At 43.7% G+C, this 60,948-nt stretch overlaps 2 protein-coding genes across 9 annotated transcripts; one reads left to right on the forward strand and one right to left on the reverse strand.

Moving 5' to 3' along the window:
- Positions 1–7,750: 7,750 nt before the first annotated feature.
- TMEM50A (transmembrane protein 50A) lies at positions 7,751–42,055 on the forward strand. Of its 3 annotated transcripts, XM_053920555.2 has the most exons (8): positions 7,751–7,884; positions 10,324–10,429; positions 12,606–12,718; positions 15,262–15,329; positions 17,139–17,231; positions 19,997–20,057; positions 38,599–38,688; positions 41,323–41,603. In XM_053920555.2, the coding sequence occupies exons 2-8, from the start codon at positions 10,337–10,339 to the stop codon at positions 41,492–41,494; spliced, it is 690 nt and encodes a 229-aa protein (XP_053776530.1). In that variant the 5' UTR covers positions 7,751–7,884; positions 10,324–10,336; the 3' UTR covers positions 41,495–41,603. The 3 variants fall into 3 exon arrangements, with proteins under 3 accessions (XP_053776530.1, XP_053776531.1, XP_024410164.1); XM_053920556.2 differs by lacking the exon at positions 12,606–12,718 and having other exon boundaries at positions 41,323–42,055; XM_024554396.3 differs by lacking the exons at positions 38,599–38,688; positions 41,323–41,603 and adding an exon at positions 25,003–25,486.
- On the reverse strand, positions 21,077–60,330 carry RHCE (Rh blood group CcEe antigens). 6 transcript variants are annotated; one of them, XM_045190688.3, is made up of 11 exons: positions 60,282–60,330; positions 60,092–60,138; positions 50,335–50,524; positions 43,571–43,721; positions 42,082–42,229; positions 41,203–41,369; positions 39,602–39,739; positions 36,951–37,084; positions 34,802–34,866; positions 31,637–31,710; positions 21,077–21,211 (listed from the first exon to the last, which is right to left on the reverse strand). In XM_045190688.3, the coding sequence occupies exons 3-11, from the start codon at positions 50,499–50,501 to the stop codon at positions 21,116–21,118; spliced, it is 1,140 nt and encodes a 379-aa protein (XP_045046623.2). In that variant the 5' UTR covers positions 50,502–50,524; positions 60,092–60,138; positions 60,282–60,330; the 3' UTR covers positions 21,077–21,115. The 6 variants fall into 6 exon arrangements, with proteins under 6 accessions (XP_045046623.2, XP_045046622.2, XP_045046619.2 ...); XM_045190687.2 differs by having other exon boundaries at positions 60,217–60,289; XM_045190684.2 differs by lacking the exon at positions 60,282–60,330 and having other exon boundaries at positions 60,092–60,275.
- Positions 60,331–60,948: the final 618 nt, after the last annotated feature.

A 60,948-nucleotide genomic window follows, 5' to 3' on the forward strand; every position in this document is an offset into this window, starting at 1 on the left:
GAGAAGACTTGGGAGGAGTGAAGAAGTCAGCCACGTGGACGTGTGGAGGATGCACGTTCCGGGCAGAGAGGGCTGGCAAGGAAGCCTGTAGGGACAATGGAGTCAGCCAGGCTCCCTCACCCAGTGGTCTGGGGCAAACATAACTTAGCAGCGTTCATATAACCTTGAGTAGGGGCCTGCATACGTAGCATGAAGCTCTGTTGTATAACTGAAGGTCAGTATTGGCACCCAGCCGGCTTTGTGTGCACTTAGCACATAAGGGAGTCAGGACTTCCCATGGTGCAACTTGGGGCTTGCAGCATGCGTGGATCGCCCCACCCCATAATAAAGGCACGTCAGACATCCCAACAGCTCCACGGATTTTATTCTGTCTGCTGGAGTCCCATGTGAACCTGCCCGGCCTTGAAAGGCTACAAGACAAAGCCAGTGCTAGCGTGCAGTGTGGGTCACAGGGAGAGAGGTAAGGGATGATGTCGGTGAAGTGGCTAGGAGCTAGAGAGCATGAAGGATCTTGCAGGATTTTCTTCAACAAGATGAGAAGCCCCTGAAGCATTTGGAGAATAGAAGTAATAGACTCTGATTTCTAGTTTAAAGCCTCTCCAAGGCCGCTGTGTGGGGAGGTGGTGGGGGAGTGCAGGCCCGAGGTGGAGCAGGGAGGCAAATGCAGTGATCAGAGTGAGAAACGATGCTGCTTGCACGAAAGTGGTAGCTGGCGGCGTGCTGCGGGTGCCCGTGCATGGCTGTGGGTTTTAAGATAGGCCCAACAGGTATTGTCATCACAATCAAACAGCAATTTTTAATCATGAAATCTTACGTGTAAAAAACAACCAGCACCTACAATATCCCTGACCAGCACTCCTCAGCTCTACCACGTCATGAAAAACAAGGGCAGTCTGAGAGACTGTCACAGACGAGAGGAAAGTAAGGAGACACCATAATTAGATGTCACGTGGTATCTGGATGGGATCTTGGAACAGAAGAAAACATATTAGGTAAAAATTAAGGGAATCTGAATAAACAATGGACTTCAGTTAATAATTATGTATCACTATCAGTTCATTAATTGTAACAGATGTACCATAAAAATGCAAAATGTTAATAGTAGGGAAACTGTGCAGGGGAGGTAATATGGGAACTTTCTGTACTATCTCTTAATTTTCCCTGTCAATCTAAATTAAAAAGAAAAAACCCAACAGTGTAACTCACGTGCATGTGCCCATAGAGATGGGTGTTGGTGATGATTCCACAAGGTAAATATACTCAATACTACAGAACTATACACTTAAAAATAGTTAAAATGATAAATTTTGTTACGTATATTTTACTACAGTAAATAAAGAGGCTTGTCGTTCTTAAAATTTTTTTCTATTCACAAGGTTTAGAATTAGACAACTTATTCAAGTCACAGTACTATTAAATGGCAGAACTGATGTTTGAAACAGATTTGACTGCCTCCAAAGCCTTTTATTTTATTATTTTTAAAGATTTTATTTATTTATTTTTAGAGAGGAGAAGGGAGGGAGACATAGAGGGAAAGAAACATCAGTGTGTTGTTGCTTCTCGTGCGCCCCCTACTGGGGACCTGGCCTGAAACCCAGGCATGTGCCCTAGACTGGGAACAAACTGGCAACCCTTTGGTTCACAGGCGGCACTTAATCCACTAAGCTACACCAGCCAGGGCCCAAAGCCATTAAAAAAAAAAGATTTTATTTATTTTTTGGAGAGAGTGGAAGGGAGGGAGACAGGGAGAGAAACATTGATGTGGGAGAGAAACATTGATCAGCTGCCTTTCTCACGCCCTCTTGGGGACCTGGCCCGCAACCAAGGCATGTGCCCTGACCGGAAATCAAACTGTGACCTTTTAGTTGGAGAGCCAGCGTTCAACCCACTGAGCCACACCAGCCAGGGAGTCTTTTTTTTTTTTCTGCCCCAGCCCTGCCCACCCCAAAGCCCATTTCTTAACCACCTGTAATTTTAAAAAGATTTTATTTATTTATTTTTAGAGAGAGGGGAAGGGAAGGAGAAAGAGAGAGAGAAACATCAATGTGTGGTTGCCTCTCGCACAGCCCCCATTAGAGACTTGGCCCCCAACCCAGGCATGTGCCCCAACTGGGAATGGAACCAGCAACCCCCTAGTTTGCAGGCCGGCACTTAATCCACCAAGCCATACCAGCCAGGGCTTAACCACCTGTTTTATTGTTCCTTCATTAGTGTCCCTGGAACCCCTCCACCTCTTGCACTTTACGCATTATTCCAAGGTCTTATCTCATACAGAAAGCTCTTCCTCATGTGATTCTGTACTGTTTTAGCTCCAAAGATTAATAGCTCATGTTCATTCCTTCAATAAATGTCCATCGAGCGTTTTCTAGTACTAGGAATTATGCTGATACCTTTTCCATACCCCTGCAATTGTCACCACAGCCCTGGGAAAGAGGTGTTGCTACAAACCTCAGAAAACTGCAGCTCAGAGAGGTTAAATTGCCCGTTCAGTATTACAGACTTAGTTGGTGCCCGAGTCAGTCATTAAACTCCGGTGTGTCTAGCTCTAAAACCAAAGTTTTCACGGCTTCCTTTGTGCACTGGAGACAGCATTACTTTAGTTATTTCTTGAGTTGTGTTTGCAGTGAGGGAAGGTTCATGCCCCACACTGTTAGCAGCTTGAGTCACCCTTATTCTCTGATCATCTATACCTATACCTTGTCACATATTCCTCTGCTCGCTGATTGTTTCTCAGGCTTGTCTTTTATCTCTCCCATAATACCTAAGTTTCATCCATGCGTGGAATTTGTTTTTATCTGTGTACCCTGGCATTTGAAGCTGAAGGAAACTGTGTTCTCTTTTGAGCCTCTGCTCTCCCAGGGCTTATTTTTCTATTGCAGCCTTGCTCTTGGGTACCACTGCTCATGTTTTTAGGATGAATGATTGTACAGTCGCTATCACGGACGGTCCCACAGTCATTACAGGCACGACGCAGCTGATCATGGAGTTCTTCCAGCTGAGTAATCTTGATTGGGTATCATTTGATGTGTGAGTGGCTGCTGAACGGCATTTGAAACTTCTGAGAGCGCACAGCACTCTAGGGAGGTTATTATGATGCTTTGAGGAGAACGATAGTCAAGGACCGAAAAGTTCCCCAGAGCAGAAATTCCCAGGAGCCAAGATTTAACTAAATAAATCAATAGATGAAGTGTTGCCTATTTGATGAAAGATTCACATCTGATATTTAAGATCTTTTCATTTGAGGTAACAATTCCTATTATTAACACAGAAACAACAATGTTCACCAATTACACATATGCTCCTCCTTTGTTGGGCAGTTAGGGTGTTAAGACGTCTGTCTATTTCGTAACACTACTGAAGTGAGGTGGGAAATCTTGGTTTGTAAGGCTTAGAGGGAATTAGCTGTGTCACTGAAGGGATATATAATTCAAACACCAATATGAGTAATGAGTATTCCAACAAATGAATGGAATCCGGAATTGTGCTTAGTGAGAACATTGGGGTGTCATGGGTTTCTTTTATGACCTGTTATGAATAAGTGAACCATGATTGGTGGTTTCATTTTCAGAGATGGTTTTTTGTATCTGAATATTGGGAGTTAAGAGCCCTAATCCACGATGACCACTCTATTCTGGGGAAAGTTCCTGATAAAGGGTGGTGTTGCATTGGAAATGCAGTCCTATTTCTCTTAGGGATAGAATGAGATTTTGATGTTCTTGGTTTGGCAATTCGTTCATCAGTTAACTTGGGTTTTGTCAAGAACCACGATCAAGCCTCCAATTACTGAATTCAGGTAGAAGGAAGAGTGTGCTGTGGGATTGGGGATTAAGGAACATCCAGTTGGGGAAATTTTACTAGGGTCACAGTATTGGTAATGAGTATAGGTAGAGGAGGACCTTGTATGATTTTGTTGAGAAAGCCTAATCCAAACAGTTTCATTACATAATTGAGTGATAAGTTCCAAAGAAAGACCACCATTTTGATTACTAAAAGTACAAAGTCAAAATTTTTCTTCTGTTTGAGGATGGATAGGAAATATAATTGGGGACAATGGGGTAGTTACACCTTAGGGATGTGTCCTTATCCCATACAGTTGATTCCAAACTGATTTATTAGCAGGATATAACTGTTAGAACACATCAGGTTCTTTATCAGTGTGGGTACACGTACAATATTCTACTCGATTCACCACATATGTGATTTCTTTTTTAAAAATTATTTTATTGCTCAATTACAGTTGTCTGCATTTAGCTCCCACCACTCCCCCCCCCAGCCATCCCCACCTCCCCCTCCTTGCTTCCACCCCCCGTCAGTTGGTTTTGTCTTTGTGTCCTTTATAGCTGTTCCAGAAACCCCTACAGATGTTATTTCTTATAGAGTGTCTATTAAGGGATGTTTACATTCAACATTAGTAAAGCTTAATAAAGTTATTAATAGAAGTATATTTGGTGCCTGTGATCTTGTTCCATCAGTGTGGGAAAGCCGTCTACGTCATGTGGTTGCCTGCTTCTGGGGAAAAACTTCCCCTGGATATCCTTCAGGTCAGCTGTGGGTTGACAGGTCCAAGACTCTAGGGAGCTCTTTTTCACTGAAAAACATGGGCCCAAGTTTCCACACCCTGTAATTTGACTATTATCTGAGAGGTTAAAAGAACGTGATGGGGCCCTTCCCATCATGATTCAAGTGAAGTTTTCATTGACATGTTTTCCAATGAGGAAATGTTTTTCATAGAGTGAGGATACTGTCACTAGGTTACCATATGTGGGGAACAAAGTCCTTACCAAGTGGAGGGTCTCTGAAGGCCTCTGACTGGCCGGAAAGGAGCCTTCGAATACTGCATTGGAGTCCTACAGCATCGGGTCACATCAGAGTTCACAAGAGCTGGATGAGCATGGGGTTTTACCATGAAGGGTGTGGGTCACCCAGCAATGATTTCATAAGGTGTCAGCTTGTATTTTCCACAAGGGGTTCATCTTATTGTTAAGAGCTAAAGGCAACACTTTAGGTCAAGGTAATCCTGTGGTCTCAATTAATTTTGCCAATTTTAATTTTAGAATGCCACTGGAGCATTTAATCTTTCCTGAAGATTTGGGATAGGAACAGTAGCGGTGCCATAATGTTTGAATAACATTTTTTTTTTCATTGTTTTATAACCTGTCCAGTAAAGTGAATCCCTTTATCACTTGAAATTAAGGTTGGGATTCCTCAAAGTGGAAAAATATTTTCGAATAGTTTCTTTACTACAGTGTGGTATCAGCTTTCCAACATGGAAAAGCTCGTGCCCATCTAGAAGATATGCCTACTATTGTTAAGTACATATTAATAGCCTGTAGAAGGAGGCAAATGGATAAAGTCCAACTGAAAATGTTCAAATGGTCCAGATGTCGGGGCGCAGTTCCTGTGAATGGCAGGTTAAACAGTGACTCCAGATGTTTCGCACATCTTAGAACAGTGACTCCACCAACACCATCTTATAATTTGAACCCCATGGTGAGCAGTCATACGGGCTGCTTGTGAAGTGGTAATTTGAGGAATTCGTGGAGCACCAGGCAGCCATCCAGTGCCTCCCAGTCTTCTTTTAATATTCAAGTTGAATCCTTCTTCATGCCACTTTTGTTTTTCGGTATAAGATACATTTGTTAAACAAGGCATCATAAGCTTTTTGGGTCAAGTCTATGCAGTTCATTCGAGTTACAGAGTTTGCTACGTTAGGAATCTCTTGAGTTGCGGTCTCAGCATGAAAGTTGGCCGTAGCATTTTCTCAATATTTACAGTCCAACATGTACGCACTTCAACTTTTATAAAAGCAACGTGTGAAGGTCATAATAATACAGATAGAAGATCAATAATCTGAGGCCCATTTTTATAGGCATGCCTTTTTGATGTTAGGAATTCCTTCTGTTTCTACAGCAAACCCAAATCGTGGACTACTGCAAAAGCATATCTGCTATCGGTATATTTATTTACGGTTTTACCTTTGGGTAATTCATAGGCTAGAGTGAGGACAAATCATTCTGCAGGTTGTGCTGAATTAAATTAGGAAGAAACTTTTCTTTCTAATAATTCATGTTGGGTGCTACAACATATTGAGCCTGATACTTTCCTGCAGAATTTTTGGCATAGGAGCCGTTAATATAGAATATTAATTAATTGCAGATAGGTTAATGGGGTAGGTGGTTCCTGTAAATCTAATCTAGGAGTCACATTTTGAGAAATTAATTCAACGCAGTTGTGAGTCTCTCCTTTGTTAGGTAAAGGAAGGAAGGTAGCAGGCATTAAAGAGTTATAGCAAAGAATGCATGGGTTTGAAGGGAACAAGAGTAGAATCTCATAAGATCTTAGTCTACTGACTGAGAAACGCCATGAATGCTCAGTATTTAGTATAACTTTCTACAGCACCAAGAAACCGTCGATACAAATCATTTCCCTGAATGCATCTGCAGGAGGATTCTATTCTTTTAGTGGCCATGCCTACTGCTTTTAAACAATTTGGATACACTCTAGCTACTGGGTCCAACTGCAGGCTATAGGATATAGGGCTGTTTTCCCTTCCATGTTCTTTTCTTTTAAATAAACAATTGTGCGCAGGTTTTATTTTTTAAAATTAATTAATTTATTTTTATTCAGTTGTAGTTGTCTGCATTTTCTCCCCATCCCTCCACCCCACCCCAGCCAGTCCCACCTCTACCCTCCCCCTTGATTCTGTCCTTGTGTCCTTTATAGTAGCTCCTATACACCCCTCTCTCCACTTTTTAAAACGTATTAAAAATAAACGCTAGAACGGAACTGAGAGCTTCTCCAGGGCGCCAGCCGGCCACAAGTCCTTCACATATCTAAGCCATCATCGCTTCTGTTTTTCAAAAAGGGTCACTTCCCCTAAGCCCCCATTATCTCTTAAATAGTGCTTCTAACCCTGAGGAGCGCCCAGGGGAATGACATTGGCAGAGTCTGCAGACATTTTTGGTTGTCACAATTGTGGGAATGATTGGCATCAAGTGAGCAGAGGCCGGGGATGCAGACAGACGCCGCGCAGTGCACATGACAGCCCCCATAGGCTTATTTGGCCCAAATTGTCAGTAGTGCCTAAGCTGAGAAATCCTGCCTTAAAGCAAAGGGACAAAAAAAAAAAAAAAGTCAAATCCTATAAATGGGTCACGGCACAGGGATTAGGGACGCACAGTACCTCCTCGCACGCTGAGCCAGGGCGTCCCCACCTTGAGGGAGTGACTTAAACATGGTCACAATATTCACAAAGTTAAATTCACAAAATTCCACTCTGAAATAGAGCCTCTTGGAGGCGGAGCTACAGTGAGCACAGAGCTAGGTTCCGAGAACGTAGGACTTAAAAACCTTCAATAGCGCTGTGGAGCCGCAAACCTGAACCCACATTTGGCACCACGCGGGACCCAGCACTTCTCCTGCCACCTACACCTGAGATAATTGAGGGACTGACCCCAGCACTAGAAAACTTACCACCTCACTTAAGACCGACACAAAGGCCCAACACGCATCTCCCTTTCGAAACCTTAAGACAAACAGCTCCTTCTCTCATCACCCTCTACAAGTGTACTCAAAGTATTTCCTAACCACTCGGCGCCTAGGAAAGCCCCTGCGACCGGCTCCAGGGCAAGCGCAGTGACCTGGGTGTAGTGGGCGTGGCTCCCTCTGGCCCTGCCTTCGCCCAGTCTCCCCTACTCTCACGCCACTCCCTCAGTCGCTATCTCCGCATGCGCGACCCAGCCTCGGGGGCGGGACTGCTACATCCGGGTATCCGGCGGCCTGTATCTGCGGCGGTTTTGTTTATCTGGCTAAAACTGGGAGAGGGAGGAGGCCTCGCGCGGCGCGACACCGGGCTCCGGACCGACTGCACGGCCGGGGCTGGACGTAAGTGCAAGGCGGGCGTGGGGGAAAGGGAGGAACCCTCGCAGGCCGGATAGTGCACCGACCCGGAGCTCTGCGCCCTGCTGATGCTGACTGGGTCGTTGCCTCCACCTCTGGGAAGCTGCGTACTGGGCTGTGCCTTGTTGCACGCTCCCTGGCTACTTTCTCCGGACCTGGTCCGGCCGGCCACGGGAGAGGGCAGTCGCGTCCGAACTCTGCCAGGCTGCCGGACCACGCCCTTCCCCGGGACTCCCAGGATCCCTGACAATCACATTGCTTCCCCTACGTTAGAGCTGGAGAAACTGAGACCCGGCTGGTTCACACTGCGAGCTAGAGAACTAGTTTCCAGGCCTTCCAAGTCCCATTCCACGCACTACACCTAAAATCCCCAGGGTCTGGAGAGCGGAGTTTGGGCGTGAGCGTGCCAGTAATAAAGCAAAGGAAAATGGATTCGAGGCGGGGCCATTGGGAAGAACCGAAAGTAATACATCCTGGCGTGCTGTTCCTCCCAGGGAATAATAAAACGAGTGTATTTTCAAAATCAAACTTGTCCTAAAGGCAGATCAGCCCCGGTTGTGTCACAGTTTTGAATATTTAACTTTAAATAGGGAAGTTACAATAGGTTCCATTGCTCCTTTTTAGGTTATCATGTTTTTAGACGGTCATGATTTCTGGCTACAGAGTAAGTTTAATGGACGGGTTCAGATTCGCCGCAGGAGTTTGAGTGTTCCTTGATTATTAGCAAGTTTTACGTAATTCTGGCTTTTTTCATACTCTGAAATAGCTACTCTGACTGTGTCTCAAGCCAGATCTGTACAGCTCAGCTCGGAGGAATGTTTTATGTAATTTGTTAAGAAGTTTTAGGTCAACTATGGTTGATTCTTATAGCAGTGGATTCTTTTCGGTCTGAATTAATATTAATTTCAATTTTGAACTTTCTTTTGTCTGAAAAGCATCTGTGAGAATCAGAGATAGGGATATTAAAAGGAAATGAGTGTTCTTTTTGTAGAAATTACTCCAAAAGCCAGGCTTGGAGAAGGAAAAAATAATGAAGTGATGTGTGTAGAAGACCTGCAGTACAGTATTTAACTTTTTAAAAAGATTTTATTTATTCATTTTCAGAGACGGGAAGGGAGGAAGGGAAACATCAGTGTGTGGTTGCCTCTCATGCGCCCCCTACTGGGGACCTAGTCCGCAACCCAGACATGTGCCCTGCCTGGGCATCTAACCACCAACCCTCTGGTTGGCATGCTGGCACTCAGTCCTCTGAGCCACACCAGCCACATGGGGCAGGTATTTAATGTCTTAATCTGACTGTGAAGAAACATGTTCTCAAATAAAATGTATAAATTCCTAACAAATATTTTTCACCTGACTGCATGCTTTAACTCAAGCCGAAGTTTATCATTTGTTTCTCCACTATGTTAGTGCTTCTGGATTGTAAATTTCAAAATCATATAATAATGTGGTTTAGAATAAAATTAATAATCATTATAAAAATGTTAAATATGTGGATATCCACATTTATCCATACTAACTATACCAAAACCATTTCTTTTTTTTATTGAGATATAATTGGCATATAATGTTAGTTTTTGACGTACAACATAATGGTTGGATATGCTTATATATTGCAAAGTGATTGCCACAGTAAGTCTAGCTGGCATCTGTCACTACACTAGTTACAAAGTTTTTTCTTGTGATGAGAACTTTCAAGATTACCCTCTTAACAACTTTCAGATAATACAACACGGGATTCACTGTGGTCATGATGCTGTACGTTACACCCCCAGGACTTGTTATTTTGTAAATGTAAATGCAAGCCAAAACCATCCTTTAAAGTAAGAATACTAAATGGAAAAAAAGAAAAGGGGAAATATCGAAAATACTGAATGAATCCAAATTTTATTTTCCAAATTTATAACGTGGAAATTTATCAAAGCTAAATCAGATATTCTGAAGAAGTATATGTAGCCAAACTAAAGTACAGTTGACCTTTGTACAACACGGTGTGAATTGTGCAGGTCCACTTGTGGATGGATTTTTTTTTTTTTTTCAATAAATGTACAGCTCTCTGCATCCCCGGGTTTCCCGTCCTAGGAATCCACAGCTGCAGAGAACCAACCATGTGCATTGCTCCACACTATTATATATGAGGGACTTGAGCATCCTGGGACTTTGGGATCTGTAGAGGTCCTGGAACCGTTACCCTGTGGATACTGAGGGATTGTAGTTAAGTTTTTAGAGAGTCAGAAAGTTATCCTTGGATTTTCCACTCTGGGGGCGGGGGTTGGTGTCCCCAAACCCCCATGTGTTCAAGGGTCAACTATATTTGTAATTTTACTTTTATTAAATTATTCCTGAACTGTTTATTATTTTCTAAGAATACAGGTCAGGTTTGAAGCAAGTAAATAGAATATTTAATTGTTTGTTTTTTTTAAGTGACCTGAAGAAAATGTCTGGATTTCTAGAAGGACTGAGATGCTCGGAATGCATTGACTGGGGGGAAAAGCGCAATACCATTGCTTCCATTGCTGCAGGTGTCCTAGTAAGTGGCGTGGTCTTTCGGGCCATCATTCTTTTGGTGTGTTTGTTTTTATGTTTTAAAGTCTGTACTATGTATTTTATCTTCAACCACTGAATTTATTTTAATAAATGTTGCTATTTTGTTTATGAGAGGGTCATAAATTTTTTTTAAATTTAAATGAATTATTTATTAATTCATTTCATTCCAACTCTTAGTTGAAATTATGGTTTGAAATTTGATTAGTAGATCAGTTGATTTTCTTTAATTGCATGGTATAATAAAAGAGTATATTTTATTTTGTTATTAATTTTAGGTATTATTTATTTACTTTTTAGAGAGAGGGGAAGGGAAGGAGAGAAACATACATGTGTGAGAGATATAATAGTGAGTTGCCTTGATTGTCTCTTGCACGCCCCCAACTGGGGACCTGGCCCCCAACCCAGGCATGTGCCCTGACTGGGAATCAACTCGAGACTTTATGGTTTACAGGCTGGCACTGAATCCACTGAGCCACACCGGCCAGAGCAAGACAGTGTATTTTATACATTTACTCATTATATGGATTATGCCTCCTCTTAATGAGTAAATTAAGTTACCAGGAAGTGTTTTAGAAACAGGTCAAACTAATGGAGATATGATCACATTGCTCCATAATCGGGTTAACTTCTCCATCTTGTTATAAAAAAAAAAAAATAACAGAAAACCCATTTAAAAATACTGCTTAGAAGTGACTTATAATATAAAATTGTTATTTACATTGCAGACCCCTCAGGGCATCTGATATTTTTATTTTATGATACTATATTGTAATATGCTGTAAGTGAATTTTAGTAAACAAACAAAAATCTAAGTTTAAATATCTGTTCTTCCCCTATTGCCTGATACTTATAATCTAGGAAGATTATTATCCTATATTCTTCCCCAGTAATGGTTAAATATAAAACTGTTACAGAATTCTGCTCTTATAACCATAAAACAAAAAAAGCTTTGAACTGTCATCTACGAAGAAAATAAATATCTTGAATATATTAAAAGAGTACTTGTGTTAACCAGTAAAAATGTCATTAATAGAATTACGGATCTGTCTGCAACCTGATAAAAATAGCTTGATTAGTCTAAAATAGTTGTTTTAAAGTAATTGTCAGAAGATGGCATTTCCAGAACCAGCTGGGTCAGGACTGGGAGTGGGGGCAGGGAAAGGGGTTACTTTCACAACCTTCTAAGCTGCTTGTCAGTGTTTGGTTAATATTTTATAAGGTTTTGCTCAGATGATGAAAAAACATTTCTGCAGTTTTAATGTTTGTCATAATATATTTGCCCTTGATAATCTCCACAACCAAATTCAATCAACATAAGTGATAAGTTGGTGTTGAACTGAATTTAGCATCACACCTGAAACCATCTGTAGGCTGCACTGTAATTAATCAAAAGGAAAAGCAAAACTGCAGCCATTCCTTGCCCAGAACATCAAGGGAACAGCCAAACTTCCATCAGCAACAATTATTCTCCATATTATTTTGAATTTGTTTTTCTTTTTAATAAATATATCTTCCTGGAGGCTTATAATATATCAGCAGCAGGCCACTCTTTTTGTCATTTGGAATCTGAATCCTTTTTTTCTCTTTCCTGTCATGAGATACTGTAACTTATTTCTAGTTCACAAAATTCAGATTACAGACTTTATTATGAAAAAATAAAATGATGACTAAAGTAGACTTAGAAAATAAGTTCATGTTAATAAATACCCATTGCTGTCAGACTTAAGGGTATATAATATTTAATTATATATTAAGCCATGTGCCAATTACATGGAAGAAATTGCTGGAACAGGCCCTGGCTGTTGTGGCACAGTGGATTGAGCACCGGCCTGTGCACTGAAAGGTCGCTGGTTTGATTCCCAGTCAGGGCACATGCCTGGGTTGCTGGCCAGGTTCCCTGCTGGGGGCGTGTGAGAGGCAACTATTTCTCTTAACACAATGATGTTTCTCTCTTACTCTTTCCCTTCCCCTCTCTCTAAAAATAGATAAATAAAATCTTTAAAAAAAGAAATTGCTAGAACATTCAAGAAAATTTGAAAATTCATTAGAAGGGATCTCTTTACTTTGGTATCTTGCTCTCTTTTTAGCCAGTGATCTGTGAAATTTATACGTGAAATTTCTCCTTGGTGTCACCTTTTCTGTTTGTTTGTTTGTTTTAGTTTTTTACAGGCTGGTGGATTATCATAGACGCAGCTGTCATTTACCCCACTATGGAAGAGTTCAACCACTCATACCATGCCTGTGGTGTTATAGCAACCATTGCCTTCCTAATGTAAGTGTCATTGTTAGTGACACTTATTACATAGATTGTTGCAAAATAAAAATGTTTTACATACAGTTGAATGGACTTAAATTTTTGAAATGTTATTAACATATTGGGCATGGTTTAAAAGTCAGGTAGTAGAGAAGCACTTACAAAGAAAAGCAGCAGCCTTCTTTTCTTCCTGTCACCTCTCCTTCTATCTCCCAGCTGCTCTCAACTATGCTGTTTCTATACTGCCCGTGTTTATAACCTTACCTTCAGGTCAGAAACTGTGTGCTTTGTCTAATGGTTTGTTTATTTGCTCATTTAACAGATACTTGTTAAGCCTTTCTATTCCCAGACTCTGCTGTAGAAACAGGAAACAGGGACTAAAGTGGGAAAATCCTTGGCTTTCTGGAATTTATACTCTAATGAATGAGGCAGATAGTAACAGAAGAGAAATGAATTAAATACCTAGCATGTTAGATAATGACCTGTCAAGAAAAAGCAGAGAAAGGAGATATGAGATGTCAGCAGGGGGTGTAGATCCCTGGTTGGTGTGGCTCAGGAATTGAGTCCCAGCTTGTGAACCAAAGGGTCGTTGGTTCGATTCCCAGTCAGGGCACATGCCTGGGTTGAGGGCTGGGTGCCTGGTCGGGGATGTGCAAGAGGCAACCACATATTGATGCTCCCCTCCTTCTCTTTCTCCCTGCCTTCCCCTCTCTCTAAAAATAAATAAGTAAATAAATATAATCTTTAAAAAAGGGGGGTGTAGATATTTTAACTGAAGTCAAGGAAGGCCTCACTAGAAAGGTGATTTTTGAGTAAAGACTAGAAGAAATGAAGGAGTTCGTCATGGAGATATATAAGAGAGGACCATTCCAGGCAGAACAGCAAGAACAAGGGCCCTGTGGCATGGAGACCAGTGTGACTGGAGTAAAGGGTAAAGGTAATAAAAGCCAAAAAAGATTAAAGAAGTTTTCTAGACTGAGGAGACTAAGGAGACATTAGAATAGAATATACCTCATGATCCTGGGCAGGATCCTTTCTTTCTTTTTTTTTTTTAAGATTTTATTTATTTTTAGAGAGAGGGGAAGGGAGGGAGAAAGAGTTGGAGAGAAACATCATGTGTGATTGCCTCTTGCACGCCCCCACCTGGGGACCTGGCCCAAAACCCAGGCATGTGCCCTGACTGGGAATCCAACTGGTCACCCTGCAAGATGGCACTCAATCCACTGAGCTGCACCAATCAGGGCTGGACAGGATCCTTTTGCTATTGAGAGCATTATTGGGACAACTAGGGAAGTTGAATAAGTTCTGAAGATTAAATAATGGCAGTGGTAATGAATCATTGTTCATTTCCTGATTTTGATGATTGTATCGTGGTTCTGTAGAAATGTCTTGTTTATGGGTAATATACATAACTCTATGTTCGTTTGTAGGAGCTTACAGTTTCTGGGGTTGTGGGAAAAAATTTATTTGAACTGTACTTAGAGCTTTTCTGTGAGTTTGAGATTACATATAAAACTAGTAATACCAGAGAACAAGCAGAGATCGTTTGAGAACGTGCGGAACAGTTAAGACTGTCAGGTCAGGGTCATGGCTGTCTGGTAGAAAGTTAGAGTTCATTCAGGTGGCTCAGCAAGGAGAAACAAGAACTAAGCACCACTAACCTAGGGTCACCTGTATTTTTAAGAATATGAAGCTTGTTTTAAACTGTGTTTTATCTGCCAAGTAATTTGGTTAGTATAGAGGTCACTGAAAATAATTGTGAGTATATTGATCATTCTAAAATTTAGATTTGAATGAATTAAGACTTTATATTATTGTGAAAAAATTAGGGTTCAGATATTGAACTCGTTTATTGAACACCTACCATGTGTCAAGCCCTGTGCTGAGCACTGAAAATAAAAATGGGGAACAAGGTAAACACGGCCCCTGCCCTTGTGGAGTTTACATTCTAGTGGTATGTGTAATAAATATGATGTTTAACCGTTTAACTTGATATATTGTAAGCATTTTCCCACGACATTTAAAATTTTTTAAAGGATGTTTCTCAAGAAGGCAAGGCCGTCTCAATTTAGAGCGGTATCTGTGAAAGTCGGGTAAAGACATTTTACATTTGGGACGCCTCGTTGAAAAAACAAGGCGTTCCCACTTGAATGTCTTTGTGTTGAGTATGTCTGATACGTACAAATGGAAAATTGTCCCAATCTTAGCAAGGTGAATTTTGAGAATTTTTTAAAATTGAGGTATAATTGAGTATTTTGAGAATTCCACTCTCACATTTAAAAAAGCATCAGAATCATCTAAAGGACTTGTTAAAACGCAGATTGCTGAGCCCCATACCCAGAGTTTGTGCTTCGGTAAGGTTGGGTGGGGCTGGAGAATTTTCTTTCTAATGACTTTCCAGGTGATGCTGATTCTGCTGTTTGGGGGCTATAACCCTTGCTTTAGAGGGTATCTGATTGAAGGGACTTACTTAAGGTCCTATGAACCCTAACCTTAAATTTGAGGAACTCTAGTCTGCTCTTGGAGTCAGAGACCCTGATTTCTTGGTTTTATTTATACAGGATTAATGCAGTATCTAATGGACAAGTCCGAGGGGACAGTTACAGTGAAGGTTGCCTAGGTCAAACAGGTGAGTACGTACAACCAGCATCTTACCACGTGTCCTTCAAATGATAATTATACAGGGAAAGGACTCTCGTCTGACTCCTTCAGATCAGGGATTGGATGGAGGAATATCTAGAGCAGAGGTTGTCAGTTCCAAGGCACAAGGTAAAAGTTGCATTTGGTCAAAGTTGGCTTCAAAGTACAGAATACACAGTTTTGAATATATAACCCTGTGCGATAGTGTGTAGATATAAACGTGTACAGTGAAGAACGATATATAGTGAATATATATGCAAAATAGAACTTATAGTACTTTCAGCTATACCACATGAATTATTTTCTTCCCTTTTTTGCCAACCTTATTTGATTGAATTAGCATTTGGAAATAATTTAGAATCATAGGTTTTAGTGTCTGTTTTAAAATTTGGCATCCTAACCATTCCTAAGGGTACAATTTAGTGGTACCTTCGCATTGTTGTGCGCCTGACCTCCAGAACTGTTTTCCCCTTGTAAAGCTGGACGTAATAATAGAGTGTCAGTGCGTAGATTCGTGCAGGCGCCTCCTCCCCAGCCGAGGAACTCACGGCCCCTGGACTCCGTCGTCACGTGCCTGGGGCAGGCAGGGCAGTGGACACTGTGGCGCAGCTTCCCGGAGTCCAGTTTGCACAAAGATTTTAGGGGAAGGATGTTTATTAAGCAATTTAAATGATAAACCGAAAATATTACATTTATACGAAAGTAAATTTGCGTGTGGGCAAATTACAAGCTTTTTGTTGTTTTTTAATGAAACAGGAGAAACTACTTGTCAGCTCTGGGCGGTGTTTTCAGACTTCGTGGTTCACCGTCTTCATAGGTGAACTTCAGTAGAAGAGGTGCAGAAACGTTGACTACCATAGCCTGGCGAACCCTGAAGGGATGGGGGAGTGTTAGCAGTCAGGGTTGCTGATAAGACAGTGGTAGCTAGAGCCGGGGCTAGCGTGTGGCCATTGCATCTGTAAATAAAATTTGTTTGCTATCGGAGCTTTGGGGGTTCAGAGCCAATTTTCTTTGTTTTAATATCACATCTATGAGTAACGGCTTATTTATTTCATAAATACTGTTTTATGTTTTGGATATGAAATCAGAAATTTATGTGTAGCATTCTATTTGCTGTGCTTTATTGAACGGGCCAGTGTTTTTATTAAAATTTATTTGTGCTAATTAAATAAACTCATCTCAGAATTCATTTTAGGCAGTCTAATGATACCATCTATTTTATAGTATATTTTCATAAATATTATAAAATGTGATTTAAGTCTTCCTCTATTAACAAAATTTTAATGCATTTTTCGTAAGAGCCAACCGCAATAAATTTGAATTTATTTTGCTGCCTGACTTCCCGGAAAGTGAAATATGATAGTGTTTAGATTCACATATCGCTGAATGTGAATTGAATTTTTTGTTAAGTATACCTATGTTTTTGTTTGAAAGTTCTCTTGGAGGACTTTAAATTTTGCAGGACAATTTCTAAAAATATATGGAGAATGAGCCTTTAAATATGGTGAAACATACTTTGTAAGATTTTTGTTGGATGATTAAGAACAGTTTTTCTTGGTGAACATATTTGGGGAAAGTAAATATAGGCAATTAAAATACACAGACCAGCCAACAAGAAAAAGGCCAAGGTCTGCCCTGTTGAAAGATACTCAGCACGTCTCCTGGTCGTCTTCTTTTAGACTTTAATGGCAACTATGCATTTTTTTCTCTTTGGGTCTTTGTTTTCTTTTTGAAAAGTTAATCGGACTGACTGCTGCCAAATGAGGAACAGTCCTGGTAAAATGTTGATTCTTTTAAGGTGCTCGCATTTGGCTGTTCATTGGTTTCATGCTGGCCTTTGGTTCTCTGATCGCGTCTATGTGGATTCTCTTTGGTGGTTATGTTGCTAAAGGTAAGAGCGAGCACACCTTGTATTTCACTTCGATGGAATACTGAAATTGAGCATTAAAGCTGGTTATTTTAGAATAAAGCTTTTTTCATCCAGATAGGCCAGCTACTAGCAATGCATTTATGCCTAAGAACTCCCTTCTCTACCAGTGTTTTGTTTTGTTTGGTATATTTTTAGTATCCGTTTCTTCTATACTTTTTCTTCTAATCTAGAGCCTGGAAAAAATGGGACACAGCTCCAAACCTTGCTCTTCGTTGGCTTCCAAAACCCTCAAAAGCAGAATATATATGTTCTCTAGCTATTTGGCAGGTTTTGACTTGCTGGGTAATATCCATGGAAAGCTCTAACATCCTAGAATTGAAATTAATTGAGCTAATAAGCCTTCCCAATAATGATATCATCTCCTTTAGAAAGAAAAATGAATTACAATTTAATGCGCATCTGCTATATGAGGTCAACTTAAGACAAGCTCAGGAAAAGGCCTGCCTTTAGATTCTTGGCTGAAATGTCACCTGAGGGACACCAGAAAAATACGAAAAACCACTTAATGTTCCAAGTAAAATGGACTATGCTTACCAGGATAAAACTACAATATTAATGATTTGTAAAAACTGGACCAGAAAGATCTGATCTAGCTCATATTTAACCCTTTACTTCTTTGAATAAAATGTCATTCCTGAATTAAAATGAGTTTCCTGAACTTTTATTAAAATCATTTAAGTTTGATAGTTAGGAATGATCGGCATTTAAAAATATTTGCATTTTTTTCTGCCCTGGCTGGTGTGGTTCAGTGGATTGAGTGCCAGCCTGTGAATCGAAAGGTCGCCGGTTCGATTCCCAGTCAGGGCACACGCCTGGGTTGCGGGCCAGGTCCCCAGTGAGGGGCGAGTAAGAGGTAACCGATCAATGTATGAATCGCACATCAGTGTTTCTCTCCCTCTCCTTCTAAAAAATAAAGTCTTTAAAAAATATATCTTCCATAAAAAGTACTTATATTTTTGTTTACTTTTTTTGAGAATTTTTCAAGGGTATATTTGAGCCAAATTGAAGACATGCCAGGAAGCAAGATCTCAAATGCTCCCTATGTATATTTATTATTAAAACCATGTTACCAAAAATGTAGAAAAGAAAGAACTGAAAGAGAAACTATAACAACCTTACCACTCTTAAGTATTTTGGTATATTTTCTTTGGTCTCTTCTGTTTTTTATGTACTTATAATTGTAGTATAAATAAAATTTGGAGCCCTGCTTTTGCATTTAACATAATCTGGCAAGTTCTCTTGTTGCTACAAAAAATCTTTGCTACCATCATATCTTAAAAAGAAAGAATTTACTTTTTCTTTCATTTGAATTACATAATACTTGTTCATTGGAGAAAACTGAGACCATAAAAGAGCTCAGAGACAAATATACAACTACTGATAATTCTTCTTACCCAGATACAACAACTACTACAGAGTTCCTTTTTGTAGGAAAATGTTTACCTCATAGAATTTTAAGATTTTTTTTAAAAGGCTTTTGGAGCCAGGTTATGCTTGGAGAATCATTAGTAACAGATCTATAATTTTATGAAGTTGCCTTTCTTCAGGATCTCTCAGACATTCTAGTGATAATAGTGATTTAATACAGAATGATGTAGTCTTGTCGTGAAGGCCTACACAAATGAGCTGTTATGGTAAAACCAGAATAATTAAAAATATTCTGAGGAAAAGTTGACAATTCATCTATTCATCGTGCGTCGGTTTGTCAGTTAGTGAGCAGTTATTGACAGCCAATGGTGGACATGGATGAGGATAAAATCGGAACAAAATGTTCCTCTGGCAGTCCTGCCCGTCTCAGCAACTCTGTTCCTCCAGAAAGAAGTACAGGCCAAACCCCGGTGGTTACGCCTGTCCAAGACGACCCCTCCCTCTCCCCCACTCCACAGCCATCCAGCAGCAAATCCTGCTGGCTCTGCTGTTCAAATAGACCTCGCATGGGACCACTTTCTACCACCTCCCTTGCTCCCACCCTGCTTCGGCCTGTTACAGTCCCTGCCTGACTTCCTGAAATAGACTCTTCACAGGCTTCTGCTTCTCCCCTTGGCCCCTTTAGTCTACTCTCGGCACCGCAGCCAGAGGGACCCTATTAAAGTATGTCAGCTCATGTCACTTTTCCCCTCCAGTGGCCTCTCACCTCTCTGGGTAAAAATCGAAGCACTTGCGGAGATGGGAGATGGCCAGACCCTGCAGATCTCCCGCCCGCGCCCTCCTGTTTCTCTGATCCGGCTCTCGCTTCTCTCTGTTGCCCACGTGACCATTCCCAAAGAACCGCTGTGCTCCCACCTCAGCTGCTTCTGTGTGGCCCCTGCCGCACTTCCTCCCTGTCCTTAAGTCAATGTCACCTCATGAAGTCTTCCTGGCCACCTGTATGAAAAGCCATCATTTGCTGCACTTCCTGTATCTTTTTTTCTCCTTATTTATTCTCTGTATTGTCTAGCTCCAGGAAGGCAAAAACATTTGCCTGTTTTGTTTTCAGCTGTAGCCTCAGCATGTTAAATCAACAGTGCTGAAGGTAGTGTGCACTCAGTAGGTACTTGTTAACTGAGCGACGGGATCTGTCAATTACTAAATCAGTACTAGCCTCTGTCATAGGTATTATGTCATTTAACACTCAAACCAACTACAGTTACCGGTAAAATCAATTATATTAGGAGAATAATGTTCAACATATTATCAGAAACTAAATGTTTTGAGATGATAAGCCTCTATTTTTTTTTTTTTAACAGAAAAAGCCATAGTATACCCTGGAATTGCTGTATTTTTCCAAAATGCCTTCATCTTTTTTGGGTAAGTTTGTTTTTCATTTTTCATGCTATCTTTCTTTTAAATTCTTTTTTCATAATAGTTTCTTTTATATCACTTATATATTTAGTTGCTTTATTTACCCCCATCCAGTGCCCCTCTCCCTGTTATTGTCATAAAATACGAAGCATGAGAAAGATATTTTTAACGTATGGATTAGTTTGCTGCCAACCTTGGAAACATACACTGTTTTTTAAAATTGCCACCACCACCCTGGCCGGGTAGCTCGGTTGGTTAGAGCATCGTCCTGATACGCCAAGGTTGCAGGTTCTATCCTGGGTCTGGGCACGTGCAAGAATACAAGTAGAAGTTTCTTTCTTTTTCTCTCTCCCTCTCTCTCCTCTCTCCTTCGCTCTTTCTCCCTCTCTCCCTCCCTCTCCCTTCTTCTCTCTAAAATCATGGCTTAAAAATATATAAAAATAAATTTAAAAAGAGAAGTAAATTGAGGAGAGATCTGTTCAACAAGAACCAGGAGTTCTTTACAAAAATGAAATTGCCCCCCCCCCCTTAATGAAGAACTGTGATCTGTGTAGGGCTGGTTATGTAACGTGGACAGTGTTCATGTTCAGTCTGTGTTTCTAGCAGGTGCTTTTAATGGAAAAGCTGATTTAACACCATTTCTCCTGAAGATTTTGTTTCTGGATGCATTTTATCGTTCTTTCTGTCCTTGGTGTCGTTAGAATTGTGCATGATTTCTGAGGTGTAGTGGAAAAGCCCTGACATTTTTGTATCCTTCTGATGAATGACAAAAGATTAATGAAACCCCTAAAAACCTTAATACTTTTATTTATAATCTCTGATGTTTATTCTTTCCTGGACACTTAGGGCCTGCCTTCTCCTCTAGCCTTAGCCTTCTACCCCCTCACACCCAAAAAGACCCAAAAAACCCCAAACTTTTGTCCTGTGCACCAGGAGGTTTTTTTTGTTTTGTTTTAAGGTTTTATTTATTTATTTTTCGAGAGCAGGGAAGGGAGGGAGAGAAACATCGGTCTGAGCCTGCAGCCCAGGCCTGTGCCCTGACGCAGCATCAAACTGGCGACCTTTCACTTTGCATCAGGAGCTCTTGGCCTCCACTCCATCGCTAGGCTGCTGACGATGGGGAACCACCAGCCATCTCCACGCGCAACACAGTGGTGTTTCTGGGGAGAGATTTTCAAAGAAGTCCCTAATCCAAAACAGTGTTCACAATTGCTGTATATTCTAGGACAGCCTGTTTGAGGCTTGGCTTTCCCTCTCCTTTGCCACCCCCAAAAAGGAAATAGAATCTCCATGTCTACTTGAACCACGCATGAAATGTTCATTCATAGTTGCTCTTCAGTAATAGTCAGCCGCTGGTATTCACACTTAATCCATTTCACCACCAGACATTTTGCAATTTTATAAAATCAGTTTGGGAATGAGAAAAATGTGAATTTACATGTGGCAAGATACATAACCTCTTGGGTCATACCTTGTGTCCCAAAACTAGTGGCGAAACCTCAAAAGAATTAAAAAATACATATTTAAGCCATTGATTTTATGCAGAAAATAATAACGACCAAAGTTTATTGAGCAATTATTTTGTGCAAGGTACCATTCTTAGTACTTTACATAGAAGCTCTCAGCTAATCCCTGTAACAACTCTGAAGGTAGCTCTCTTATTATCTCCATTCTATATGTGACAAAGCAGTCCCAGAGAAGTTAGGTAACTTGTTTGAGATCATACGGCTCAATTTGCATTGACTCTAGGGTCCAGACTCTAGCTACTATGATGTTGAAATTTGAAATTTGGGATGAAGTCACTTGACATTTTCTCTCTTTTCTGGTTCTCCAGCCAGTTGTTTAGTATTAGTTCTGTTACCTTCCTTTTTTTTTCTTTTTTAAATAATGCAACACTACTTGAAAAATACAATATGGGTAAACCTTACCTCCTAACTTAGGAAAGAAAGCTTGGGTGAATTCGTTATTTTGTAGGGTAATGTAGCTTGTGTTTATGAGAGGGACAGTGTTGATATTTAGGGTTTCTTTTCCATTCAAGCTGCAATGTTGAGGTTTGAGAATTTTAAAGCTGACTTTAGAAAGAGAAACATTGGTTTGTTGTTCCAGTTATTTATGTATTCATTGGTTGCTTCTTGTATGTGTCCTGACTGGGGATCAAACCCGCAACCTTTGTGCATTGGGACAACACTCTAACCAACAGATCTAACCTGCCAGGACCAGCACCTTCAAAGATGGACCAGGCCCCCTGAGCTCACTGCACCAGTATCTGCACAGGGGTAGACTTGGTCAGGGTAACTCAGTGCCCTACAGCTTCGGGCAAAGGAAGGCAGTGTAACAGAGTCAGAGGCAGGAGTAAGAAAGGCTTCTGGATGGAGTGGTGGGGAGGGGATTTACTGAGAACCAGCCAGCAACTGGTTGCTGGTTGAGAGCCAGCAACCAGCAGCCTTCTTTATTTTAATCATTATTTACTCTGGCAAAGATAAAGGATAAGTGCCACTTTGAGATGCTTTTGGCAGAGAAGTTACTCTGTCACAGCAGGAACAGAGGATTGAGGAGGAGGATTTGTGGGAAATTTTTAATCTCTTCCAATGAGGAAGAAACATATAAGTTCATTCAGTAATGATCACTTTTCACAAAACCTTAGAAACTGATCACTGATTATTATTTCAGATTAGTTATAATTAACTTACATGCAACAAGTTTGGTTAATTTCTCATTTGTTACTATTGTACTTAATAGACCTAAAAACTAATCCAGTTCTTTTTGAATACTGTAGGGAAATCAGAGTTAAATGCAGCTAGTGGACAGCGTGTGGCAGCGCAGGAAGGACTGGCGCTTGCCCGGGAAACTCCAGTTACCATTTACATCTGTCGGCTCGTGTTCACCGCGTCTCCTTTAAACTGTCTGCAGAGTAGAGCCCCCCAGAAACTAATTTGGGGTTTGGGGGTGTGTGTGTTTGTTCTGAAGCAGTAGGTCTGATATTAACTGGTAGAGCAGAGATCAGATTACCTTTTCAGTTTAAATCCTTTATAAGTAGAAATTTACGTACTTCCAAGAGAGACTATGGCTGACTTCCAGGTTCCATTTTTGTTTTCATCAAAAGCAAGCAGTGTTTGCCTTTATAAAGGCTTATGAAACCTGTTTCAAATGGATGATTATGATTGGGGACTTAACCTTGAGTGTACACTCGTAGTTGGAAAACGTGAGAAAACCAAGTGAAAACCAGCACATGCCACTGAAACCTCTGCTTCTTTCTGTCCTCAGTTTCTCCATCGTGCTTGTTTCCCACAGCCACACCCTGTAGGGTCTGCCTCTGAGTGGTCTCTAACCTGTTTGCCCTTTGCCCGTTTCCGTTGTTCACGTTCCATTGTCGCCATCCCTTCCTGGGCGGTTCACTTCCCTTGGATCTAGTTTTTGTTATTGTTGCTGATTTTCCTTCTAAAACATAGCTCTTATCCTGTCATTTTCCACCTGAAAGTTGTTAGAACTCAGAGCTGTCTGCAGCAGAGATAGCGCCAGTGGCTGCGCACTGCATTCTGCCCACAGTGCTGTTTCTGGAGCCTGTACAGCACTTTCTGTTTTACTGAGCTGACGTTTAAAATTCAAGAGATTTTACATAAAAATCTGAATGTTTGGCTTTTCTTGAAAAACTGGAAGATCTGACAACCCTGGGCCCCACACAACAACAATCAGCTGGAGCTGAATAGTTGTTCCTTTTACATGGGGGTGTATCTCTACACAGCCCCATCTCATTCATTGCCTGGGGCTGATTACCACTTGCCCCCTTTAGTGGGACTAAAAGCTGGCCCTTGCTTGCTTGCTTGCTTTTTCTTTTTAGGGGAAGGGAGTGAAAAAGACAGGGAGGGAAACATCAGTGTGTGGTTGCCTCCCAAGCGCCCCCTACTGGGGGGCATGGCCTGTAACTCAGGCATGTGCCCTAACTGGGAATCAAACCAGCAACCTTTTGGTTTGCAGGCTCACACTCAGTCCACTGAGCCACACCAGCCAGGGCTGGCACCTGCCTTCTTGGCCCATTTAAGGCACCTAAGGCCCCTGTAGGCAATTTTCCACGCTGGTCAATTGGCTTACCAAATCCTGGCCATCTCATTCCATATCCCATTTGTCTCTTAAACTGTAGTCTAGCCATAGTGGATTCCTACTACACCTCAGATATACGTGAATATCTTCTTATGCATATGATTGCAGTCTTGCCTCTCTTAGACTGAAGGCTTGAAGACAACTATAGATGCATCTCCACCTAAACCCTAGACTGTAAGCTCTGTGAGGGCATATTCCTCACACATTGATCTCCTGGGCTTTTCCTGAGGCCTCATGGTCTTTTATTCCTCTTTGCCTTTTGATATTCTATTTCCGCTTCCTGAAACATCTTCACCTTTCCACTAGTTCCTGTACATACCAGCCTCCCATTTGAACTTCTGCTTAGTCAGAGTTTGTCTATTATTACCATCTCTGTAAATGCTTTGCTAACACATTCAGACAGGGTAAGTTCTCTGTGTTTCTGTGCTCCCTTAACATGTGGTATGTATACCTCCTTCCCCCCCATACTTCCCACACTGTGTCATCAAGAATGTGAGCAACTTCAGGGCAGGGACTGTATCTCATTCTTTCCTTCACAGCCCGAGCGCCCAGCACCTTGATACGCAAAAAAGGTTTGTTGAATGAATTTGATAAAAGTCAGACATATAATGGTTACATACTAAGAATTGATTAACTTCTTAAGAGTGACACGTGTCCCCCATACTCCCAGTTAAGGATGTGGAGAAGCTGGTGATAAACAGCGTAGCCGGGCACAGTGGGAGAATTTACTGCCTTAGGTTGTTTTTATACAACTCGTCAGTTCTTGCTTGTTGCTCGTTTCCCATGCATCTAAATCTCGCGTGTCTTTTTCCAAACTTAGCGGGTCATGTGATGTTTCTTGTTTTGCTCACAGAGGACTGGTGTTTAAGTTTGGCCGCACGGAAGACCTGTGGCAGTGAAGACATCTGGCTCCTGCTGCCACACAGCGGCCCCGCGTGGTGTTTTGTTCCTGTTTTCGTTTTTTTTTTTCTACTCCCAGTTTTTTGTAATGCCGTTTCCTAAACTTATTTCTGAGTAGAGTCTCAGCTTAAATTTGTGTGATACTAAAATCATGAGAGATCCCTATTTAAATAACAACAAAGATCTATTGTGGTATGCATTTGAGTAACTTATAAAATGTTGAAAAATATTTCACGTGAGTAATTTTTATTGTTTTATCATGGTATGATTTGTGAAAATAAAAATAAATTACAAAAGAAATTGTGGATATACCTTATATGAGCATGTGTCATACCCAAGGTCCGAAAGTGCCCTGAAGACACGTGCTCATTTAAATGTGGGCTCTTCTGTGTCAGATGTTAAGTGAAATACAGACATTTTCTTGTTTTTAAAAACTATTCAGTGTTCAGGAGTCTTTTTTAAATTGTTTACACTATTACAGATGTCAGTGGTCAGAATTCCTTCTCACTATACTTTGTGTTTTAGTTGTGACAACAATCCTAGAAACATTTCAGTGTAAGTAGCTGTTACGGGTCTCCCAGGGCGGGAGTGAGCATGTCGGGAGAGAAGAGCTCCTGGTCCAGCCACCAGGCTCTGCAGAAGTGTCCCTTCTGTGCCCCTGATCTGGCGAGGGTGGGGGCGGTGGTGATAACTCAGCTGTGACACATGGTTCTGGTGGGGCCACGCAGTCACTCCACATCTACTGTTGAGGGAAAGAAGAAAGGCAGAAGGACTTGACACTGTACTCAGGTGACAAATTTTGTTGGTTCGATAATAAGTTGGATTCCATGTTTCATTGTATCTCTGTACTGAACCACTAAGCTCAAAATAGACCAGCCAGGCCAGTTATGTTTACAAACATTAACTACTGGGAACGCTCATGGTCTGTTCCTCTGTGGAACTCTGTTATCCCCCAGGCTCCCCACCTCGGCAAGTGGGATTTTTTTAAGGAACTAGCTAACTATGGGATACGTGTTCTTCAGACCTACAGCTTAAAATGTTTCCTTTCATAAAACTTACTACAATTAGCCCTTCATTAAACACAAAATATCTCTCAGATGACTTACATCTCTTTTCCATGCCAACCACAGTTACCTCCCTGTATGCAGGAAGTTTTGGATACGGCCTGGTCGTCTGGACACTACTTGGAGAGGTGCTGTTGCTGTCATCCCACAGAAATCAGTCATGGGGCGTTTTTAGATCATAGGATGTGAGAATTGGAGGGGGTCTTAGAGGCTGAAGCCCACCTTCTCTTTTTACAGATGAGAGACCATGGACATGTAAATGATTTCCTTAAGGTCATGGAACTAATTTCTTAATGCTGAGGCAGTGTACCTCCATGACTGACCACAGCGTCTTTCCCCACAGTTAAATTCCAAATGTGCTCAGGGAATAAGAACTACCTTGAAAATTGCTGAAATAAAAGCATGATGTCTGCTAAGACTAAATATAAACGAGTATTCTTAATTTTGCCCTGGCTGGTGTGGCTCAGTGGATTGAGTGCTGGCCTGTGAACCAAAGGGTTGCTGGTTCAATTCCCAGTTAGGGCACATGCCTCGGTTGCAGGCCAGGTTCCCAGTAGGGGGAGCACAAGTGGCAACCACACATTGATGTTTCCCTCCCTCCCTCTCTAAATAAATAAATAGACAAAATCTTTTTAAAAACAGTTTTTAATTTCCCTACTTTTTTTCTGCTCTGCTGGTGTAGACAAGAGTTAACTGGGTAGGATACTTTATTAAGCATGAAAAAAAATGTAAGAATTGTGAAAATTTAACCAAAATCTGAATTTTATGTTGCCTGCACCCAAGGAAATACTGGTAGCATCATTTTTAATGAAACCATTCATTTAAAACTGTTAGGAAATTACCACTTAGACTGAGTTTTTAGTCCTTTATTTTAAATACCAAATCTGTCTGTGACCTTAACTTCGTTATACATAAGGGGACTGCAGTAATGAGTGTTTGTCACACACACACACACACACACACACACAAATGTGGGCAACAGTAGAAGGAAGCTCTTGTGTTTTGGAACAGGCCTTGTTTTTCTTGGATGCTGTTGCTTAAAATCCAACAGCCAAATGAGGAAACTGTAAAAGCAAAGCAAACATTTTATTACAGAAGAACCCTCTACTCTTAAAATTTATACACATATTGATTCTGGCGTGATCTTTTGAAATTCACATTGACACACGTCTCATAACATCTGGACTGGAAGAGCCCCTGGACACACAGACCTCATTTTGTATAGCTCTTCACTTGGGTCACTGCTAAATAGTCATCTGGCTTTATTTGAACACCTCCAGTGACGATGGACTCACTACCATTTAAAGGAGTTCACTCCACTTTCCAGACAGTTCAGACTGCTCATTTACACCACACTACCCACTGGGCCTAGGTACATTCTTCGGAGAAGCATGGAAAAACTTCTTTTCTTCTACATGACAGTTTTCTAAGTGTATGAAGATTGTTCTTAGGTCTCCTTTGGGTCTTCTGCAAGCTGAATATATCCTGAATTCTTCACTTATGCCGTGTTACAACATCACTGCTCATGAAGTTGTATGGGTCACAGAATTCTAGAATTGGACCTCAGAGTAGCTAACTTGTGGGGTGTTTTCTATGGAACAGTGTGCTAACATTTCACACACATTGTCTCCTTTAAATCCTTACCCCAACCTAGTGAGACACTACTATTATTACCTCCATTTCAGAAATGGGGAGACGGAAGCTCTGAGAGATCACAGAGCTAAAGGTGGCAGAACCCCGATCTGTCTGAATCCAACATGTGGACTTTGATCTCATCTTACAAATGAGGAAACAGAGCCCCAGAGAAGTAAAGTGACTTGCCTGCGAGCACCAGCCTACCAGGGGTGAGCTAGGACTAGAATTCAGATCTGCCTTCCAGAACAGTGCTCTGCACTGGGCCTCTCAAGGGGGAAGGAGTCATTGGCAGGCTCCTCATCTGTTTTCCTGCTCTGCTTGGAGAGTGTGCTCTCATGTTGGACCCTTACTGTGTGTAGAGAACATTTATGTTCAATCAGAAGCAGGGGTGATACCAGGTTGACAAGCCTCGGTTTTGAGAATTTTGCATAAAACAGCAGGAGGCACTCTTAACACATTTTGTCATGTTTTTGTGCCAAAACAGTGGTGGTGTTTATACTTCTTGGCAATAACATTATTTTAAAAAGAAACTGCAAATACTGACTCAGAAGCCAATAGAGGGTCTTTGGCACATCGCAGTCATTTCACAGTCCGTCTCGTGCTCCATCCTATCACCGCACTCAACTCCAGAGCATTCACATTATTGCATAATCCCCCCCACGGAAACCGTTGGGAGCTTCCAGTTGCCTGAAGGATGCTTCAAGGGGCTCCAGCCGATCTTCCCCCTTCTCTTCACCCACTCTCTGCTGAGCTAGGTTGCTTCCTCTCCTGTTCTGCTCTCAGCATTCCCCTCGCAATGCCTTTCACTTCCTGTCGCTTGGCCAAATCCAGCACAACTCCCAGTTCCATTTTCCCTAACCTCCCCAAACTCATGACCTCCTCCTCCTCTAATTCTTCGGGCAGCTGCTGCCAGAATCACTCTTTTAGTACTTAATAGGTAGAGCGGCACACACGGAAAGAGCCAGTCCTTCAACGTGGTTGAAGCCCTAGTTTCCCTATTTGTGCCCCCACACAATACTCAGAGCAGAGGCTTAGCCACCGTAGTCCTGCAGAAACAGCTTCTCCCTTCAGAAAGGTTCGCTGTGGAATTAATTTTCATAAGTGGGTATCAGTGGGCCCTTGTGCGCTCGGAAAGCAAGAAATAAAATCCCTGGTTTATTAAGCTGAAATAAAGAGTCGAAGGAAGCAATTTATTCTCTTGGTGAAAGCACACGAAGAATTGTGTTGTAAATTGAATTTTTGTAAATCAGCACATGGGTTAGGATCTTTGCCATCTACAGGAAGACAGAGATGTAATGGACGCAGCTCCTTGAGACCTACAACCCTATCTTACATAGAGTTGTCTCTCCAGCACTTCACACAAGGGCTCTGTCGCATTTTAGGTAACACAGCTGATGGGATTAGGGAATGAACAAGTGCCTCTCACCAGAACCGTCCAAGGGTGAGATGGTGCCCCATCCCGGAGAGTGCCAGGCATGGCCTGGACAACCAGGGACAGATATGTCCCTTCCACCCCCCAGAAGAAGTCTGGTTCTATAAAATGCAATAAGGGCATTCAGTAATGTTTAAACTGTGTTTCTGGATGGCTTACAAAAAAAAAAAATCACTCCTGGGTTTATCAGCTTTGGAACTTTTAAATTCTGTCTTCTTTAATGGATATTTGGCTTTTCAAGTGTAAGATGTAAGTGTGAGACTGCTGAATAAATGCTTATACTCAGCTGTAAGAAAGGAAATTAGAAGATTGGGGGAAAAGAAATAGTTCTCCAGTAGGTATCCCCCTCCTGCCCCCCACACACGCTGTGTCCTTGGGGCCAAATGGACACTAATCTAAATTCCTCCCCTTCCACTTACTACCTTGGTCATTCTGGACAAGTTACTCCTCATCTTTAAGATGGAAACACTTAACTCGTGTGCGGGGTTGTTGCAAAGATAAAAATCAGAGAATGTTAAAAGCATCTAGCACAAAAATGGAAATAGCAGGCATGCAAAAAAATAATGATAGCTAGTATGCTTACACATTCCTTCATGTTTGGCTGAACACCTAGTAATAAACTTTCACATTCGTATGGTGGTTTGCAATTTACCAAATGTATTATAGTTATAGATGTTATTATCTCATTTGATCTTCAAACCACCCAGTGAGGTAGAACAAAGATTACTATTCTTATTTTACCACAGCGAGAGAACTTGCCTCCCTGACACCTTGTAGAACGGTGGCTGGAATCCAGGACTGCTCACTTCCGGTACACTCTCTGCTGCTGCAGTGGCTAGTGTTTGGTGGGGTGCCCCGGATTTCCTTCATTTATTCAGCAAATATGTGTTGCAGCTCGAGTAGTTGAGCTGGATATCTGTCCTGATTGTGGTATCCCTGGTTGGCTAGCAGAGTGCTTGGTATTTGTGTAATAGTTGCTCAATAAATACTTGTGGAACGAATGGATGGATTACACCAGTTTTATGAGTCCTGTCACTAAATCACCCTGCTTCTCTGCTAGAAGGGTAAGGACACTTGCAGGGCGTTGGAAGAGACTGGCTGTTGGGAAACACCAAGAACCAGCGACAGTAGAGAGGAGCTGGCGCGAGAGGAGGCAGGTTACACACAACCTCGTGTATGACTCTCAGAATAACGTGGAGGGAAAGAAGCCAGATGAAGGAGAGTGTGTACCGTGTGGTTCCATCCATATAAATTTGTAGAAAATGCAAACTAGTCTATAGAGACGGAAAGCAGGTCAGTGGTTGCCTGGGGGTGGGCGTGGGGTGGGGTAGAAAGGGAGTAGTTCCAAAGAGGCAGGAGAAAATGTTTCGTGGTGATGGATATGTTGTTCTTGATTGTCATAATGGTTTTCCTGGGTGTAGGATAGATTTAAATGTATCAAGTTGTAGACTTGAAATATGTGTAGTTCATTGCCTTTTGTACTCACAAAGCTGTTTGAAGAAGAAGGGGTGGAAGGAGACAAAGGAGGAGAGAAGAGGCAGGCTCTTTCTGCAGGCTCTCTCTGTTTTGCCCCCACAGACCCGAGTGCCAAGGCCCGCGGTAAAGATAGCTCTCTGTCCCTTTAGTGCTTAGTGTGCCAGCTTGTGGGCAGAGTACAGATTGGCCCAGGACTTGGAAGGCCTGCTTCCGGGTCGTGCCTCTGCCACCCACAAAGTATGATGCTGGGCACTAGCCTGACCTCTGTTGGCCCCAGCTTCCCATTTGTAACAGGCAGTACAGATCTCTGCTTGCCCAGCCAACCTCAGCTTCCACTGGGAGATTACCTGCAGTGATGTCAGAGTGCTCTATGAACTATGAGTGCGGGTCAAGGCAAGGAGGGCAGTGGGGTGACCGTGTCTAGCCTGGTCATGACAACGAATGCTACAATGTAACAGACTCTCAGTCCTGCTGACTTGTTTGAGCTCTGTTTCCCTGGGCTAAATGACCCCAGACTTCTGTACTACAAGGTTCCTGGTGCCCACCAGCTGGAATTCATGAGAGTTGTTCTAGATTCAGTTCTGCTACTCGATGAGAACATGGTCAGTCCTGGCTGCACTAGACCCGCTGGCCTCCGCGGTCCTCTGGCACTTGCATTCAGGATCCTAGCACCTTCACATCAAACTGTTCACCCACTGCGATGACTCCAGGTGGAGAGAAGTGTGGCAAGAGTCAGTTCTCTGATCCCTGGCCCTCCATGACTTTGGGGCACCAGGGAAACGGTAGCCTTTACCGCCTCCCTCCCCTCCCCCACCTCCCCCACACACATGCAGGACGTGCTCCTCCTCCCGTGGTCCTTACTTCATTTTCATGTGTTTTTACTTTACTCTCATAAACCCTGAGTGAACATGTGGGCCCAGATATATTTGTGAATTCATTCACTCAAAATCTATGACATTCATAGGTTAAAAAAATCTTACCTCCCAGAAAGCTTGGTCATCGAAATATTTAGCCACAGGAGGAGCTCTCCATATTTTGACATTCAGGAGTAAACCTGTTTAAATTCATAAGTAAATGTTCAACATTGGAAGCACAGCATTTGTTTATCTCCAAATTAATCAAAATATCATATGTCCGCTATGGTATCTCAACAGAAATCCTGTTTTCTTCCACAGCCAGGACCCAGACAAATGGAAACACTGTTCTTCCTGGACTAGCTTGCTTAATTCCATAGACACCTTTCGACAGGAACTGGCAAGAGCAATTATTTCCGAAAGACTGAGGTTCCACTGAGAGGTGTAGGGTAGCTGTGGATGTGACACCCCTCCCCAGATGGAATAGAAGCCCCCACTGAAAAGCTTCTCCATTGCAAACGCAAAAGCTACCATGGAGAGCGACTCAAAGTGGGCACCCTTGTAGGTCCAACAAACTCCTGCCAGCTGCAGCTTCAGATTCCACTTGCGTAGGTAGGAAAGTAGCTCATAACAATTTGCTTTGGTGCCTGTTCTTTTCGCCTGTCCAGCCTCTGCCCAGAGAGCTTGGCCCTGTGCATTCCCCCAGCTGCACAACATCTGCCGAATTTTCCAGGATACGTGAAAGGACAGTTTACCTTTCACATGAAGCAGGGAAGTGGCATTCATAGATGTATGTGTGTATTTTTAATGATGACTGGTCCCATTGTATTCAATAATAAGATTAACAAGAGAGGGCACATGCATATTCATATTTCCTTTTTATTTTGCATGCCTTTAACTGATATTGGCAGGTAAGGTGCAATTAGCCGGAATTACTCAGAAATGATCTCTATCGCCTACGTGAATTTTCCAGGTAGTTGAAGCTTACGTATCACTAATGAAAATCCATCTGAAAACATAAATCCACAGTGCATTTCTTATCTTATGAATCATCACTGAACACATGTAGACTTTTTGAACCGTTGCTGGGAACATCGACTTATAAAATTTCTGTAAAACTCAGAGCAGGTGTATGTATGCTGTGGAGGGGTGTTGGCCTGCTTGTCTGCAGCCCAAGCTTTTTGTGTTCTTGTGTCTGATTTCAAGGATTTCTCTTCCTCTGGGAGGCTCTTCGCTTTCGCTTCTAAAATACCAGTGTGCCTTACCTCTTGGAATCAACCCCACCTCCAATCTGCTATTTCCAATCTTCCTGAACTGAAAACCCAACAACTATGCCTGATGGGACTGCTCCTTAAACAGCAGAGACAGGCCTCAGACAATGGGGTCTCCTGACAAGTACAATGCTTGGCTTTCATGTAGCAATTTGGGGCTATTTTGGCTGCTTGGGGACCACTTTCCCCTTCTGTTGTCCAAGTTCTTTTTAATCACCAGTTCCCTCACATCCAAAGCAACATGCAAGGAAGAAAGCTCATTGGTTTTAACTCTTAAAGGAATAATATAGGTGTCATTTCCGCTCTTCTCTTAAGTATAAGGAACCCCCCCACCCCCAAGTCTTTTACAAGACAGTGCAAGTCAGTGTCGCTTTGGTAATAGAGTGACTAATGGTGAATGATGAAAGAGCCCAGGTATAGGGTTGCCAGATAAAATACAAGATGCTCAGCTGAATTTTTATAAAACAACTACCTTATACTTTCATTTGCTAAATCTGACACCCCTATCCAAGATAGAGTGTGAACTTATGGAGGAAGGCATTTCACTTTTTGTTTTCACTTTTGTGTGTGTGCTTTATTTTTTTTCTCTTTTGTGTTTTTTTCCTTTGTTCATTCATCTGTTTTTAATTAATCACCTCAACCTCTGTCAAAAGCTGAGGCCATGTGGTACGTTAAGGTAATTTTAGACAATCTCACTCTCTAAAATTATCCAGGTAGCTCCAAAAAGTACCTTCATACATATTTTAGAGCTGAAAGGAAGCCAAATGATTAATTACCATAATCTTTTCATTATACAGGGGAGCCAGCTAAGCCCAGAGAAAGTAAAGTGATACAATGCGGCACAACTCGTTAGTGTCTGCCTGTGCTATTTTGTCTCTTGTCTGGCATCCGCCCCTTGCTTAGGGACACAACATAGGAGTGTCTAGTCAAGAAAAGCTACTCACTTACAGGATGAAAGTCAGCATTTCTGAGCAGAATGTACATTTTCACCTGGCATATAAGATTGGCAAATTAATAACCCCTCAAGATTCGTTGCTGTTCTGTCATATTGCAAGAGCAAAACCATACTTCAGTCCTCTGTTTAACGATCTCCAGTGGCTTTCCGTCTTTCAGAGTGACCTGGCGCCTTGCTACCACTCTGTTCTCACCCCTTGCCACTCTCCCCCTCACTCTACGCACGTCAGCTACACTGACCTCCTTTGTCGTTCCCCAGACATACAGAGCATTCTCCGGCCTCAGGGCCTTTGCACTTGCTGTTCCTTCTCATAGACTGCTGTTCTCTAAAACGAGCTCGTCGTATGTCTCCCTCCTTCTCTCCATTCAGGTCTCTGCTCAAAGGTCCACTGACTAGATAGGCATCCCCTTGCCACCCTTCTGAAAGAACAGCTCACCCTCACACTGACTCTAGTTCCCTCACCCCAATTTATTTCTCTTCATAGCACTTATTACCATCTTACATAGTATGCATTTATTTGTCTATGTATCTTCAAATAGAATGTCATCTCCATGCAATCAGGGAATTGTTTTATTCATTGCTGTGTCCCTAGTGCCTAAGAATAGTGTCCCGCTCATAGTAGATATTGAATAAATATTGGTTGAACCAAATACTATTATGGATGCCCTTGGGGAATAAAAGGTAAGCATTTTTGGCATGAGGGTTTCCTTGGTCTTCTGTACAAAATTGAGTGAAATCACCAGCCCTGGCCTTAAGGGGCTGCAGTGCCACCACTCACTCCTACTTATAACCTTAGGGCAGCCTCTTCCTTTCCCTGGTCCTCAGAGTCCACACCTATTGCAGGTGACCTCTGAGGGCCTTTCCATTTCTAAAATGGTGTGATTCTGTGTTTGTTTGTTTGTTTGTTTGTTAATCAAAGTCTGAGCCCTTGTGCCATTTGGCTGGAGCAGAGGAGGTTGGTTCTCAGGGGATGGGATGGGCTTCTCTGCGTCCAGCCATGGGGCAGGTGCATGCCCAACCGGGCCCTGTGCCTGGGCACTGGCGGGAGGGTGAGCCCACACTGACCTGTCAGGAGACCAGATGCCAGACCCATGACCATGTACAAGCTGAGTATCCCGATGCTGATGAGCCTAGAAATGACAAAGCAAAGATGGTCACATTCGGGTATCAGGCTGCAGATGTCGTGGGGACAAAAAGCACTACTTGCATGAGCAGTGACACTGTCAGGAAGGGCCATCAGGAAAACAATGTCCTCTTCCTGGTGGTACATTTCCCTGTCATTTTCCTGCAAAGCCATGCTGGCATGAAGGAAGGGAAGGGGCAATTCCAAGATCCTGTTTGGCTCACACTCATCCTCAGAGCCCATGGGTAATGAACCAGACCAGGAGTTAGAAAAACCAAGTTCAAGTCCCAGTTCTGTCACTAGTTGCGTGACCCTGGGACAGTCACTTAACCACTTAGAGCCCAGAGTTTCCTCATTAGGCAACTGAAAATCAAGTCAAGGAGGGGTGTAGTTTGGGTATCAGACCATCTTCCTTGCCTTCCCCCCTTGAACATGCTTCCCTGTTTGCTCTCCTTCAAGGCAAGCCCAGGACTTCCCTTAATGCAAGTAGGCGGCCCTGGGAGGACATTAAATGACCTTGCAGTAGACAAAGGTTTCTTACACAGGGCACACAAGAGCTAAGCATAAAGAGAACAGTGGTACCTTGGACTACATTAAAATTGATAGCTGTTCATCAAAAGACACCCTGAAGAAAGTGAAAGGTAACCCACAAAGTGGAAGAAGGTATTCACAATACATGTATCTGACAAGGGATCTATATTCAGAACATATAAAGAATTTCTACAAATCAATAAGAAAAAGACAAAAGATGCAATAGACAAATGGGCAGAAGAACTTGAATAGACATTTCAAGAGAAAAAAACATTCAAGTGTCCTAAAAGCCTATGGAAAGGGTTCCACTTCATCATTAGGGAAATTAAAATTCAAACAATGAGTTCAGTGGTTACCTGGCTGATACGCAAAGGAAGGAACACCTGGAGTGTGAGAGAATACATTGATAAAGGGGACTCTCGTGGATAGACTGGTGCAAACCACAGTGGAGAACTGGTAGTACCCACTAATGTGGGTGCGTGAACACTGCATGACCCGAGAATTCTACTTCTAGCCACGTATTCCCTAGAAGTGCTACCCATGTGTTCCCCTAAAAAGTGTTAGAATGTTTATAGCAGCAATACTAGAATGTTCATAATAGTTCCAAACTGGAAACTACCCGAATGGTCATCAGTAATGGGTCACTAAACTGTGCTGTACTCACACAATGGAACATTGTTCTAACTGTGTTTTCTTGGATTCTATAATTGCTCTACTAGATACTCACTTTTCAATCACAGTTTACATTCGATATTACTTTACATTAGGTTCAGGTGTACAGCATAGTAGTTGGACCATCATATGCTTTACAAAGTGATTCCCCTGATATTAGAAGTTGCATTTCTAACCAACTCCCAGGTGATGCTGATGCCGTTGGAAATCCCTGCTCTGGGAGAGCCATGGAATCACAGAATTTGGGGTCTACAAGGACAAGTAAGTGGTCCAGACGTTCCAGGTCAGTGGCCCATGAGCAGCATTTGGTGCACATAATTTTTCTAAAGATTTCTAATCTTTTGCCATTGCTTTGGGAGAGTATCTAGCATTTTTCTGAATTAACTTACTAAATCCTCTTAACCCCATGGCTCCTGGCCTCGGGCAGCTGCCGACAACCGCGTGCGAGCAGGCATTCTCACTGCCTTCATTTACAACTGGGTGACTGAAGCTCAGAGAAGTTAGGTAGCACGCCCAGCTAGGAAGAGGTCAAGGTGAGCCTGATTCCACAGCACACTCTTCACCATGACCTACACCATCAGAGGTTGAAAAATGGACTCGACTGGCTTGGGTCTGATTTCCCTGCTCTGTCTGCTGTTGGGGAGCCTCAGGACTATCTGCCTTTGCCCTGCACCTAGGCTTCCCCCTTTGGAAAGAAGCAGCCTGAAGAAGTGGTGACTCCACACAAGTTAGGGGCTAGGCAGAATTTCTGAATAATATTGGCCAACAAATAGTCACTGTGGTCTGCTGAGTACCTGGCCCTGAATGCACGTGCTCCAGCTAAGGGCTCTGGGCACATTTCTTCCTGAGTTAGGTCGGGGTATTAAGAAGGTGAGGCAAGCAACTCACATGGAAGTCGTGGTCCAGCCTTTCTCGAGCATCGTCAGGACGATGTAGGTGACCCCTCCGAGCAGGCCCGGCAAGCCAAACGTGTAGTGCACACCGCCAGTGTCGTGGATGCCTAGTATGTGGTTAAAACACACCTGGGAACAAACGTCATTATAAACAGATTTACATATGAGACTGGCATTTCCTACCCACCCTTTTCACAGATCCTTGGCATCCAGGGCCACCAAAAGGAGATGGGCTTTAGGGCTCACCCAAAGAAGCACACCTCTGATTTGACTGTGTGCTCACACCACCTGGGGAGCTTGTTAAGCTGCAGAGTCAGATGTAGTGGCTCTGGGGCCTGAGATTCTGCATTCCCAACAAAGTCCCAGGGAATGCCAGTGCTGCTGGCCCACAGACTGCACTTTGAAAAGCAAGAATCCAGCCCAGGCACTACTCACATTTTGGGCTATACTTCTGTGATGTGAAGGGGCTGTCCTGTGCATTGTAGGATGTGTAGCAGCATCCTTGGCCTGTACCCTCTAGATGCCAGTAGCACCCCCAGACCAGTGTGTCAATCAAGAATGTCTCCAGGTATCGTCAGTAGTCCCCAGGAAGTAATTAAGACCTCCTGGTCTAGTCCCAACTTACCTGCCATCCCAAAGACAACATGGCCAATTAGAATAAAAATCAGAAGAAAAGAATCTGACCACACCTTCAGACTCCCATTCAATGCTCCTCCACCTCACCACATAGCCTCCCAGATGGCCAGGAGCCAGCAGATGTGCATTCAAATGAGCATTGATCGGGCTACTTCCTGCCTTAGGCTCCCCATGGTCTTCCAAATAAAACTCCAGACTCCTCAACTAGCTCAGGAGATACGCCTGAGCACCTGCCATCTCTCCAGACTCTGGTCCCCCCACGCTCCCAGGTGAACCCAGTGCTTCGGTCATGAGAATGTTTTTCTGTTTCCCATTTGGGCCACAGGCTCTTCTCACTGTTGAGCCTTCAAACATGCTGTTCCTTCTGCCTGGAATACATTTCCCACTTCTTTGCCTGGCTGATGCGAGTTATCTGTCAACGCCCAGCTGAGACATCCTCTGCGCTGGGAATAATTTCCTGACCCATCTCAGGTTGGTTTAGATGTGCTCCTGGAGCAGTTAGCACACTGAGTTGTGCTTATTTGTCCATTTTATTCACTACACAATAGCTTGGGAAGTAAGATACATGTTAAAACATATGTGATGAATGAATGCATGCATGAATGGATGAATAAGTGAATGAATAAATTAGTGAATTATCTTTCTTTTTTAAATTCTCAACCAAGATCATGCTTATTGATTTTAGAAAGAGGGGAAAGGAGGGGGAGAGAGAAGGAGAGAAACATCGATGCAAGAGAGAAACATCGATCAGTTGCCTCTTGTACTCACCCCAACAGGGGACCAAACCTGCAACCTAGGCATGTGCCCTGACCAGGAATCAAACCTGCAACCTTTTGATTTATGGGAAAACGTTCCAACCAATTGAGCCACACCGGCCAGGGCTTGAATCATCTTTGAATCATTCCCCCAGTGACAGAGTCGGGAAACTGAAGCGGGGAAAACGGTGGACGCTGAGCCTGGTGATAACTTACACATTTTTTGCTGCGTACTTCCCCCTTTCATTACAGGGCCTCGAAGCCAGCGGACATAAAAGACATCTGTTCTCATTCCAAAGATGAAAAGCAGACTGCCCCATCTCTGCTCAGATCAAACTGTTGGTAAGTTCCTCCCGGAGTTGCAACTGCCTCCGTCAATATCCTCTTCAGTCAAATTTAGATTCCTGTGCCACCCAAAGGTGTATTCCTTTGTTCTCCACCAAGCCTTCAAACCCACGAAGATTTGCTGATCCTAAATATTTCTGTTAGAAGTGTGTCATAACAAATTGGCTCTAATAAAGTATTTTGGTATTATCCGCGCGTGTTGGATATTACAGGAAGAAAAATCCATCCACTTAGAAGAACTAAACAATCAGAAGTGGATATGACCTGGTTTCTGGGTCCTGCCCATCTTTCTTCTGGGTGCTGCCCTTCCCAACCCCCGTTCTCATGGTTCATGGGCAGCAACCATATGTGTATGACATGCCCCACCCCCACCCCAGCCAAAGGTGGGCACATGATCTAAGTTAGACCAATGAGCCCCTTCTTCAAAGAACTTAGAATTTGGGCCAAGAGTTGCTTTCTTGGAGAGAGAGACTACATTCTACCGTGTGGAATAGCAGTAGGAGAACAGAAAGGAAGTCTACGAAGAATAAAGTAGATATTCAGGTAAAACAAAGATATTCAGGTCAGGGACTTCTTGGGCTCCCCACAACACTCTCCCATCCCTGGTGCCAGCCATTCCTGAGTCCCCAGCAGCATTCCTTTCCTTGGGTTCCATGACATCCCAGTGGCCTTATAACAGACTCTCCCTTCTGTCTGAGCAAGCTTGAACGGGTTCTGTTACTGGCTCCCCAGATCCTAACAAATGCACCATCCAACCTGGGTGGGTCCCTCACCCAAACTTTGAAGCTAAACGGAGTGAGTGCCAACACCTGTCTAATGCAGCCCATAGTACCATATGGGGGCCCACCGTGGTTCCAGGGTCCTTCTGGTCTAAGACAAAGCAGAGGGTTTTAGCCGCCCAGCTCCTTACCGGCAGGCATTTGGCTCCCCCGATGGAGATCAGCCCAGCCATAAGGCCCAGCACCATGGCAAGCCAAGGGGATGAAATCAGGTGACCCGGGACACTCATCGCCACACCTCCCGCCAGCACTGCATTGTGGATGTGCATCTGCAAAGAAACAGCTTGTGGGTGAATGAAGTGAGGCACAGAGAGGACAGCATCTCGCCCGAAGGTCTTCATCAAGCTGGTAGTAAGGCAGCACCGCCGTGTGCTCCCTGCTTCACTGGTCCTGAGACCAGCCACTCCCCTCTGTTGAGACTACCTGGCCTGTGTCCATGGTCTTACCTCACCCCACTTCTCAGGCTCAGGGGGCAGTTGCCCTGTTGGGAGGCATTTGGGGAATCAGCTCGAAGGAATAATTACTCGGCACTCAGCCACCCTGGCACTCATTAGTGATGTGTCCTTGGGCTCTGCGCAGCCCAGTGCTTCACCTTTCCTCCGGAAGACGGGGGTTTGGGTTATACCTGCTTAATGCAGGTTATTGTAAGAATTAAATGAGTTACCACACATAAAACCCTTAACCCAGTGCCTGGCATGGAATGTAAGTTAATGCTCAAGAAATAAAAGCCATAGTTATTTGTTTTTATTATTTTTATTGGCTACTTGGTGCCTATGGCACTCTGCATGACTGAACCCAACAAATTGGGTCCAAAATCACAGCTCCGCTCTGTCCTTCACTCCTCTAGACCTGGGCCTTGCCTTCTCTTACACTTCTTACCCCTGCCCCGCTCAACTCTAACCAGGTCTAGCTGCTCTGGGCTTCCCTGCCTGATGGCCAAACCCAACCTTGTCTGATCCTAGACTCCTTGTCACCGCGGAGCTCACTTGTGAGGATACCTACCTCCCCTTAGTACTATTAACCTGCCATCGGCGGCCACATTCTCTCCACTCCAGGCCCCAAAGTCTGTCTAGACTTTTCCTCACCCCCTCTGGCCAGCTGACCCCAGGCCTGATCAACATGGGAACTTGTTTTGTCTTTCCCTCTACACTCTCACCATCTCCCCGCCCCCACCCCTCATCCCCCCAAAGTCACACGTGATCTCCCGGCTCCATCGATAACAGCAGCTAATGTTCGCCCAGCACTTTCCCCATAGAAAGCACTTGGCATACAAAATTTAAGTGGCTTAACCAAGTCCACGTAGCCAGGTTAACATACTTCTTTACTTTTGATTTTTATCATTCCAATCTTGAAATTTCTTGGGGTAAGGGGAAAGTTGACTAATTCTATTCTAGTTCTTCTCTGCAGACTCTTGCTCATGGAGGCTGGCTTTAGTAACTAGCAGAAACGGGGTTCAAACCTGGGTCTGTTAGATGTCAATGCTGATGACTAAATCAGCACCCCACCCCCCGCCCCCGCCAGTAAGCCTTTGATCATTGCAGTCTCCCAAGGTCCAGTGCCCACTTGACAACCTGGTGCTCTTCCTTGTGCTCCATGGCACAGGAGACAAGGCTCCATCACCAAGCATGCACTTTCCCAAACCATGGGGCTGGTGCTGGGGGGAGCAGGCGTGAGTATGTGTGCCGGGCCCAGAAAACCCACGTGCTGCCCAAGGCGCAGCCCCGCTCCTCACCATGTTGATCTTTCCGTGGGGGTGAGCCAAGGCCGACATGGAGATGGCCGTTACTGTGCTGACTGCAAGAGCATAGTAGGTGTTCATCACGGCATTCCTCTTTTCTTCTTGTGTTGACAGCAGAACGGAGTTGAAACTCGGCCAGAAGATCCACAAGCAGAGGGTTCCTGGGGGCATAGAGGGTCATTGGCCAGAATCCGCACTCCTGCTCCAAAGCCCAAGCCTTGCGGACTTCAGACAGGAGACTCCTAGAGCTGGCAAATCTCAGCTTCGTCACTCTCTAGCCATGTGACTGTGGGCACGTTGTGTTCTTTCTGAAATCTAAAGTTGGTGGGGCCCAGCTAACATACTTCACAGGCAAGGAAACCAAGGCCCTGAGATTTCAGATCACCAAACCCCAAGCCTCCTAACCCTGGCCTTGTGACGGTCAAATGCTTATTTCAAAAAATTAACATGCTGCTTTCATTCAGCCCCATGGCCTGACATTCAGGTGCCTGCTGTCAAGCTCACTGGCTGATTTCCTCTAAGCCTCTCCCAGCAGTCTGAGTTCATCATTTTCACGGCAGCTTTTCAAAGAACACCACCGTTACTCCTCTGTTCCCACCCCTCATCCTTCCTCCACTTCATTGTGGGGGATACCCAACTCTCTTCACTCATCCAAGTGTCTCCTCTCATTTGGATAAGAATGAAGAGAGGACCCTAGAGCAAAAGGCTTCATTCAAAGGTCTGAATTCATCAAACACCACTTGGGAAAATAAGTCATTGTAAAGAGGCTTCAGACACCCAGGGCAGGTTGGTGAAAGAGAGAAGTTTTCTGCAGAGCGTTTTGGAGCCGCTTGCTCACTCCGCGTACGAAACCACTCACCACCTTGTCCTTACCCAGCATGGCAAGCAAACTAGAGCTTGTTGCCCTCTGGTCTTTCTCCTCCACTTCCTTAGGCAGAGGTCTTGAGAGGCACCAGGCCACAGTGAGCCCAAAATAGGCCGCAAATACGTGGATGTGCATCATGTTTAAGTGGTCGTCCATCTGCAACGAAACCCAGTGGGAGCAGTGTCAGTGCCCTCTGCCCACAGGCAAACCCTGCTGTTCCCTGGACAAAATTCTGAGCTTCGTATAGGAGGTGTGACCTGAAGTCACGAGACTGGTGTTTGGAGTTTATCCAGCCCAGCAGTTCCCCTGTCAGAGTTCCCACGAGTAGCTGAGTGTTCATTCCAGGGAGGTTGCAAGTTGGTTTTATCAGTAGCTTTTATTTTATATTTTTATCCTTTACCTGAGGACATTTTTTCATTGCTTAGAGAGAGAGAGAGAGAGAGAGAGACATAGACATGGATGTGAGAGAGAAACATCAACTGGCTAACTGGCTGACTCCCAAACATGCCACAACCTAGGCATGTGCGCTGACTGGGAATTGAACCTGCAACCTTTCAGTGTACACTCCAAGCACTTGAGCTACCCGGCCAGGGCTTATCAGTAGCTTTCAAATACTTTTGGCTGAGAATTGCTTAGGTGGGGTCAAAAGCCACATGATCATACACCCTCACTACTTACTACTTTTCAGCAGAATTTCACGGAGTTATGAGTGATATAAACTTTGCAATATGAAACAGCTAGACTTCTCAAAACTGAACTGAAGTCTTCGGTAAATTCTAGGTATATGCTAATTTTGCTTCATGAATATCAAATTTAGTCATCTTTACTAACTTGCTTAGTGGGCTACTCCTAAATCCTGTCAACTATGCCTTCAAAAAATGTCCCGAATTGGCAGAATTTTACCACCCCAGCTCGCTGACCTCACCTTGGTTTAAGCCACCATCACCACAACCCAAAATTATCACAATAACCTTCTTAACTAGTGATCAAAGTTAACATCATCAGTAATGAGACAAATGCCACTACCTTGCTGAATGATCTTGGATAGTGCCTCTCCCTCTCTGATCAGCCTTCATGTTCCTCGATTATATCTGACCACAGGGTCTCCACTGTAGCAGAAGAGCTGGGAAAACCATTTGGTCTGGCCTCAGCCTGAGTTAGATGTTTGACTATCTTCCCCAATGAGATCACACATATTGTTAGGGACACCCATTACTTGGTCCAAAAGAAGATGCTGGCCATGCAGCTTGCTGGACCACAGCTGGCGGGACCGCTGGAATTAATTATCTTTTTATACATCCCACGATTATCTTGTGATTCCTACAGTATCATATTTGGGAAGTTAAAGGCTTTTATATGCTATGTTTAAACATTTAGCATAGGTCACATTTTTATAACCCCATTGGGGCGTGGCTTTAATTTTTAAAATCCCAGAAGCCTCACCAAATGGGGGCCACCCTTTGCACCTCCTCACCCTTCCTCATAGAACCCACTCACACTGAGGAATTTCTTGTTCATCATCCTCGTGGCACCAAAGGCTGTCACCTCCATCAGCACCATGACCAGGAGCTGCACTAGGTTGGCCTTCCCCAGGACAGCACCCGCTGAGATCAGCACAGACATAGCGCTCACGGTGGCCTGCTGGATGCTGCGGAGAGAGGGCGACACAGTGATGGCTAAGGAGGAAGGATGCCTCTCATCCACCCACTCCTTTAACAAACACTTGTTGAGGATCTGCTACTCTCAGCCTGGCACTGTTCAAGAAACTCAGGGCACAGTAGGAGAACAAGAAGGCAATGTTTCTGCCTTCATGCAGGACGGATGCTGCCCAGCCTGCGGTTTCCTTCATCCCCTTCTTCCATCAGGTTGGCATCTACACTCTGAGAGATTGATCTCGCATCCATACTGACGATGCTCAGAGGTTCTCATAGGTACGTTACTGTGAGTTACAGAGGCCAAATGTTCCCTAGGGCCTCCTTTCTGGGATCTGACAACCGGGACTCTGCTTATGGCTTTTCTTCCGCCGTCATCACTTACAAATGCTCAATAGAGGGCGCTCTTCACCTGCGCACCCCGCCAGCCCCCTTCATCTGCTCTCCCACGGGATTGGGAAGTAGGATGAGCCTGGCTTCCAGTCTCTCCAGTCTCAGCTTTACCGCTTGAGCGGCTTTTAATCTCACTGATCCTGTTTCTCCATCTGTAGACTGATAATAAAATTATCTCATGGCAGTACTGTGGGGATTAGAACAAACATTCGTGCCTGTGTGTATCACGACAGCACGAAGCACTGAGGAGTGGAAGCAGGCATTATTAGGTCTATTACTGATTCCTTCCTCCCTTTGACAAATGAGCAAGCTCAGTGCAGGGATTCAGAAGGTGAAAACAATTTTTGTTCTTGAGGAACTTGTGATTCAGCTGGAGAGACAGGGCTGACATCATGAACCCTGATGCCACTATCTGTGTTATAAGGGGGCTAAAGGGAGACCCCGAAGAAACAGAATAGTGTGGACTGGACTAGTCAAGGAGGGCTTCCTGGGGGAGATGGCACTGAATACAGCAATCCATGGTGGTTAAACCAACCCATCCTCCCATGGGTACCTTTCTCTGAGACCCATCCCTCCCTGGGAGTTGATAATGATGATGCTACAACCACCACCATGATAATAACTTTTTTAATAATCAAAATAGTTTATATTATAACTTAAAATAAGATTCTTTCACATAAAAATAGCAAACTATAATTAGTGCTTTTCCTACCCTCTTAGGAAAAGGACATTAAAAAATGCTGGACATTAAGACATTAATTGCTTTTCTTATATTTAATTTCCACATTTCACATTTGCTATCCAAATTTTACCAAGATCTAGTTCACTTGTCCCTTACACAGTATTTCGCATTGTATTTATTATTTTAGAATTGCATTTATTAGCTTGTGGTTATTGAGCATTTGGAATATGGCTAGTCCGAGTTGAGATGTGTTTATAAATGTAAAATATACTAGAATTTGGAGAGTCAGTATGAAAAAAGGAATTTAAGAACATGATAGTAATTTATTGAGCATCCTGTATACTAGGCTTGCAACCATATCACCTCATTTAAAGTTTTTTCAATTACAGTTGACATTCAATATTATTTTATATTAGTTGCAGGTGTACGGCACAGTGATTAGACATTTATATAATTTATGTGGTGATCCCTTCATAATTCCCGCATCCACCTGGCACCATACATAATTATTACAATATTATTGACTATATTCCCTGTGCTGTACTTTACATCCCCATGACTATTTTGTAACTACCAATTAGTATTTCTTAATTTCTTTACCATTTCCACCCAGCCTCTCAACTCACCTCCCTCTGGGGCCATCAGTTTTTTCTCTGTATCTATGAGTCTGTTTCTAGCTTCTTTTGCTCACTTATTTTGCTTTTTATATTTTTTAAAAGGTTTTATTTATCTATTTTTAGAGAGAGGGGAGGGAGGGAGAAAAAGAGGGAGAGAAACATCAATGTGTGAGAGAAATATTGAGTGGTTGCCTCCTGCACGCCCCCAACTGGGGACGGACCTGGCCTGCAACCCAGGTACATGCCCTGACTGGGAATTGAACCAGTGACCTTCCAGTCTGTAGGCCAACACTCAATCCACTGAGCCACACCAGCCAGGGCTATTTTGTTCTTTAGATTTCACATACAACTGAAATCATATGGTATTTGTCTATCTCTGTCAGACATATTCCACTTAGCGTAATACCCTGTAGGCCCATCTATGTTTTTGCAAATGGTAAGATTTCATTTTTATGGTCAAGTAATATATCATTGTATATATGGACCACATCTTTATTCACTCGTCTGTTGATGGGCATTTGGCCTGCCTCCAATCTTAGCTTTGTAAATAATGTTGCAATGAACACAGGGGTTCATACATATATTTTCAAATTAGTGTTTTGGGTTTCTTCAGATATATACCCAGAAGTGGAATTGCTGGGTCATAAGGCAGTTCTATGTTCAATTTTTTGAGGAAGCTCCCTACTATTTCACATAGTGGCTGTACCAATTTGCAATCCCGCAAACAATGCATGAGAAACTTTCCACCTTCTCACCAGCACTTGTTTGTTGACTTATTGACAATAGCCATTCTGACAGGTGTGAGGTGATATCTTACTGTGGTTTCAATTTTCATTTCTCTGATAATTAGTGATGTTGAGTATCTTTTCATGTGTCTATTGGCCATCTGTATGTGCTTTTTAGAGAAATGTCTATTCAGGTCTTCTCCTTATTTCTTTTCTTTTTTTATTTTTTAAAGATTTTATTTATTTATTTTTAGAGGGAGGGGAAAGGAGGGAGAAAAAGAGGGAGAGAAACATCAATGTGTGGTTGCCTCTTGCACGCCCCCTACTGGGGACCTGGCCCACAACCTAGGCATGTGCCCTGACTGGGAATCGAACCAGCGACCCTTTGGTTCGTAGGTTGGCAGTCAATCCACCGAGCCACACCAGCTATGGTTTCGTATTTCTTAATTGGATTTTTCTTTTTTTGGTGTTGAGTTGCATGAGTTCTTTATAAATGTTGGATGTTAACCCTTTATTGAATGTATTATTGATGAATATATTCTCCCATTCAGTAGGCTGTCTTTTTGTTTTGTTGATGGTTTCCTTTGCTGTGCAAAACTTTTTAGTTTAATGTAGTTCCATTTGTTTATTTTTACTTTTGTTTTCCTTGCCTGAGGAGATAGATCAGAAAAAAAAGATATTACTAAGAACAATGTCAGAGATTTTAATGCTTATGTTTTCTTCTAGGAGTTTTACGGTTTCAGGTCTTACATTTAAGTTTTCAATTCATTTTGAGTTTATCCTTGTACATGGTGGAAGAAGGTGGTCTAGTTTCTTTTTTTGCATATATTTGTCCAATTTTTCCAACACCATTTACTGAATAGACTGTCTTTACCTCATTGTATATTCTTGCCTCTTTTGTCATATATTAATTGAACATATAGACATGGGTCTATTTCTGGGCTCTCTATTCTGTTCATTGATCTATGTGTTTGTTTTTATGCCAGTACCAGGCTGTTTTAATTACCATGACCTTGAAGTATAGGGAACCTGTGCATGTGGTAAATGTAGCCCAGCCCCTGATTCAGAAAACCTATGGGGAGTGAGGTGGGCACACAGGAGCCAAACCCACGGGTCCTCCCATGGGGAATCAGGCCTGCATTGTACCTAGGCTACCATGAGGTTTGCCTTTTGCTAAAACTCCCTCACCCTGGATTGAGGCAGCAAATGTTTACTGCATATCTCCAAAGTAAATTCCTAAAGTCTGTCCTAAACCTCCCAAGTATGGAGTGTAATCAGTTCAACCACTTTTCCCCTTGCATCTGAAACATCCTTCTCTTTGAAGTAATCAGCAACATTCTTTCCTTTGTTATCTGTAAAAGGTAATCACCTACAGTGAACCTGTGCTTGGTACATGAGGACCATCCTCGATGTCACGTACCCAGAAAAACAATAAAAGCCTGTCCAGGCAGGGATTGGGGCCCTCTCTCTCACTTAGAGAGCGACCATGCCACCCCTTTAATCTCCACAGGACTTCTGTGGTCTGTGTGAATTTGTTCATCGCAGCCACAACACACGGACCCCGCGGGCCAGGGTCTGCATCATTGAAGTATAGTTTGATGTCAGGTAGTGTGATTCCTTCAACTTTTCCTTTTTTCTCAAGATTTGTGTGGCTGTTTGGGTCTTTTGTGGTTCCATATAAATTTTAAGATTATTTTTTTCTGGTTCTGTGAAAAATGTCATTGGTATTTTGATAGGGATTGCATTGAATCTATAGATTGTTTTGGGTAGTGTGGACCTTTTAATGATGTTAATTCTTCCAATCCATGAACACAGTATATGTTTTCACTTATTTGTATCATCTTCAATTCCTTCCTTTAGTGTCTTTTAATTTTCTAAGTACAGGATTTTTACCTCCTTGGTTAAATTTATTCCTAGCTATTTAAATTTATTTTTTGGTGTAATTATAAATGTTTTCTTAATTTCTCTTTCTGATAGTTTATTATTATTGTACAAAAAATGATACCAGTTTCTGAATATTAATTAACTTCATATCTTGCTACTTACTGAATTTCTTTATTAGTTCTAGTAGTTTCTTGGTGGAATTTTTAGGTTTCTCTGTGTATGGTATTATGTCATCGACAAATAATGACAGCTTTACTTCTTCCTTTCCAGTTTGGACGCCTCTTATTTCTTTTTCTTGTCTGATTACTGTGGCTAGGATTTTCTCATTTAGATTTTAATCCCCCAACTAACCATCTATAAGTGGTGCTAGGGTACTATTCAGTACCTCCATTTTATGGAAGAGGACACTGAGACTAAAAGAGGAGACTTTGTTGGCAATGACCACACAGCTAGTTAATGACAAACATGAGGTTCAAACCTAGTTGGCCTGGATTCCAAGCCTGTGGTCTGAAGTCCGAACACAGCATCCCCAGTGTTTGCTACCAATGTAGAGTTCTGGCTCAGAACTTCAGAGGGAAGGTCAGAGGGCAAAGGGCAAGGGAAGGAGTCTCACAGGAACCAGGAATTATTTAGAATTCCTTATTATGTGAGGAAAACTAAGGACAAAGTTGAATAAGACCAGCCCCTGCCCTGAAGAAACTGGCCTAGGTGACTCAAGGCAGAACCAATTCAGTGCCAAGTCAGACTGCACAGTGCGGGTGAGGCTGAGGGAGAGGGAGAGCATCTGGGTGGTAGGCCTGACACCACCCACCAGCCCAGTCCGGCTGGAAAGGTCAGGAAGGAACCAATCCTTCAAATCTGTGATGCCAGTCTTAGCAGGGGTCATAGTTGGGAGGATCCAACCAGTTAGAGGTGGGGCAGGGAAGTTCACTCAGGCTGCAGATGACCTCTTCTCGTCTTTCTGGATTGAGTCAAGAATAAACAGGTCCCTGCGGGCAGGACCACAGAAGCAGGGAGCAGCCCACAGATTCCCGTAGACAGAGGAACAGGAGGCTGACGGCTTACGTGACCTATGTCCAGGCCGCAGGAATGCCAGACCAGGGCCACCACTGTCAGAGTTCCCCCAGAGCACCCTTCCTTTGCCACTTCCCATGTTGTTACTGAGGCTATTGAATCCCCATGGGGATTTGCTCTAAAATGATTTAGGAAAAAAAAAAAAAAAGTGGAGAGTTTTTTTTTTCAGGGCCAGTACGGCGCCAGCCAGACTGTTTAATGTCATGACTACTTAGATTGTGCTGGAAGATAATTAAAGCTAAAGCCGTGTCACCACTTAGCTATGTGACCCTAGGCAAGCACCTTCTGCTCCTTGAGCCTTGCCTGTACACCAGGTTGGGCCCCTACTAGAAGCGTTACACAAAATAGTTTGTCAAGTGCCAGGCACAGCGCCTAAGTCAGTGGCTGGCTCATGGGCAGATGTTCAAGAGCAGTGCCAGGAGGTTTAGCAGGGTCTTAGAGGGGAGGACGGAGTGACCTTGAGAGATGGCAGGTTCCACAAGATACCTAACATGACATTTACAATCATCTGGGCAGGACAGGGATTCAGAGTTACTTAAAACAAACAAAAATGATTTGAGGAAAAGTTTTACCTAGTTCCTCCTGTCAAGTGCTCGCTAATGCTTTCTCTTTGGAGTGTCCAGCTCGACAGATAGGTATACACCCTTGTATAAACCATTACCCAAGATAACAGAGAACATTAACTGCACCCCATAAGGCTCTTTTGTGCCCCTCCCTAACTAGTAGCCACCACCTTCCCCAGATAACCGTTATTTGGGCTTCTAGTAACATGGGCTAATTTTGCTGGTTCTTAGAATTTCATATAAATGCATCTAAATGGATCAAAATAAATTTAACGAAAGTAAAGGCACAGCTATTTCTTGTCGATCAGCATTTGAGAACTAAGAGTACTTTGTTTTTAAGAGACTGTCTAGCTGGTGCAACATCGCTTTTTCTTTCTGGCTTATCTCTATTCATTTTTCTTTGAGCCCATATTGATTGGGTAACTTTACAAAATCATATTCAGTAATAAAGAGAGGGAGAGCTGTAGGTCTGGGGTTGTCAGGTAAAATATATGGTGCCCAGTTGAATTTGAATTTTAGATAAACAATGAGTAATTTGTTAGTGTAAGGATGTCCTAAATATTGCATTGTTTTGGTGCTAGAAAGAGAAGGGGCCACCCTGGCTTTTCTAGAACCTACCCTCTCAGGCACCATACTCTCAAGGACCCAAACATGAGCCCACTGACAGTTACCTGGACAGTTTGATGACCATTTTCCCAAGGGAGGGCTGGTTCAGGAATCCATCCACCAGGACTGCCCACTGCACCCCAAGGGCCAGCATAAACAAGTTGAAGGCCACGCTGCTCCAGCTGTATCTCCACAAATACGAGGTGAGGAAGCCCAGGCCGATGGCCGCCATGACAGTGAAATCCTGGAGGAAGGCTAAGGGGGGTGACATTGAGGAGGAAGAAGAGGAGCAGACAAGGTAGAGCAGTGATTTTCAACCTTTTTCGTCTCATGGGACACAAATTAATTACTAAAAATCTGTGGCCCACCAAAAAATACATTTTTTGCTGATCTGACCAAAAAATAGGTATAATTTTGATTCATTCACACCAGATGGCTATTGTTGTGTTGGCTGTTGTCATTTTTTTTTTAAGCTGACAATCTAAGGCACAGGTAGCAAACACAAGGCCCGTGGCCCGAATCCGGCCCTCCACCTTGTTTTATCTGGCCGGGCACCTTGTTTCTAGCCTGCAGCAGCGCTGAGCTCAAGCTTAACTGTTCTGGAGTAGTTACATTTATACAGTCCTAAAATTACAACCGGCCTTTGAAGGCAACTGCGAGGCTGATGTGGCCCCTGGTGAAAATGAGTTTGACACCCCTGAGGGAAAAGAGATCAGTGCCCCTGACTAAATAGTCAGGTGTTGCTTGTTTTGAAAGTTCTGTGGCACACCGGTTGCAAATCGCTGAGATAAGGGTTGTGTGAAATTAGAGTTTTAGGGAATGACAGCTGGAAAGGATGTTAAAGATCATTTGAGAGCTTGGTCAAGTTACTTCGCCTCTTTGAGCCTCAGTTTTCTCATCTGAATAATGGAGGGTTCATGCCATTCAGGGCTGAAGGAGGGATTAGATGAGCTAAACTGGTTAAGCGTAAAGGTAGGGCCTGCCTGGCCCATCAACAGTGCTCAGGAAATGTAGCAGTTATTGTTATTATTAAACATCATGACGTGAGCAAGTGTAGAGCATCAAGGCCAGTGGTTAGCATGCAGCTGACACTCAGTACAGGTAGTCACTTCTGCTATTGGGGATCAGGTTCAACCTCCCGGTCACCAGCATGAGAAAATAAGGCCACAGAGGCTGGTGGCTTGGCTCAGGTCATGCACAGAAGAGGGAGGAGAAGCAGGGCCAGAGGGTCTGTTGGCAAGAACCAAATTATCTTTGCAGAAAACAGCCATCTCCCTTTGCCACCTGCTGAGTCGGACCTGGTGGGCCAGCAGTAAACACCAGGACTGCCTGGGTGACCCACACCTTCCCGAGCTCAGACCCAGTGCAGGGGCTGCTATGTCAGGTGAGTACAGGAGACTTACCTAGTGTTAGAGAGAGGTCCGGCAAAAGAAAAGGGGTGGATGCTTTCATTTAAATACAGGCCTGAAAAACGGTTAGCAGCTTGGTCTCTAGCACTAGGCAAGCATGGATTCAAATCAGAGCTCTGGCACTGGTCCAGCTCTGATGTCTTTATCTGGTTCTTTAACATCTCTGAGTTTTAATGACAGCCTACAGTTATTAAGTGTTTATCCTGTACCAACACTGCTTTAATCATTTTACATAAACCATCTCATTAGTTCTCACAACGACCCACAAGGTGGGTGCTGTTATTGTTACAGTTTTACAGATAGGAAAACTGAGGCCCGGAGGAGTTAAGGAACTTGCCCCAGCTGCTAGAACTAGGGTTTAACCCTAGAGGGTCCGCTCTGAATCCTGTACATTCAACTAAAACACTATCTGCCCTGTTGGTTTTCGCATCTGTGAAATGGGAAAAATAACCACACCACCTTGTATGGTCGGGTAGAATCCAATAGTATAGTGCTCAGAATCACTGAATTGTCAAGGCTATTTTAACAACAAACACCAACTATTTTTACATGTGTATAAATGTCTGGAGAGAGATCTTGAAGGAATTTTTTCCCCTTATAGATATTATATCTGGTTTGGGAGAGTTTTACTTTTAAAAAATTTTCAGTGTTTACATTTTCTACAACTAGTTGTAGACAGTAAACAAATTTATAAAAAGAAAAAGAAAAAAGCATTGGCTCTGAGTTCAGACAGTTCTGATTGATTCTAGCTCTATCATTCCCTATTAGGTTAAACCATATCAAATTGCCAACATTTGACCTTTTTTTGACTATGAAAATGGCAGTTTATATGTTTCGACTTCATAGCCGTGTGGCCTTGTAGCTTGCTGACTTCCCTCATCAGCTAAATGAGGGCAATTACCCCCCTCAGAGGGTACTGGGAGATGGGAGGGAAGTAACCTCCCATTCAAGTGCGTAGCACTGTGCCCGGCACATGGAGAACGCTCGGTGAGTAGAGGCTATTTCTTCACCACCACCACCACCACCACCACCACCACCACCACCACCACCACCACCACCACCATCACCATCACAGCAGTAAGAACTCACCTGGTCTCCATGGGTCTCCAAAGCCTCAAAAAGCCCCTTCGACTTACACTTAAATTCATCTTTGTTGAAAAATACACACACCTAGGGTCTCGCACATAGGGCTTGGGTGCTTGCTGATGTTCCTAATCAGTGTGACAACACCGGGATGTAGGAGGCCTCCGAGGACCAACATGGGATCTGGGGACTTGGGGAGCGGGTGAGAAGGGGGCGTTCAGGAGGACTCAACTTCGGGTACCTTCTTCTCTGACAAGACAGGGGAGAAGGGTGCAGGCAACGCCTGTTTCCAGCTTGCATCCTTTTAGGAGTGGGGCTGGGCCAGAGGTGGGCAGGGCATGTTTTGTACAGGGCTTCCTGTTGGGGTGGCTCGGACTCCTTCGGGAGCCAAGCAGAAAGCCATGTGTGTGAAGGGTGCGATGCCTACTTGGAAGTGGTGAGGCCTGCAGCCAAGTGGACACTGCACACCCCACTTTAGATACTCAAATTCAATCTTTTATTAAATGCTGCTGTTCAAACAAGCACACTTGCTGCTTCACAGCAACACTATAGGCATAGGGTTCAGAGTTCCTGAAGATTTCATGAATAGGGAGACCCTTCCATTTTCCTCCCATTTTATAGAAGGGGACCAGCGAGAGCCTGTGACTTCCTCAAGGCCACACAGCATGCCAGCAGCAGAGCCAAGCTCTGGATTCCTGGTACAGCGCCTTTCCACCAGGCTAGGCCATCTCTTGCTCTTGTTTGCCCGCGCTTCGCTAAGAGACCTTAGGCAAGTCCCTTGCCCTTTTTGGGCCTCAGTTTTCCTATCTAATACATGGGAGTTGGGCATGATACTTTCTCAGGACCTCACCATTCTGGAACATTCAGAGGAGGGTATCAGCGGGCGAAGAGAGGAGGGTCACCAGGATGAGGGCAGAGGCGGGGCCCTAAAGATGAGAAAGTCAGAGGACCTCGGGTGGGGGCTTCATCAGGCACAGCTGCCACCCCTGCTAGGTACAGGAGCTCAGGGTCTTCCTCCCCAAGACCCCACACTGTCCCTGAGGCAGGAGTTGTGATTCAGCCAGGGGGATGAAATTAGGGTGGCAGCTTCTGGGAGCTGTTGACAGAGCCTATTCAACCCACATTGGTCAGTAAATAACATTTGACTTCAGGCCCCTTCTTCTCTTACTGCCTGTACCCTCCTCTGTCCTCCCCCAGCCTCCCATGGTGCTGGGCCCACACCTGCTCATTGCCTGGACCCCCACTTCAGGGCTGGGTCCCAGCTGTGGGCATCCCTATTGGTGTCAGCTGCCATCTCTCGGAGCCTGCGTTACACCCACATCAGCTGCTTGTCTAATAAGCTCATGACTCTAAGGTGTCCAAGAGTGATAAGGGATGGACTAGCTCCAGGGCCTCAGTGCCTGGGCCCTGGTGGGGAGTTTTGCGGTCTAAGGCATGACTGGGAGAAAGAAAATCTAACCTGGGAGTCTAGCAGTGTGAGATGAGGCAATAATTACCATCATTGCAACAGCAGGCACGTGTGTGGTGCCCTCCGCATATCAGGCTGTTGTTCCAAGCACCTGACGGGCTTAACCTGCAACAACCTTGTGCTGTAGGTGCTATTTATTATCCCCGTTTTACAGATGGGTAAAGGGAGGCACAGAGAGATGCTGTAACTAACCCAGGTCACACAGCTAGCAAATGGCCGTGGGAGATCGGAACCCTGACCATTCGGCTATCACCACCGCACAATCCTGCCTCTCCATGCAGCACATATAGTGTAATGGTGAAGAGTGTGGTCTCTGAGTGAGGTTGTTAGAGTTCACAGCTTGGCTCCACCTCTGTGCCCCAGCCTCCTAATCTGTAAGATCGGAACCTACTCAGAGGATCGCTGTGAGCACTGAGCTTGCTAGCTCGTGCAGATCACTGGACCTGGCACCGGGTGCATGATAACTGCTACCAACTATTATCCCATGCCTGCCACTTGTTAGCTTGTGACTTTGGGCAACAGTGCCTGCCCTCCCCTCTCCCCTGCCCCGCCTCTGGCCTGGATGCCCCAGCGATTCTAGATTCTAGCTCTGCGTTCCCACATACCCTTGCCCCTCCTTCTAGCCTGTTGACACTTCAGCACCATCAGCTCTGAAGCTAGGACCACCTTCTGCCCTCAGGCTCTGGGCTTGACCTCCACACTGCTTTCTACTGCTGACTGGGAAGACCTCTGCAGGCCCAGACTGGGACCTGTCCGTGGAGCCTCATGCTGCCTTCCCCTCTCCACACCCTCTACTCCCACTCTCACGCCCGCAGCAGCCTGGGAAGAGAAAAAGAGATTTCTCAATCAGAGGAAAGTCAAAGCTAAGATGTGGAAGGCACCAGAATCTGGTGGTATTCTTGAGTCACTGGCAAAGCTCCTGTTGTCTTTCAGTAGATCTCCTTCCGACTTCCGAGGAGTACGGGGAGGGGGGGAACTGGGTGGTATACACAGTGCAGGACCCAGGCTTGTCCCCCAATCTAGCAGCCTTACAGTAGGCTCTGTGTGACAGATTTCTACAGCAATGCCCCCAGTGACTCATGCCTTCCAATGTAGATACCTCCCACCTGGGTTGGGCCTTGTGATTTGCTTTGGCCAATGGGACATTAGTAAACTTAATACAAATAAAGACTTGTAAAGCACCTGCGCATTGGGGCTTGCCCTCTGCTGCCACGTGAAGAAGTCTGGTAGCTAGCACCACACGGGCTAGCTGCCAGACATGTGAATGAGACCATCTGAGGCTGTCTGCCCCAGTCAAATCTCCAGGTTGGAGATGCATGAGTGACCTCAGATGAAACCAACAGAAGAAGCACATTGCTGAGCCCAGTCCCAAGTGCCGAACCACAGAATCATGATCCTGAGCAAATTAGATGGTTGCTATGTTAAGCCACTGAGTTTGGGGATGGTTTGTCTTGCAGCAATAGATAACTGATACATTCTGCTTTTCTTCAGTATCTCAGAGGCACCTCAACCCCAAGCATAAAATAAACATATCATTGTTTACTTATCCCACAGTCTGCCCCTCCCTGTGCCTCTCCTTTCACGAACTGGCACCTCCATTTGCCAAACCACACATCTGAAGCCATCTTTGACCACTCCCTCATTTTCACCAAGCACAGCTGATTTTATCTCTTGAATCCAACTCTTTGCTTCTCCTTTACTCCTCCTGCCCGTTTAGCCGCATCACAGGTTATCCAGACCAGTGGTCATCAGAGTAGGGAGCACATACCTCAGAAGATGCTCTAGACAATCCATAGGGACTGTTGAAGGGGATATTAGTACTTCTGGTTTTACTTATTTTTATTAAAAATATAAAAATTAAAAGTCTATTAATAATAAAAGCTAATATACTTATCAGACTTTATATGTGTTAATTATTTCAGTCCTTTCAACAGCTTGATAAAGTAAGAACTGTCATGTCACAGAGGTTGAAATGGAGGCAGAGAGAGGTTGAGTAATTTGCTCAAGGTCTCACAGCTAAGAGGCAGAGGATGGATGTGAACCAGTCTAACTCCAGTAGTTCTCAAAACTTCATGTGCATTAGAATCACTTCGAGAGGTTGGTAAAACAAGAGTGCTGGGCCGCAGCCCTGGAGTTCCTGATCAGCAGGTATGGACCAAGGCCTGGAAACCTGTTCTTCTAACCAGTTTCCAGGGGATGCTGGCCTGGGAGCCACAGTTTGAGAACCACCAATCTATGCTATTCTACCTCTAAAGGCACTTGGTAAAGTTTGCAACACTGCAGATATTTAATATTTACATTAACCCAGAAGCCTCCTCTTACTTGTACAGAATTTCAGATAGCTCGGAGCTGTCCTAGCTTTGGAAGGTGGCCTGAGGGAATATTGGAACCCTGGGAAGGGGTTGATATGTCTTTCTCCATTTCATCAGGTTGCAACTAATTGCAGGGTTTTTTTTTTTTAAATTTAACTTTATTATGGAAAATTTTCAGCGTGTGCAAAAACAGAGAGAGTAGCATGGGGAACCTCAAGTAGCCCTTTCCCAGCACTGATGATTGTCACATAAGGTCAGCCTTATTTTTATTATCCTTCTCCACTTGTTCTCTTCTCTTCACTTTTCTTTCATTCTTTCTTTCTTTCAGCACAAAGTAGACCCCAGACATTATTCCATTTCAATATGCTTCTCTAACAAACTGGGGCTTAAAAAAACCCCACTATGCTATTATTACATCTAACAAAACCAACAATAATTCCTGTATATCATATAATATTTATGCTATATTGATTCCCTGATTATCTCCAAAATGTCTTTTTTATTTATTTTTTATTTTTTAAAAAGATTGTTTACTTTTAGAGAGAGAGGAAGGGAAGGAGAAAGAGAGAGAGAGAGAAACATCAATGTGTGGTTGCCTCTCACACACCCCCTACTAGGGACCTGGCCTGCAACTCAGGCATGTGTCCTGACTGGGCATCGAACCAGTGACCTTTTGGTTCCCAGGCCCATGCTTGATCCACTGAACTACACCAACCAGGGCTCCAAAATGTCTTTTTTAGAATTGGCTTGTTTAAATAACTTATTGTAGTTTACATGGACTAGATTAGATTAAGTGGATTGGCAGATTAAATTACCTAGTTTTAATTAACTAACCTTCACAAAATGGACTAGTGGCTTAAATGACTTTTGCAATACTTCCCTTGTACAAATTCTTTGTCAGTCACATTCAAGGTTTTAAAAAAATGTCAGTCTAATCAGCTGGCAAGAAGTCAATCAACATCATTTGAAATTACCAAGAAGACTCTGAGAAATGAATTTCCATCCACTATTGGTGATGGTAACGCTGGACCTTACCTTGAGACTGACATCCTCCTGATCAGGAGTTAGAAAATATATTTCACTTTGATCTTTCAAATTTTCTAATTTGAATGTGTGTATTATAATGTACAAAATATATTCATGCACCATGACATATAAATCTCGTGTGGACTATAGGGAACCTAGCTCTGTGGTATGAGGAATGTAGCCCAGCACCTACTCGGAAAGGCCAGTGGGGAGCAAGGTTGGCACACAGAACCCATGCCCACAGATAGGTTTTCCCGTGGGGAATCAGGCCTGCATTGTACCTAGGCTACCATGAGGCTTGTTTTTGCTAAAACTCCCTCACCCTGGATTGAGGCAGCAAATGTTTACCTCATATCTTCAAAGTAAATTCCTAAAGTCTGTGCTAAACCACCCAAGTATGGAGTGTAACCAGTTCAACCACTTTTCCCCTTGCATCTGAAACATCCTTCTCTTTGAAGTAATCAGCAACATTCTTTCCTTTGTTATCTGTAAAAGGTAATCACCTACAGTGAACCTGTGCTTGGTAAATGAGGATCATCCTCAATGTCACGTACCCAGAAAAGCAGTAAAAGCCTGTCCAGGCAGGGATTGGGGCCCTCTCTCTCACTTAGAGAGCGGCGATGGGGTCCCTTTATCTCCACAGGACTTCTGTGGTCTGAGTGAATTTGTTCATCACAGCCACAACACATGGACCCTGCCGGCCGGGGTCCACATCAGTGGACAATCTGAAAAGCCTGAAGCCACCACACTGGTGTCCCCCCTGGAGTCATGCCTCATATCCTAACCCCTATACCAGCCCTGGGGCGGTCTTCTTCATCCCCCAAATCCAAACTCATTATATCCTCTTAGGTAGGCAGAAGGAAGGTTGAATTCTTTACTGAACCCAGTGGACCTACCATGCCCTGCCACCTCCCGATGTTCCAACAACACTGCGTTGTCAAACCCCCACCTGGTCCACTCCAGTGAGCGCACATGCAATGGTTCCTGCTGTGCTCTTGACCTTCTGTTCTCACATGGTTAACTCCTACTGAACCTCCAAGACCTGACTGGGTAGTCACCTTCCTGCGTGGGTTGTGGGCCCTCCCTTGTGCTTCCACATAGAGTGAGTGTCTGAGGACACTTTATATCTGTGGTAGCTGCACAGCACAGGAGCAAAGGACTTAGACCCGGGGCCAATCAACAGAGTTGGAATACCAGCCCTGGCACTTGCTGGGTGTATGACAAGTGACTCTACCTCACTGTAAAGTAGGGTCATGAAACATAATGGTCAAGTGTATGAGACCTAAACCAGGCTGCCTAAATTTAAATTGCTGTGCTTTTGCTAGCCGAGTGGCCTTGGGCAAATTACTTAACATCCATGGTTTCTTCATAGATTTCTTCACAGGAAAAATGGAGATCATAATAGTGTCCATCTCATGGGGTTATTGTGAGGGCTCAGTGAAAGCATTTAGAATAGTGCCTGCTATACAGTAAGAGCTCATTAAATAGCAGCTCTACTTAGCATGTGTCTGGATCGCACACTGGTTGTGATACAGGGTTGAATGACTAAATGAACGAATGAATGCACTGAATCACACTGTACTGGATTGAAAAGAATTAAAGTAAGTAGAAATGAGTTAGAATTGTGCCCAGGCCTGGCCTGTCTACAAGGGTTCCTCTGGGCCAGACCATTGAGTCATTCAAGGGTTCCCCTCCCTAAGTCCTGCTTTCCACTGCTGAGGGCCCACAGGTGCCTTCCCTTTGCTTCCAGTTAACTGGTCAGTTAACATCACTAAGGAACAAACAAGTACTCAACCAAACTCAAGCATCAGCTTTATCTCAACAACGTCACTCAAGGAAGACTGTCCATTATCATAAGCAACATATTGCCCACTGAGATGCTTGAAAACTTATCTGAATTTTTGTAAAAAGCAAAAGCCACAGCACTGTGGACATCTGTCTTATTTACTGTTGCTGTCATCACCGTCTGAATATTTTTAGCTGCATATAAATTAACAACCATCCTACACTCCCCTTCAGTTATACCTTATGGCTCTGGATGACGGAATGCAGACTCTTCAGCCTCCAAGTGGGAAGAGGCCTGGGGGGTGGGGGAGGGGCAATAGACTAAAGCTTCTAAAAGGAGGTTGGTACAGAAATGAGCAAGAGAGACTCAAACCAGATAACAAAAACAAAAAACCCAACAGTGTGAAATTCTTCACCACTAAGGAGAGAGAAGTTGGGGGAAGCAGAGAATTATGAAGACTATTTGGCAAAGGGGAATTCTGAGAACACAGAAAAGGAGGCTCCTCACTCTGCTCTGACAAATCAAGGAAGACTTCGTAGAAGAAGTGGTGCCTGTGCTGGTCCTGAAAGAGAGCTTACATCGTTGGCTATGTCCTCGTGCAATCTATGGAAGAAGATGAGAGAACCCCTTTCCTTGGAGACTTTGTGGAAAGGAACATTTAGGCTCCTGGAGGACCACAGAGCTCCTTTGCCCCTGCCTCTATTTGCCTCTGTGACCACCTCTCCTCTGGGCACTCACCTTGTTCCTTCCTCACAGTCTTGTGATCCGTTGACGTACTGTCATAGCTGGTGAAAAAGAAGAAGACGAGAATGAGAGTCACCTCCAGCATTAAGGTCCACAGGGGCAGGCAGCCCCGCATTGACCTTGGGTACTTAGAGCCCCTTCTGTGTGCGTCTCTGTGCATGGTTCCACCAGCACCAGGTATTACCCTTCTGTCTTCACACCCACTGGAGGGAGTGATGGGGAGACACCCGCCAAAGGCCTTATCTCAGGCTGCAAGGATGGCTCTGCTGGCCTGTCTATGGAGTTAACACAGGAGCAGAGGGACTATGACAGCGAGGGGGAAGAAAGCATGTATTCCAACATTCATTCATTCATTCAATCAATCATTCATTTACTTATTCATTCAACAAGAGGTTGCTGCATTCCTGTTGTAGGGCAGGCATTGTACTTAGCTTAAAAGAAGGCATCCATTCACTTGGCACCCAAACATAAGTTCATTCCTTTAGTTTACCCTCACCATATTCCTGCAAGAAAGGCAGAGAATGGACCAACACTCCTGTTTTACAAATAGGGAACCTCAGGCTCAGAGGAGGCTTTGGATTGGCAAAATTTCTCTTTAAAACCTTACCGCATGTCAGAGCATCCAGCGAGCTCTTAATAAGGATGTTTTACATGAGAATGAATGAATTCATGAAAGCAAAGTAAAACAACACTAAGCTCTGGGGGAGGATATAGGCAGGCCCCATGGAGAACTAACTCCTCAGAGTTACATAGCTGAAATATGTATATGAATCTGTACTTAAATCTACTTGTTTCTAAATCTCTTAAGGGTAAGTGGGAGAAAAGAAAGGAGCCTTGGGTCCAGCTCTAGT

The sequence above is a fragment of the Desmodus rotundus genome, chromosome 3, assembly GCF_022682495.2.
Source record: "Desmodus rotundus isolate HL8 chromosome 3, HLdesRot8A.1, whole genome shotgun sequence".
Taxonomy (NCBI): Eukaryota; Metazoa; Chordata; class Mammalia; order Chiroptera; family Phyllostomidae; genus Desmodus; species Desmodus rotundus.

Bases quoted from the DNA above. Each gene is read 5' to 3' on its own strand.
- TMEM50A (XM_053920555.2), top strand. From the start codon at position 10,337: ATGTCTGGATTTCTAGAAGGACTGAGATGCTCGGAATGCATTGACTGG. The intron at 17,232-19,996 runs GTAAGAGCGAGC...TTTTTTTAACAG, and splicing joins TGGTGGTTATGTTGCTAAAG to AAAAAGCCATAGTATACCCT. The intron at 38,689-41,322 runs GTAAGTTCCTCC...TTGTGTTGACAG, and splicing joins CTGCTCAGATCAAACTGTTG to CAGAACGGAGTTGAAACTCG.
- RHCE (XM_045190684.2), bottom strand. From the start codon at position 60,257: ATGCACAGAGACGCACACAGAAGGGGCTCTAAGTACCCAAGGTCAATG. The intron at 41,370-42,081 runs GTAAGGACAAGG...CTATGCCCCCAG, and splicing joins TAGTTTGCTTGCCATGCTGG to GAACCCTCTGCTTGTGGATC. The intron at 21,212-31,636 runs GTAAGATTTTTT...ATCTCTCCCCAG, and splicing joins ATGACCAAGCTTTCTGGGAG to AAACACCACTGTGTTGCGCG.